The sequence below is a fragment of the Cebidichthys violaceus genome, unplaced genomic scaffold (assembly GCF_023349555.1).
Source record: "Cebidichthys violaceus isolate CVI_PGR_0920_01 unplaced genomic scaffold, fCebVio1.0.p SCAF_1, whole genome shotgun sequence".
Classification (NCBI taxonomy): Eukaryota; Metazoa; Chordata; class Actinopteri; order Perciformes; family Stichaeidae; genus Cebidichthys; species Cebidichthys violaceus.
In genome coordinates this window covers 5239515-5302378 of record NW_027176262.1, presented here as the reverse complement: position 1 = coordinate 5302378, position 62864 = coordinate 5239515, and the positions used below count along the sequence as shown (strand labels likewise).

The following is a 62864-nucleotide window of genomic DNA, read 5'->3' as shown; positions in this document are numbered from 1 at the left end:
GTTGCCGTCAAATCAATTTTGTCTCAGGTCTCACCAGAATGCACATGAGAAGCATCTGCTTCTTGAATATTTATTTACTGTACATCGCTGACTATCATATCATCCTCCACCTCGTACCTTCTAAACCCAACCAACAGCCAATGCATGTGGGACACCGATTAAAGCTGTGACGGAAACGTTGACCACTCTTCTGCGAAATGAGAAGTCCCCCCCCCCCCCCCTCCTGTACGACGCAAGATCTACATCCACCTGCTCCGATAGAGGTTGGTGATAACCAGGTAAGAGTGTGGAGCTTTATCTATTTGCCTATTTATCGCTTTATTTGTTTATTTATTTCCACGCTGTAAGGTCGCGAGCTTTCCACTGCAATGCTACTATAACAGAGGGTGGCTTCTCTCTTTATATCTCTCTCTCTCTCTTTCTCTCTCTCTCTCTCTCTATCAGCCTAACACTCAACACTTGCGAGTCATCTGAAACACCTTGTGAATCCATGATAATTCCGTGACCCCAGTGCTGCATTTGTTTGAATTAGAAAGTGCACGGTTCAATCCTCCTGACAGCCACTGCTCTCAACAGTAAATCTTAAAAGTCTTGGGGTAAGGAGGTGTGTGTGTGTGTGTGTGTGTGTGTGTGTGTGTGTGTGTGTGTGTGTGTATATGCTTGTGTGTGAGAGTGAAGAGCTGAGGCGGGGAGGGGGGGGGGGGGGTCAAGTCCAAGGTGAGAGGCGTGAAGAAGTACCATAAGGGGCTCAGTGGCAGGCGGCCTGCATTTTCTCAAGACCTCGTCTGAATCCCTGTGCGTTATGTGGGCCTCAGCACACGGGGCCCCCGGGGGACACAGATGGGCAACACGTCGAGGGCAAAAGGCGATGGTATGACTTATTGCCATGTGGGGAGAAAAAAAGCACGGGACACACCCCTGTGATGGGACCAAATTGAATAAAAGCAGGGGATGAATGCGATCCAGATCTTCAGCCGGTGCCCCGGCAATGCTGTTTCAATTAGCCGGCTCGCCGGTTCAAAGGCGAGGCCCTCGATACACTTCTGCTCCGCATGAAGCCACTATCATCACGTTGCCCCCTCGCCTTTCACCTCCCCCCTGTTATGGCACCACCTTTTTCCGATCAGAGCCTCCGTCTACGCGCCCGGCTTGCGCTCATGTTTTGCATTAAACAGATAGTGAGCGCCTTGCCATCGCCGCCAGTAAAAGCCATTAGTCAAAAGATCTGCGGGGGTTTATGGCCCTCACCATCACTCGCTGAGTGAAGTCTTACAGTGTTCTTGTATCTACATCAGCTCTGTGTTGAACTGATCTGGGTCCATCTCTTCCTGGATGTCTGAAATTTTTTCAAATAATGCTCACACTAATTATTCACCAGACTTTGTTTTAGCCGTAGTTGACAGCGTCCAATGCCACATTCCTGCACCTAAAACCACCATGAGTTTAAAATCTTGACCGTATGACTCCGAGAGGTGACAGAAAGGTTTCATGACAGGTTCATTCTCCACCCTGAAATATACAGTATCTGGAGTCATGTAGGGGTCATGTTCCTTATCCTTACCATCTGTTCAGGAGTGAGCATCTCTAAGGAAACACTAAATAAAGATAAACAATTTGAAACTATACTTTGAGACATAAATTCCACAAACCAAGGGTTTTGTAAATGATGAATCAGTCGTAATAAATCGGACTGTCCTGTTGCTCTGCTGTTGTCTTTGGGACATTGATTGAGTCTTGTCATACGAATTCTTTTCCATACTGCTGTCTGTCCTCCACTGGTTTCCTGCATCTCGATGAGCGGCTCCAGACTGTGAATCCTTTTGTCTCATTTTCTCGTTTTGGATCTTCCAAAGATAGCGCTGACAGGTGATATTAATGGTCTTTTATTAGAATCGTCCTGATTGCCACAGATTTTTTGGAAGCAAGAGACAGAGGGAAAGAGCAAGAGAAAGAAAGAAAGAAAGAGAGAATATGGAAGTCCTCCGCCCACCGCTTCTCACAGGAGATCGCCTCTCTCTTTGATAGCCTGCCCGAATCTGTTCCCCCCATAGAAACTGCCCTGCAGATGTTGTTGCTGTATGCCGACTACAAAGAAGGAGCCCTTTATGAGAAGAACATCTATTTTGGGCCTCAGTGTTTCCGAGCCGTGGTGCTCAGCGAGAGAAGCACAGGCCTAATCTGTGTGCTGCTGAAAACTCTGTTTTATTCCCTGCCCATGTTATTTTTAGATTAAAGCACAGTTCTAATGAATAAAGTGAGGATGTAATATTTTATGACAGTATCAATATGCCATCACCGCGGTGGGCTGGGGCCTGAAAAAGCCTGCGTTGCTATTGGCATCGGCAGAGAGAAAGTGGGGGAACATGGGGCTGTAACCTCAGTGAAATAAAGAACATGGAGAGGCCTTTGTGTCGGGCCTGACTAGATTCATTTAGATGTGTATGCGGTTAAGACGCTCACCCTCACCCACAGAACCGTGACTTTGTTGCACTGTTGACTGTGAGGCAAAGGTCTTGGGGGCAATATTAGCTTTTGATATTATCTTTAATTAAAAGCACCAATCCCTCAGCCAAGTTGTCCAAACAGTCCTAAATAGGACCTGTAAATCAGACAAACATCCTCAATATTTGATGGGTCGAGAGTGTGCACTATAGCCTCCAGATGGTTTGTGTTTCTCAGGCGTTTCACGAGGGATGGTACGGGACAGCGACCTTCTGTTCCGATGTGTGCCTCTTGACAGAACAAGTTCCTCCAAACCACACGCTGTGTCGCTGGACCTCTGCCTAGGTCGCTCTCTCGTCTCCCCTTTTCCTGTTCCGTCCCCTCTGGTGTGTGGGTTTATCTGCAGGCTACGTGTGTGCAGCTTTTGTCAGTCAATGTTTTATTTCATTAATGGCAAGCCCACGGCCAGCTGATTGTGCTATTGAAACTTATGTACACTTTACGCTGAGACATTTCATCCAAAAAAAAAAAAAGCACAGAGCACAGTGAGCAGCGACAGAACTTGTATTTGCATGTATTTCTACATCAAACTTCAAAGACTGACAGAACAGTGTCCTTTTCGAAACATCATGCCATCTTTTTAATGCGTGTAAAAGTTAACTTTGCTGGGCCAAACAACGGCCTTTTCTGATCTTTTATGAGGAGAAAAGAAGATGAGTGTAGCGAGATGAAAGGAAAAAGCAGGACGAGGAGGGAGGGAGAGAACGAGATGCTGAGTCCAACATGCTCCGGTTGATAAGCTGCTGGACTGGCGCCAGAATACCCCCCCCCCCCCAACCCCCCAACACACACACACACACACACACACACACACACACACACACACACACACACACACACACAACACCCGACCCAGTGGCCAGCATGACCCCCTCCCCACCAAACACACACACACACACACACACACACACACACCACCACTCCAGTGGCGTCTACCGCTCGCTATTCCTCTTCATTAGTGTTCCAGAACGAGATGCTTGTCATGTAATTAGCAGAGGAGGCTTTTCTGAATGCCTGTGTAACACACGCTCTCATTAGAGAAGTGAGAGAAGGCTGGAACGAAAGAGGAGAGGCAGGCCTCGGAGGCAAGTAGAGGGAGAGCAATCAGTGAGACAGATGGGGAGAGAGAAAGACACGGAGGACAGGGGGAGAGCATGCCAGAAACAAAGTGTTGATAGCAACAAGAAAAACAGAAACTGACGTGATGAGGGGTGAGATTTTTGACTTTGCATTCCAAGTAGCGACGTGAGTGACTCGGTCTGGAAAAGAAATTATAAGGACTTAGCTCAGTCGACTGGCATTCTTATTAATATTCATTAAAACACAGCAAAGGACATAATAAATATAATACAGTGAATATACTGCTCCGGTTATTCCCTCTCCACCTCTTACACACTGAGAAGAAGTTACGGACCTGGTTGAGGCCCTTGCAGTATTTCAGTGTTTCCCCGGTCACTTGTGAGGAAGAGGTGTCATTAGCTCCACTACGTCCCCGATGTGTTCACACTGATAACAACATCAGCGCGCTAGTAGACCTGTCGGCTTCGCTCAGGCCATCCAGCCTGTGATGAGGTGTGTGGTTCAGGCAGCAGAGGGCGGCTTATCAGGGGTGATGAGAGGGAAGAAGGAGCTGCTTGTCAGTGGCTGGTTTTCAACACAGTCTGTCTTGTGTCCTGTGTCTGGTCTTAAATACGTCAGTGCATCACCTCTGTACCACCAGACCTAGGTATATATATATACACCCCATGTATATAGTATTTTATGCTTAGTTTTATTAACCCTCGCAGGTGACAAAGGAGTAAAAAAATATGAACTGAGTGCACTTTTACAAGTAGCAAGCGTTTGTATTTTCACTCTGCGGCCCTTTAAATAGATTGCACGACTAGCATATGCTACACACTTGTTATTTCATGCAACCAGTGTCTTTTAAAGCCTTGTAACGCCATCGTTTATCAGCACTTTAACTTATGAACAATGTCTGTCATCTGAAGTGTATTTAACAGTTTCAGTATGTTGTGTGATTCCACTTACCATGAATCCAGTGGTGTGGTTAAGTTTGCTCACTGGCACACATCCTCAATAGTTGACTGGTAGCTGTGTAACTTTGTCGGTTTTTCAGAGATATAGCCAAGGTAGGTTAGCCCAGCGCTCCGCACAAATGTAGCAAATTCATATGCACGCTACAAATGCATGTCCTCTGCATGAGCACGTTTGTGTATCGCAGGGGGGTCCGACATGTGGTCGTTGGATCACCCTTTAAGAGAAGAAACAGCAGGATGGAGAAGGATAACTTCACTGCTATTTGCTGTTCTGATCTGCTTCATGATAACACTTCCTGGTTTGTAACTCACATGTGCCTGAAACAACCAATCAGAAGCTAGGGGGACTGTTAAATATTAAATATGTAAATAATTGACTGTGTAAACATTGTAAATACATTTTACTATGTTAACTTAAATATTTTTCTTCACTTCTAAAATGTCCTCCCTCAAATAACAAACAACTGCTAATGAAAAGAAGAAAGCAACAGTCTCATTTCAGAACATAGTCCATAAAGTATCACAGAGGTCTGACTTGAGAATTTTGAAAAATCCTTGCTCACAATGGAGACAAAAGATCATAGAGTCAGGAATTTGTCTCTTTAAGATTTGGGATGAAATATCGCTCTGTGTTCAGAGGGCACAGTGTGTGGAGAAACTGAAGTGGTCGGATGCAGCGCTTCCTCACAGTGCTCTGCAGCCCTCTCATCAGTTTTTTGACAGCTAGCTTGGGTCCAAACTGGCAACAAAGCATCAGAATTTATCACCTTCTGGTGCATTGTGATCGCGGTTGGGAACGGCTCCTGTTCTACAAGACGAGTGATCTCTGCATTGTATTTGGCGTCAAGGCAGAGAGCATTTTGGCTCAAAAACCTCTCTGAGTCTACTAAATCATAGTGTCTCTGGGTTAAAGGAGGCACGCCGTCCTGATACAGAAATACAAATTCAGCTGGGCGAGTAGGGAGGATGGAGGCCATCACTCTATATTAGTGATCTAAAGACTTCATCAGGTGAAGTCATAGTCTGCACTGCCCCGTCAAAGTGTAGACAAGGCCAACTGGTGAGAGACTCAGTTCCGTACCCTTTACAAGCAGGTGGCAGATCAGTTTTCAGGCCACCAAAGACAGTATGTGGGGCTAAAGGAGCAGCGCTGGCCCTTTACAGTAACATCCTGTGTTGATGTCTGAGAGCAGGCTGTAGCATCACATGTTTTGTAAGAAAAATCTGAATCTGCAATATCTAGTTACTAGACTAATTATCGAGTCAGTCAGCAGGTGAACACCCCTTTCATGCCCCCCATCAAACATGATCCAATGTGCAAGAAGAGAAACATTTAACAAAGTGAAAGTAGGCTACTGCGATCACTCCGTTCCAGATCGGTGTTCTCTCCACTCCACTATCGCTCTCTTACTCCCACTCTCTATCTCCCTCCATCTTTGTCTCTCGCTCTCACACACATGCACAAAAAAAGCCACGCAATCTCCCGGCCCGTCTGTCATCACCACTGTCTGGCAAGGTGCTGTTTCTTTGTTTCTCTCCAACTTTTTACTCCCAGTCTCATGCGCCGATTCCCACTTCCAACCGCCAGCCGCCCCCACTCACCCACACTTCACTCACCCCTACTCCCACTCCCTTCTCTTACTGTGCAGAAACCGGGGCTATTTTTAGAGCTCAGTTGATGGTTCAAGGATGTTAAGTCCATACTGTCCCATGGATTTTCATGGAGGAAACAGGCCGTTTCTCTTTTTCGCCCCCAAAACCTCCACTTCATTTCCTTCTCTGCATCCTCTCTTTCCTTCTCAGAAGCCCTCTCTGTAGAACACCCCCCAGTGCTAACACACTTTCTTTTTTCCTCCCATACACTGGCCTCAGCCTCTCTCTAACCACCCGATTGTCAACACACCACTGCCATGCTCTCACCTCCCTCCCTCACACCCACACGATTCTCTAATTTTCTTGCAATCGTTCTCATCTTCTTTCTCTCTCTTCCAAGCAGCGAGCTGTTGTGCTTCCTCTTCACGCAATCTGGGCCCTTCACCAGTCAGACCGCTCACCCACTCGGCTGGCTGTCTATGGATAGAAGCTGCTCCTCGCAATTTTGACTTCCAGACTGTAAATCCAACTCTGGTGTTGTCGCTTTTATTTGCCGACTTTTGTCGAATTGTATATAATAGTAACTCCAAGAAAGCCTTGATACAAGGACATTAGAGATCCACGTCATCTGACTTCTTCAGAAATATATTATTTTGTGTAACTTGCCAAAAGAAATTACAAGTTTAGTTAGTTAAATAAAATGTAGTTAATAGAGCAAGTTTTCAGCATTTTTCAACTCAAAGGTTTGTAACTTATTGAGAAAAGTTTGAAGCACAAGCCTGACATGACACACTGCTGCTGTCTCACTTGTTTCACAGCTCAACTCTGCCCTCTATCACTGGATCAATGCAACGCAGGTACAGTTCAACTTCAACTAACCTTTTTCAGCAGTAGCATGACACAAGCCACAACTAAATGTCTGCTTGGCTGTGAATAAAAAAAATTTAAAAAAAAATCCTAATGTGAAATCTAGATATTGTTTTTGTACATTCTATCAGCTTCTGTCACTTTGCCGAACTGAAACAAAAAATCTCTCAAGCTAGTTTCTCTAAAAAGCTGACATGTTGAGGTCTTCAATCAGAGAGCTGGCACGGCCACCTACTGGCTTCTGTGCGTCTCACCAGCCGTCTCAAATAGCCCTCGCCATATGTTAACACTTTACTCCCCAAATACCCATGATGACAGCGTCGCCCTGTCTCTTTAAGACCCGGCGTGGAATGCTGTGGTTTTGCCTAGGCGTTTGGGGTAGTGCCCTCACCCACACATAAACACAACCCTAAAAAGTGACTGTGACTCACTGTCCCTCTCTTTCACTCTCACATGACTCGCTGTGCGAGGACGTTTCTCGTGGTGTTTTGCGGCCTGTGCTTTCATTCTGCTTCACTTGAGTGTTTGAAGGAAAACAATGTCCTGCCCCCCCCCCCCCCCTCTGGATGGCACGGTATCAGAGCACGGCTGCGTGTGTTTCCTGTTTCACATGTTTGTTTGTGTCACAGGTGAAAAGGGAGGGTGCTGCTGTGGTCTTTGACCTCAACAACCCCCGCAAAGGCAGCTTGAAATAGGAAGCAAACATCTTGCAGATATTTGTAACGAGCATGTGTTGTCTTTGGACCAATCACAGGGAGGTATATCTTAACGGTTAATACAAACAAATAACAAAAAAAAGACTTTTAGACTTCTTTTAATACTGAATCACTTGAGTTGATCTGCAGCTCAAAGAAGTGAATTATCGCTGCTCGTTCCTTATGTCTCCCACTCTGAACAAAAGGGTGCCAAAGTCCTCGCTGAGCCGCTTCTAGCTTGAGCCAGAGAGCCCTCCAGTGGTGACAGCTGGCAGCAGCCTTCCCCATGAATAGGATCAATAGGCGAGCTCCCTCTTATTAGATCCAGATTTGACCGTCTGACGGCACAGATGAATGATTTTTGTAGTCTGGTGAGCAGCCCACATCGAGTTCAGCCTGTCAGACATGTCTGGGGGGACGTGGGGGAGGAAAAGAGAGACGCGGGCCTCAAAAGCCTTGAGAATGCAGGACAGGGGTAAACCCTAAACCTGAGAGCTCAGCTCGGGCCTCGCAGCCTTCCAGGGAACAACACTTTTCTTATTGAGTCGGCGGGCCAGACCCAAATGAGAGGTGACAGCATATTCATTTCACACAGTGTTTTTCTTTAAGGGCTTTTTAAAATGCTGCTGAATGATGAGCGGTCAGTGGATTTATAGTTCGGAGGATGATTTAGGCTCTCTAAATGGCACTGCTTTCCTTCTGCTCTCGCTCGCACTGCTTTTTTTTTTCCACAGGAGCAGTCATTTTGAGAGGCTTTATTTCAGCCTCATGTTGTTCATGTAGAGATGACCCCCCCCCCCCCTTCCCTGGCAACCAAGATTGATTTAAAATGTAAAGTGAGCACCTTGTCTCCTCATGCCCAGTCTGAGCTAGAGGCAGGGTGTGTCCACACTTACAGCTGAATTGACATGAGATAAGTGGTCGAGGAAATCCACGTATACAGCCTCAGAAAAGAGAAACTCTCACACACTGCAGACGCATAAAGCACAGACACACGCCAGACACTGACCCAAATACGCTCTCTTTAGAGCATACCAGAACATATTATACGTAATGATAACATGCATTTGGTCTCGACACCACATGTCCCTCCACAAATATCCACTCTCCCGGGCTCTCATCTCAGCACAACCCCCCCCCCTCCACCCCACCCCGGGGGCAAGAATACCAAAGACTGAAGGGATGAGGTCACATAGTGGACGCATCAGCGGTTCACTCTGGACCTGATGAGTGGCAACACATCAGGAGGCATTGGGAGGTCGTTAATTTATAGGGATGCTATTACCTTCATAAATGCTTGCCTCATAAAATGACTGCCTTGCTTTAATTTAATACTTCCCCTTGCTAATCATCACCGCACACACAAGTTGTCTGCGCTCTGTGTGAGCTATTTCTTTCAACGGATGAATTCTTTGAATTTTGTTGTTGGGTGGTATCTTGTTAAATTGGGCAAACCGTCGCAACTCTTCTCTAATCTGTTTTGTTCTTGTCATATGTGAGTGTTGAGTTAGTTAGTGTGGAAAACACATCTCCTGTTTCTTGGTTAGGTCTGTGTGTTCAATCTTTCACGCTGTGATTCAGTGAAGAAAATGATACAAATGTTAAGAACTTCCACTCTTTTCAACATGAGCCCTGTGCTTGTCTGGCCCATGACTGCCCTGAAGCACTGCTGTGCCCTGCCTTCCCTGGTGCCACACTGCCATTTTCTCTCTCCCAGAGGACCCCCCAAAAAAAAAAAAAAAAAAAAGAAAGAAAAAAGTAAGAGCTGGAATTTGACCGATCTCCATCTCCAGATCATCTCTCGGTAGCCCCTTCAACTAAATAAATAAGTCATTACAGTTCAGAGTAAGGAGCTTCATTTACTCCATGCGATGTAATCGCAGATGTCTCTAGGTTGCACACATCAACTCAAATACAAGTGTTTTTGGTGGAATCCCAAGAGAAGGAGCGCTGAAACGTTAACATACCAGTGAGGAAGGACTGGCAGCGGAATACGTGTGGAAAGCTGTTGATGGCAGATTGTTTGGCCTCGCTGCACGGCAGTATTAAGTTTGCTAAAAAAAGTACAGAAGGGGATTCTGTCAACAACATTAAAGCATACATACATAGAGGCCTATGTGCTAATAAATCTTGGAAGACAATAGAGAACCCTCTGACTCACACAAGAGGCACAATCACCCCAACGCCACATTCCACATTTAATGTCAATACCATGGCAAAAACAAGAAGTCCTGGATGGTGCAAGAGTTGATGAGACAACCAGACAGAGGAGGTGAGGCATTTGCAAATATATTCTGTATACGGCACCATTTCAGTACAAGAAGTACTAGAATAAAGCATGGAAGTCTAGACAGTCACGGTGGATGAATTCAACAACCTCCGGTAAACTGACATGGCGCTATTTGTAATGTCATCATGCTCGCTGCTATCTGAGGTTAAACACTAACTATTACCTGCAAATACTAACTTTGTGAAAGTTTGAGCGGATGCTATTTTGAAACAGTTTTTGGGGGCTTTATGCAAATTCCAGCCTCATTTTTTGGGGGGCTTTTCCATCTCTTCTCATAGATGTAGTCCACTGAAATGGGATTTAACTTATGCTGATTAACTTGATGGCATGTTGACCAGTGAGTTCTGCTAAAAAAATTGTCATTTTGGACATTAAGGTTCCCATCAAAAGCTGTTTTTTTTATTAAATGGGTCCCACAAAAACAGCTAATGCATCTATCTTTATTAATGTTAGAATGAATATCTGATATATTTCTTTTCTTTGTCTTTTTTTTGGGGGGGGGAATTTAATATTTGCAGTTCAAATGTGTTAGAAAACTTATTCTACTGTATCCTGAGGAAGGCAACACAGCAGGCGCATGAATGCCATGTTTCAGTGAAACGGATGTTGGGATTTCCGTCCATTGTTTCGTGCTGGGAACACTGTTATCAATGTTGTTGTTTTTAATCATTGCATTAGGAAGCGGTGCCACAAACAGAAGGTCTAGCCGGTGATGAAAGACGACCCTTTTACCAAACACCCCCAACACTGTAAAAAATAAATAAAAAAAGTTATATTTCGTCTGTTTCTATGAGTGATTCTTTTACATGATGTACTGTTATTTTATTTCTTCCAGACTCTTTCTGTCACGTCGTTACTTCACTATTTGGCAGAAAATTAGTTTTTTTTTAATGATGGATGCTTGTTGCAATGAGCGCGTGCAATGTCCCCAAATTACAGCAGAAGGCCCCTCGTCTCAGTCATCTTAGGCTCTCATTATTGGCTCTCCAATGCAAGGAAAGGCGACTTCTCTGTTTCACCTCGGTTGCTCCAGAGAGAAAAAAGGCGACCTTGATGAGGCTATAAAATACTATGGTTGGGCGACTTTCCTCACCGTGAATTGCCCCACATCCTTTGGGGTGGGGGGGGGTGGGGGGGCTCTTGGTCGAAGATGAGGGCAGCAATGTGAAGGAAATGAAGTTAGTGAACTGAGTGGGGTCAACTGAGCAGGAAAAGACAAACCCGCTGCAGAGGAACTGCTGCTGGTTGTATTCCTACGGGAGCTGTCACCATCAGCACGGACGGGAACATGAATGAATATCTAGAGACGCCTGCTGATTATTAAAATATATCGTGCTGATGATTTGAAGAAAGCATGCCTTTATCATCATCAGCATGACTGAAGGAAATCATTATTTTTTTTTATTCTTTAGAGAGGCGTGGAAATTAACAAGATTATCTATTTCCTTCACGCCAACATTGATCCTTGTGAACGACATTTCATTGGCTCAGTCACATTTGCCAGATGTTCGGCTCTCTGTTGTTGCAATGCAGGCCTAACATACACCTTAACACATTAGTCGCCATCTAATTTGCGGGGGGGGGGGGGGGGGGGGGGGAGCAAAATGTTGTTTTCTTTGCAATGATGTTTGTGATTGTACTCACCACTGCTGCTCCGATATGTGACATGTTACATAACGTAATCACACATATATATATATATATATATATATATATATATTAATTAAAACATATATTAAAACAACAGAAGAAAAACAGTAAACAGATATGCTACTCTCTTCTTCACCAGGAGATTTTATACATCAGATTTATGACGCTCTTTTCTCTCTCTCTGCTTTCCCCTTATTTCATGGTTCAGTGGCCTCACACGGCAGGCAAGGGGAGGTTTTCTCTCGCTGCTCATTGGTCGCGGCTCTCCCGTCTCAGCAACATTTCCATTCATACACCACGGCGCTGCTTTTCAGCCCCTTTCTAAATAACTCACTGTCATCATCATTGGAAAAAACGGCTTTGCCTGGACGGGACTAATTATCTAGAATTGGCGAAGGAGTCATTCGATCGAAAAAAAAAAAAAAAAAAGATCAAACAACCGGCAGGAAAACGACAGGTGAGTGAGCAAAAAAAAAAGAAAAAAGAATCGCGTTTTGTTGAAAAGTCCTGCTCAGCTACTCTGCAGCGTATAGGTGTGCGTACAGGAGGACAATACATCGTGTCCACTTGTTTTATTGTTATTGTTGATGCGCAGTAACGTTGTAAAAAAAAGGTAGATTCCAGTGAGTGGATGTTTCGGCACGAGACCGATAGTGGAATGAAACTGTGATCTCCATCTCGAAGCTTTGGGTTCATGTTACATGTCTGTAAACTTGTTATTCAGAGGTTCGCCTTATTCAAGCTCTGAGGTAAATACGAGTTTTCCTATCGAAAAACGCTGAACTTGTGTCAGGTCGCCATATGGGCTTTAGTCTTTAGTCTGTATATGAAGAAAAAAAAGCAAATGGAATGCGTATTAGCTGGGAATCAGTTGGCTCTCGTTTATGATGGATAACAGCGAGGCAAGATGCTTAAAATGTAACACTAGAGGGGTCCCGGCCCACGGGGCTGTCTCGGAGGGAGGTTCACGCCGTTATTCACCAGTCCTCCTCTGCCTAATTGACTGCAGATGCGGTGTCCTATGCTCTTTTTACCGCGTAGAAATTGGATGCATTTGGGGAACTTTATGAGGCGAGCCCTGCGTTTGCCTGCAGAAGCAGAGAAGACAAAAAAAAAAAAAAAAAAACATTGGTCCTACAAGTATTTATATCGTGCCACGTTTATATGGAAGCCTTCTCTTTTTTTGGGGGGATAATTTATCAGGGGCCAGGAATTCAATGAAAAACTTAAACGTCAAATTGCGCTATAAAATAGGAGAAATTGGAGCGCTTTAAACCCCTGGCTGCGTGTAGGAGAGGTGTGCGTCTCCCTGTGTCTGTTTATTGTTTCATTTTCACGTCTTTAATTTTGTAATTATTTTTGTCGGTATATTGGCTTTAATATCACAAGTCCATCAACCACTAATTATGCTGAAATAGGTAAAAGACTCATGATTAGAATATATTTATAATCCTGACAGGTCGGAGCGCACACGCTACTGAACAGGATTATTGATGCGCCTTGTTGAGATACCGTTGAACTTTAGAGGTCTTGAATGAATATAGAGGTCCACATACGTTCATTTGCTTTATCACACAGGCTGTATAACAGCCATTTGTGAGGGTATATGCCACTGCCTCCCTGATAATTGCACAGGGAGGGAAGGGCTAAAGACACCGTCCTCTAAGTGCCCTTTCACCCTAGACTTTGTAAGCTGCACTTATTAAAGCGAAAAGTGTTTCAATATGTGGTAAGCTTGAGGGGGAAAACGTGATGGGGGTGGGGATGGGGCCCCTCTTCTTCTTCTTCTTCTTCTTCTTCTTCTTCTTCTTCTTCTTCTTCTTCTTCTTCTTCTCATTGCCCAGCTCCCATTGGGCGACTTGGAGTCATTCATCCATGTTACCAGTAGGTCAGCGGTGTATCAGTTGGTGTTATATGCACGGACAGTGGTAATTAAAACCCACCCGCGTCTAATACCTCTGACCACGCAGGAGAAAAAAAATGAGGCCTCTGTGACTGAATCAAAGGATTATGTGTGCAGTCAGGCGTACAGGGGGGCATTGAGCAAATTTGACTTTCCCTTTATTTCGATGGAAGTAGTAACCCATATGTGGAAGTTCACAACACCCGCGCTACTTTGTGGATGTTTGCTGTACATCGCGTAGCTGTCATGTCAAGTGTAAGTGATGTCTTGATGGCAGCAAGAACATCTACAGTATGTGTCGCTTTAAATTTCAGCAATAAAGTCACATAACCATTAGATTAATACATATACATAAAGCATCCGGTTGAAATGGAAATGATAAAAAAAAATTAAAAAATAATAGTAAAATATTATTAATACCCTTTATGTTCCTTTTCTCAGGGCCCATTGGACACTGAGCACCCTTGGGCCTGTCTGTCAAGTAGACATGTTTCAAACTGTCCCTGACACGTCGTCTTACGTCAAGGTAAGACACCACCGTCTCTTCGATCAGGTAATGTTGGAGGGACAGACTGGGGGTCCTTTCATTTCGTTTTTTTATTTTTTTGTTATTCAGGGTGTGACGTTCAACCATAAACCGACCTATTCTAATATGCAATGTACTGACAAGTATCCCCGATTATTTCCATTATAGAAACGAGTCGAATTAAATGTTTATGGTGCACTTTATTCGAGAAAAATAAAAATAAAAACTTGCTGCTTGCAGCATTATAATGTATGCCAGGCTTATTGTATTTGATGGCCACTTTGTTATTCCCCCCCTTCTAGTTGTCGCTGCAAAGTCACTCGTTGAAATGTGGCTCTGCTGTGGTCGATTTTATTGTCTAAAGAAATGCTGCTGTTATGGCTCATTATTATGTTTGACGTCATGCCCCCCCCCCCCCCCCCTTTCTCTTTCTCTCTTTCTCTGCCACAGTCCTGAGAATGTAAATAAAGCAAACAGCGCACATCTGGTTTTGACATTAAAAAAAAAATACATCGCAACGTGAATACCTGCAACTGCTACATACCTGAGGCACTGAAACCATTAGATATATATATATATCTTATATGACCATATAAAGTCGACATAATATCATGTTCAACGTGCACTTTGCTCGCATTTAGTTAGTCAGTTAATTTGGCAGCTTTGCGTTTGCTCACATCCATCGTAATAATCTTGCGAGGGTGACTGCTCGCATTGTGCCACATTTAAATGAGCCATTGTGCAGAGGCGAGCTACGGTAATATCTTCATAATCAAGGTATTTTTCCAAGGGCGACTTGTTAATGTTTTGAAGACTTATTTCCCCATTTGAATAAGGGCTCTTTTCATGGAGCCATAGCGTTGTGCCACTGCAGAGAGACTCGGCGTTTCAGGGCTCAGAACAATTCCTGATCTGTTGTGAGAGAGTTGAATAGCGCGGAATGTTTGAGGAGAAAATATGCTTTTAAATGAGTCTTACTACTCCCTAATAAAAGACAGGAGGCCAATGAGGAACAAACAGAGGTAGTGGGACTTGAACAAGGAAGGAGTTAACTTTCAATTTCACAGGGCTTGCATATAGCTTCTTTGATTTGCTGTGGAAATGCAGCCTGGATTATTTCTGTTTGTTCTGATTCCAATAATGTTATTTTTTTTATCATTATTATTATTATTCTGCCCAGACTCAGGGGTAGCGTGCATTTTTTTTTTTGCGTGCAAGTGCTGCACTCCCTGGCTCAGCCACATTCAGAGAGATATTGGTCAGTATGTGGCACGCCTCAATACAAAACTTAAAGAAATATTCCTCATTCAAGCGAATCCACGGCCCAACATTTGGTTTTGTTTGGTTAAGGCCAGGCGAGACTGGAACTCTCCAATAAAAATAAATCTCAAATTAATTATGGCCTAGAGCGAGGGGCCAGACAGTTCGTGCTTATATGTGCTGCAGACTCCACTTTTTTTGTTTTTTGCCCTCAGTATTTTGACTCGGGCTGTCTTATAGCCCGAGAGAAGGAATGATCTGAATACAAATATGCTGTCTGAAAAACAGTAACGCTAGCAGGGCTCTCATATTGACTGGGACTATTTTTTCTTTTCTTCTTCTGGTTGATAACAGCTCCTCCGAAAAGTTACTGGATACGTAAGTTGCGACACATTCTCACTCCCAACTCAGGACTGATCCAATGAGGTGCAACCTTAAATGTGTAGACCACACTATAATATATGTATATATATATATATATATATATATATATATATATATATATATATATATATATATATATATATTTATACAAAGCACAAGAAAAGAAAACAACATTGTTGTTGCCAATTTCCCATATTGACTTGTTTTGAGAACGTGTTAGTACCTTGGCATGCAGTTGAATCAAGACTCTGTTAACAAAACATGTGCCTGATTAAAGATTAAAGTGTGTATGTGTTTCCATTTTGACAGCTTGCTTTCACTTGCAAGGCCTTTGCGACGAATAAAACTCCTGACATTCACTATCTCTAAGACTGGGACCGAATTCCTCATACACTAAATCTTAGCAGATCTTATGAGCTAAATAAGAAAGGCTGGGCCTAACAATTGAAAGGCTGCTGAGCATAAGCTCTGCATAGTGTCCGCCCACCTCTGGCTGGTTGCCCCAGCGGAGAGACAGAGGAGCTACTGGCTCGTGGTGTAAGGAAGAAATGTCTGGCTGTCTAGTTCCAGCGTCAAGCCAGATGTTCTGTGGTTCGCTGTGTAAACCAACTTGCATCTGTTTATTGGCCTTCCAAAATGTTTGTTACCGCTGTATTCATTATGGTCTTGGTAGGTCCTGGACCCCCTGTCTTCTTAATAAGCTCTATGGCTGGGATGGCAGGTATTGTGATACAGACAGGGAGCGATCTGGTCTGAGGCAAGCTGTTGGCGAGATGTTGGTTGATTAGAATATCAGACCTCCGGGGAAAACGTGAAGGTTTTGTGTCATTTGAAAAGCATCCTGGAAACTATTTCTTAGCACTGCATGTAAATTATTTACACAGCCCAAACTCATTAGGCTGCGATGGAGGGTAAGCTCACATTTCTATTAAAGGAACCTGGTGACATGAATCCAAAGACGCACATCACAGTAAAACAAACTAAACGGATCTGGTGTTTTAAGAGATGTGGTTCTATTGCTGGTCATAAAGCTCTGTATGGTGAATCACTGGAGGTCAAATCTAAAGCACCGCTTTAATTTGCCACTTTATCACTGATCTATTTTCAACAAAACACCTATATGCAGGAATGTATAGAAAAACAAAACAAACAAAAAAAGAAACCAAACCAGTCACTGAAGAGTTAAACAAGGTGTCTCCCTTAATTACACGAGTCTGAACTGGCCTCAGGCAGGAGAAGCCTTGACCCTTAGCAGGATCCAGATGTGGTGGTCCCAAGGGTGGGGGCCCTCGGCCCCACCAGACCCCCAACTAGAGAGCAGACTAGCCGGCCCTGCTGTCAGTCGTTGCAGCGGCGCAGTCTCTGTTTAGCCACTCTCAAGGCAGAACTTCAACACTGCAAAAAATATCCATCATCACAATTTCAACTAAATCGTATTATATTGTTAAACTTTGTTTTAAAATGTTAGATTAATGAGACAAATTTACTTTGGTTCAAATTAAAGTTTTAGTTTTTTTTTAATCAAATATGATTTTCTTAATACTGGTGGATAATCTCCTCATGATTATGATTGTTAGAAAGTCACTGGAATAGTACGATCTGGGTAAAGTGGATTTCCTTCAAATCTCAAAATCTAAGTTATCTTGTTCGATGTGCGTTTCATTTGTCACTGACGTGCTGAATGTTCCGTGAAAAAAGAAGGACGTTTCTTGCAGTGTTATTGGTCTGGTCACGTTCAGACCTGGCTCCACGTCTAGCATCTGCACTAAAATTATGCTTGAATTGATGAGGGCAATTTCATAGGGCAGACGAAAAGGGGGGGAAATACCTATGTGGGGGTGGGGATTAAGGGATTTTTCTTTTCAGGCTCAAGCACGTATAGGGGAACACCATTGAATAATAACAGCAAACCCATTACTAACAATAATACCAATGGATTGAATACATTTGTGTCCCATTTTCAACTGCGCCTTTGTTTGCATTGCACCCATTCATCCCTGCGCTGAACAACAGACGCACACGTGTAGAGCAGACCCTCAGACTGTAGTGCGGTTAGGAGCTGAATGCTTGGGTTTTATTAATGGTGTCTCAGGGAAACTTCACAGAGAGCTGTAACAAAATAGAAAAAAAGACAAGGTGTCTTGCCATAGGTGTTCATGGTTTCAATCCGGGTTTGATTTAGATCTCGCTCAGCAGTAGGAGAGAAGCATCTGTCCACATTCAAAGATAAACTTTATTTCATGTATCACTTTCGCTATGAAATATATAGGACAAAAAGAGAGAACCGGCTGATTTACAGAAGGATGGATGGAGGCATGGCCAGATGGAAGTTTGAAGTGTAGGCGTGAACCAAAAGCGCTCCAAAACATGGGATCACATAACTAAAGAGTGCCCTGCGACAGTAAGCCTCATTCCCAACAAAACCTCAGTTAAATGTGTGGAGAAATAATTCATAACTTGGACAAATAGAAAACACTTCCACACCATCTGTGACACTACTGGGAAAGCAAAACACACAAGCCTATCTTACAGCGGGCTACACGCAATGGCTGTGCGCGACGCAGGCAGTCATCCTGTAAATATTTCCGAGCAGAAAAACATAACAGCGGAGCGAACACTCAATTGTTTTCCCTGCTTATCTCTCTGGGACAGTATCCTGCTTTTTTGAAGGCAGGGCTTTTGGTGACACACAGCTTCCTCTTCAACCTTCTCAACAGTGGTGACTTCACTTCCCAAATTTAGAAGGAGAGAAAAAACTCAATCCGGTAAAAAGTGTCTCTTTCTCTCCGCCACATACCGGGGGCTGGAATTAATTCAGGAGCGTGTCATGTTTGGGATATTGTCGGGGTCCGCTGAAAATTGCGCAAAATGGACGGAACTATTAAGGTAAGGGTGGAGAACGGGGTGTATGAGTTTGTGGGAGACTGCTTTTTCGGAGTTGCGCCTCCTTTTTTTTAAGCAATGGGTTGAAATGCCCCTCTGTGTCGGTCTGTGAGCTGGGACCTCCAATCTGACGACGATGAGCGGCTTTCTTCTCTCTGTCTGAAAGCGGTAACCAGATTTCCTTCTTTCCCACTTTATTTGAAAGAACTCTTCTTTTTTTTTGTAATAAGCTGCGCTGTTGTGAGGATACGTTAAATTGTGGATTCAGGGCTAAATCGGAATCACGCTTTTGGATTTTGGGGGACCAAGCGCAACATTACGCACGTCTGGAATAGGCAATAAGGAGTGGCTATTTATTTTAGACACGCAGAATGTAAACTTTCATATAGGTACAAGTAATCCACGAGGTCGACGATTTGGTTTAGTCAGGGCAGCGAACGGGGATTGAGCAATATCCATGACTGGATGTACCGCTGGATACGATGTGTCGAGCTGCGCAACAGCGGTGTGGCACATCGCCCGGCTCGGTCCGAAGATCTTGTCGTGGGTCAAAAAAAAAAGGGTGATGGTTTTGTATTCACGAAAGAAATACCCTTTTTCTGCTTGTGCTGCTGTTGATAATTGTAGCTTCTCTCGCTCCGTTTCACTGAGAGCTTTGTGAAAGTGTAAGGAAAGCTGTCATTTGGTAACTTCATGCGGTAACTGCTCAGTTTGCAACACTTAAAACCCACAAGCTTCACAATGATACCTTGGCTTGCTCCTTATATAGTTACACAACTATTTTGAAACGGTATGTTGGTAGCAAGAGCGCCGGTCTACATTAACTTTGGCTACTAGCCCCCGACAGTCAAATTCCAGATGCATTATGGCTGCAGCCACCAGATGTTGAATGGCAAGTCCCTATTAGTTCACCCTGCGATGCGTTTGGTCTGTGTCCTCCGGTTAACAAGTGTATGAGCTCAGGAGAATGCAGCGTCTGCATTTGCGCTTGTTGTTGCTGAAAAAGTAATGCGACGTGTTTTCTTTTGGAAATTTAAAGTAGCGGGTTTGTGGCGGCTGGGTGTGGTGTGAGTTTTGGAAGAGTGTAAACGTTGGCCAGACTAAAAAAATGTCAGGCTGCATATATAGTCGTTTCAGTCCCGCCATTCAGCGTTCACAGCGCTGTGACTGTTTTGATCTGTGTCGGGGATGAAAGCCATGCTTGCAGGAGGACATCGATGCCTCAGCCTGAATGTTTGGAACAAAGCAAAGGAGCTGTGACAATTACTGCGATCATAATTGAATCCCTGGGTGTGAATGACTGGCCGCGGTAGCTGCATTCATGCTCGCTAAAAGAAAGGAAGGGCTCTCTAGCCATGAGAGCTTCCTGCTCCACACAATCTTTTCCTGACAGGTTTCCTTTTCCTCCTTAAACAAAAGACAGGAATGCCCCCCCCCCCCCCCTGCTCTCTCTATGGGTGTCTCCTGTTAGATTGGCTGTGTGTGAACGTCAAACAATCACACGTGTAGTCTGGATGTGGAGCTATTGCATATATCCAGTCTGCCCCAGACGCGTCGTGACGCATTTGGGGAGATAGACTTGGTTGATGTAAACACACCAGAGGTGGCTCCCAGCAGGTGTCACACTCGCACAATGCTTGTAGCATGTGGTTTAACAGTGGAGCTATGATGTATTTGATGCCCCCCCCCCCCCCCCCCCTTTTGTCATGTGGCCCTGCGGAAAGGTACAATGCAAAAGTAGAATTCTGATCATATTCATGCTTTCAGAAAGCATCTTTTAAAAGGATAACAAAATATATTTCTTTTTCTTTTACTCAGAAGTTGTAAAGAGTTTTTACTGAATACGTTCATGGTCCTCGGGAGGAATTCGTCTTGATTGTTTAAGTGGCAAACTCTCTGTGGACGTTGTGAGGCAGACAGAAAACTGTCTGTAACTCTCGGTGTGTGTGTGTGTGTGTGTGTGTGTGTGTGTGTGTGTGTGTGTGTGTGTGTTCCCCACCGATACTGGAAAGAAAACTGAGGCACTGCTCTGTCATCCTCTCAGCTTCTCCTCATGAGAGATAGTGTGATCCTATTTTAAAAGAAAAAAAAAAAAACCTCTGCAATCTCGATAGGCACACACCACTTGCCAATCATGGTTTCAATTGCACAGGCTGATATGTCACTGTAAATATAACAAGCAGCAGTCATAATGGCTCAGAAAGCCCTTATCGGGCTGTAATGAGACATTCCCTCACTCTTCCACACTTTATCATCCACAGACGAGCTGGTGTGCTCTGCTCAGATAGTGAGTCCTCCTGCCAGGCTTCAGACTATGATGGATCCCCTGATGAAATCACTGGAAAATCTAACTCTGGCAAGATGGTTAAATGGTCTGGAGAGGTTCAGCTATTGTAAATCCACCCATTAACCTGAGGAGTAGTATTTTATTGAATTAGTATACAAATGCTTTTTTTTCTGTGGCATAGACAAAGCTTTCTAACTGTGTGTGAAACAAATTCTCTCAATGAGGAGTTTGACTTTAAACAGAAGACAGGTGCCTTTTATTCCAGTGTGTTTACGAGCTGTCACACTTAGTAAATCTTTGTATACTTTACTTTGTGGAGACATAATAGTCGGTCTGTTACAACAGAGGGCACTATAGTGCAATTACAAATTAAAACCCTTTTTCCACTGCAAAGGTTAATAACTTGATATAATGAATTGTACTGATTGAAGGCTTCACTTGTCCCTTTCTTTTATTAGTTTTTACGGAACTTAATTACAATGATTTCAACTTTAGTAAATAAGGAAAAGAACCAAAGGAAATGGTTGCCAATCAGTATCAAAGTATATGGTCCAAACATTAGATCAAGTATTAGCAAAGCGATGATCAATGTTTTATTTTTGCTAATCATATCCAATCATTAGCGAAACAAAATAATTTTGTCATGCTCATGCTTTCTCTTTCGTTAATCTAGTAAAATCAGCGTCATTTTGTTTGCGTTTGTAATGTATAAAGTAGCTCTCATTAAAGCCACGCAGGTTGTGATTGTTGCTGTTCAAGGAAATTGAAGGTTAAGTTAAAAGAAACGCATGTTGTATCCATCAATTCAGTGTCAAAATGGAGTTGGTGAAAGAGCATCCCTGCCATTTATAGTCACTGTAGTGTTTTGGTGTATGCGATTACAGAATATTCCACATACACTATTAAAGTCACTGAAAACTTTTGCTACGAAAAGAGGCATTTATCATCCAAACAGGGATAAGGGAAAACTTTCTACTTGCATGAAATGTCTTAGAATGGAATGATCCTGAAGTTATGTGAGATTATGAGGATATTGCTTTCATAGAAGCAACTTTTTACAGATTGCAAAAAGCTACATGTTGGAAATACTGATCAATGAATATTAAGTAGCATTTTCCCCCCCGAAGCAGATATGTGGCATTTTGGAATGAAATAATTCAGTCCTCGGGAATTAGACACGTCTCGAACTAAGCTGTGCCATCAGATCCTATCAGATCCAGATGTGCATCAGACCCGAGCCTAATCCCCAGCAGACGCATATGACTGTAATGAATTCACTTGATATTCAGACTTTTTTGTTGTTGTATTTGTTGGTTTGATCGTTGTTAACAATGATGGATGGAACAATTGTAACATGGGGTGACCGATCAAGTTATTGTTAAGCAGTATCCCCACTCAGTGCCATCTAACACTTGCCTGGCACCAGTCTGAGATGGTGACATTGCCCAACTCTGTTTATTGTCAAACACTAAGCGGTGACATCTGTATGTTGAAATGTAACACACCAAGTACACGATCTGTGTTTTACTTCCAAGACATTACACGAGGAGCGCTCACATAATATCTTGGCCAGCCACGAGTGTCTGCTTTTGTTTTCTTTAATAAACTTACATTGCTCCAGCTGAGCTACAGCAGAGGGGTCAGTGTAGCTGCGACCCCCCCCCCTTCCTTCTGTTGAGTCTTCAGCTATGGAGGGAAGCCCAACGCTCAGACCGGACAGAAAGATCAGGGCATGTCAGGGGATTTTTGGGTCCAATGAAGTCAAGAATGAGCATGTGGGAAATGATTACACAACCAGGAATCTGGGAGTTTTGGTTTGGAATATTTGTAATTGTCAGCCCCTGCAGTAAACGGGAGAATTTGCAAAGTCATATTTTGGTTTTAGTTCTGAACCAATGGGTCATTAATTGTAGAAAAGCTGTATGTATTGACTGATAGTGGTAGTAAACCAGTACCATGGTGGAGCCCAGCCTTACAACTGTCTTACTCCACTGTGGGCATGATTGAAGTCACCCTAACATCAACAGGAAGCTATTGCTACGTGGGTTGAGTACACAAACTATTTGGATGCCAGACTGCGATATGACCCATAACTGCTCATAATTGCTGTAAACAAAAAAATACTCAAGAGATTAAAAATCTGACGTCACAGGTGTCAAATGAAAGACTCGAGTTGTATCTGCTCATGAGTTTATTCTTATCATTCTTATGACATGGTTATGTCTCACCACTCAATACGGTTTTTCATTTGGGAAATATGCCTTATCGCTTTTAGAGTTAGATGTGAAGATCGCTACTACTCTCATATCTGTCTGTTAAGAAACTACAGTCAGGACACGGTAAGCCTAGCTTAGCATAAAGAACCGGGGGAAGTAGCTAGCGTGGCTCTGTCCAAAACTAAAACTAACTACCTTCAAGAACCTCTAAATCCATTTCATGAAATGCCAGACAACCAACAGAGTCACCGGGAAGTCACTTTGCCTATATCCAAAAAAATGTAACCACATAAAACTACCTATAAAGGGTTAATTAGTATGCTGTAGAGATGATGGTAGGCGTATTTTGACATATCTTAATGGCTAGCGGTTTCCCCCTGCATCCAGGCTTTATGCTAAGCTAAGCTAACTAGCAGATAGTCGTAGCCTTATTCTAAATGGACAGACTTAAGAGTGGTGTCGATCTTCTTATCTAACTCTCTGCATTAAAGCAAATAAGAGTATATCACAAAATATTGAAGTCCGCTGACGTGTGTATTGGGTAGAATGTCTATATATGGCCTATTTGGAAGCTCACATACTTGCACTTGTAAAGAGAGTCGAGAAAGACATACCAAGTATTTGTTCCTTCCACCTACAGGAGGCGCTATCAGTGGTGAGTGAAGACCAGTCCCTATTTGAGCCTCCGTACGCTGCTGCTGCCCCTCTCCCCAAGACAGACATGACTGCATCTGGCACACAGGACTACGGCCAGACCCACAAAATCAACCCCTTACCCCCACAGCAGGAGTGGATCAACCAGCCAGTGAGGGTCAACGTCAAGAGAGAATATGAGCACATGAATGGATCCAGGTATGGCATGACAACCACATCCTGCGTCTCGCATTACTTTGTGTTCAGTGAGATAACAGTTTGTATCCATCTTTATTAGACATATTCGACATTCGGTGGTCATCCATCACTACAGCTACTGCCATAATTGTGGCCATTAGTCATTCAACAGGCCATTTCTTTACCACAACAAACCTTCACTTTTATGCTTCTAATCTTCAGTATACTTGGCGCAAGGTAGTTTAGGGCTTATCCATCCCATGCCAAAGTCAATGACTGGAAAAGAAAACCAACAACACCCAATTTATCTGCTGATGATATTTTTACAATGTTCTCGTATGTGTGTGTGTGTGTGTGTGTGTGTGTGTGTGTGTGTGTGTGTGTGTGTGTGTGTGTGTGTGTGTGTTTGTGTAGCAGGGAGTCTCCAGTTGACTGCAGTGTGGGTAAATGCAATAAGCTTGTGGGGGGTAATGACTCATCTCAGATGAACTATGGAAACTACATGGATGAGAAGAATGCCCCTCCCCCCAACATGACCACCAATGAGCGGAGAGTCATTGTACCTGCAGGTATGCAATAATACAAAGCATGTATATAACACAAATAAATCATATCTGAGATAGATAAGGGTGAATACGGGTCATAAAACAGTGTATCTGTACTCTCACTGCATACAGGTGCTAATTGTTTTAGGTGTTTCTTTGTGTTGCTGCTGCGATTGCAGACAGAATCGCTCTTCTGTTTTGGTATAATTTTGCCAGTGCTGTAAATGTTTTATGAGTCCCATTTCTATTTAGCTGGTTTGTGAGGTAAAGCATTGTTCCAATGTTTTAGGTCACTCATGGGAGCACGGCTGAATGCATGCAGGTAGAGATGTCTGTTTGTCTGCCAGACCCATATATTTCTTCACTGGTTTCACAATTTGATCCAGTATGTGAAATATCACAGTTCAGGGAGTAACAAGTGCAATTTCAGGGTTATAGCCTTTAGAAATTAGGTTTTAACACGTAAGTTGATTATGTTGCTACACGTAAGTCTCAGAGCCAAAGAGACTGACTTTCCCAAAAAATAAGCACATGTTGTTAATTTAATTAAAATTGAATGGCGCCTTGGTAAATTTTCCATTGTAAAGGCTATTCAAATGTTTGTGCCAAACTGATGCAAATGTCCACTCATCTATTAACCTAATAGGAGCTCCACATGGAGGCCACTCCCAAACCACAAGTGGTATGTTTGGAGTTTTGGTTTCCAGATTAGGTTATGCAGTATATCAGACTGGGGTCAAGTTATATTCACAAATTCAATGCAAAACATGGTTCAACATTTGAACGAACATAGGAAGAGATTTCTGTGAAAGATCATGTTTCTGAATAACAGTCATATGGCAAATCCTATTCATGTGGTTAAAACAAGACAAAGAATATTTACAACTACCTGAACAAGATCTGCGACTGATAAAAAATTCTGTTTCCAATTTGTTCATTGTTTCCCCTGCCTTTACCTTAGTCAGATATGAAGCTCTGGATTCAATTCTGGAGTCAATAAACTTTCCCTCTCCTCTGCAGACCCCTCCTTGTGGTCTCAGGACCATGTGCGCCAGTGGCTAGAGTGGGCCATCAAGGAGTACGGCCTGTTAGAGATCGACACGGCCATGTTTCAGAACACAGACGGCAAAGAGCTCTGCAAGATGGGCAAGGACGACTTTCTTCGGCTCACCACCATGTACAATGCCGAAGTGCTTCTCTCTCATCTCAATTACCTCAGGGAAAGTAAGTACACTTTGAGCAACTTAAACAGAAAGGTGAATCGAGAGGAACAATGGATGCTAATTAATTGATGGGTTGGACTCCAACAAAAATTGTTTTGACATTTTTTGACAGTGTAAGGATAGTCATTTTGGTGAAATGCACTAATGTTTTACATCCTGCTGTCTGTGCTGAAGTTGAAAGAGACTGGCTTCCATCTCTGCCAAAGAATGGAAGCAAAAATCAACTTTCAGTTGGGACAAAAGCCTCTTTTCATATACTTTTCTCTACTTTTGGATGAGAAGTGCGAGTGAAAAAATGCCAAACCCAAGCAAACAACACGACACGTTTTTTTTTTTGTCACCACACTGTACTCATATTACCGTCAATAAACAATGAAATTGCCTTTACTGGAAACTCATTTCTCCATAATGGCTACCCAGTATTAAGCAGAGCTGTGGAAACCAAGGGGTTTTCTCTCCCTTCTCAAGATAACCATCGACTACATCCCCCACTTGACTTTGCTGCGCCTTATTCCACATGGTCCAGAAAGATGAAGCCCAGGTGCATTGCCTCAGGAATCACGCTAGGCCTGTGTGTTCAGCACAGCAAAAGAAAGTTGATCTGCAATTTGCAATGGAGGCAACTAAATTTGAGCCCCTTGCCTTTGAAGAGTTCCTCGGTGCAATCCTGCTTCATATGTTTCGGCGGGGAAACAAAGCCAATTTTCTGAGGCAGTATGCTAATTACATTTTGATATAAGATGTAACATCTGGCACGGCTGCTGCCTTGAATACACAGTGATGTCTAGTTCAGACAATCGGTATGTCTACCGTTTACTTTGAAAATGATCAGGAGTAATGTGAGAGAACAGTTTGTATCATCTCTAAATTCTTTGCATTTTGTGCTTTAAGTAGTGAGAGCTGCTTCTGCTGTAGGAATATCATGACACCACATTGGGTGGAGTGACTGATGGCTCAACTAAGTTTAGCATTACTCCCAAAAAAATTGCGATGGGCCTCCGTGTGATGTAATGGGAACTGCATTTAGTGGGTGTCAACAGTTTTCTCTGTGCGTGGCGTCTGGGCAGAGAGAGATGCCTGTCATGAGTATAACAGCCTCATTGTGCAGCGCTGCAGCGGGTGGATCTGTCTGACCGCCACTGGGCACACTCTGCAGAGCAGTTTTCATTATGGCCACTGGCTGCGTGACTTAGCCGCGGCTTAGGCGTGCTGCACCGCGATTCTGCCCAATGCTGCCCGTTTTTTGATTTAGACCTTGTGTGTCTTGGAGACAGAGAAGATGTCTCGGGAATCCTCTCCACTTGCTGGTTGAAATTGCTTTGGATCCGTTCCCGACAATCAAAAAGATGTATGCTTCCGTCCCGTGCCTGGACGGACTGACCGGTTTTGGGGCAGCTCTCCGACAACCGAGCAGTGTGTATTATTGACACTGGGAGCCTAAGGGCAAGAAGAACCATGTTAGTAAATGAATGTCTCAGGAAGACTGAGACGGAGGAGGAAGAGGAGGAGGAGGGTTGAGGCTTCATGCAGACCCTGCAGGGCTGGTGATTTGGAAACTAAAGCTGGTCTCTCTTTTCCCCCCGCAGCACAAACAAACACAATCATAGACGAGGAGTAACCCCGTCCAGAAAATAGACCTCTGGCTTCACTCACGAGAGTTGGAGCTGAGCCGAGCTTCCAAAATACAGAAAAAGAGAGAGGAAGGGAAATACTGAGCCAAGCCCTGGAAGCATTAGTGATTGCAGGTCATTGGGATGTCTTCCTCCAACCCCATTCAGCGCTCTTCCCTATATTACCCCCCATCCTCATCCAAAAAAAATGGATGCCGCAAGATCCAATCATTTCATACACATCTGTGTACATCATGTGTGTGTTTGGTTCTGTTTATTGAACCTCTGATTAACATTCCTCAGAGTCATTAAGCCCTGTACGTACACTCGGCACTGGGCAGGGACACACTTCCCCACCCTACAGCAATACCATAACAAAACATTCCTGCCACGTCATGCGCTGAGATGTCGTTCAGACACCCACAATGGTGCAACCGCGGGCACAATCTGAACATCTTTCTGGCTACCCAGCTGCTTACAGTAACAAGGGTAGTTGCCCGTGCATTATTTTGGCCTCATTGTTGGTCACTTATCCAGATTTTTATAAGTAATGGCTGCCCGCATCCCAATGTGCTTTCAATTTGGGGTGCAATTTGAGAATTTGTTCAAATTAGTCTGTCAGGGAGGGACCACGGACTGTTTGCTTTATTGCACCCATGTAGGTCGGTTTGATACCACATGTGCTGGAAATGGAGCGGAGCAAAAAAAAAAAAACTCAGACAATGAAAGACGGCATCCTCCGATACACAGAGATGTGAGAAGAGACAGGGAAAAATGAAAGGGGAATGAGGAGGGAAAGTAATGTGACATGAAAACTGAGAATCTATTGTGGCTCTGAAGAAACACAAGAGTACAAACTGGATGATGAAATAAAACCTTGACTGATTTTACAGTAGTTATTTGAGGACAGGGGCCGGAGGGTGTGAGCAAGAGGAACAATAATAGAGAGCGAGTGTGATATAGAATAAAGAAGTCAAAGTGGGGGTGAAGTATTTTTTTTTAGAAGTGTGTGGAAACGGTTTGAGGTGGTCATGATTGAGTGTCTTTGGAGAATTGCAATAGTTCTGTTTCCCAGCTGTCGCCGTTGCTTGTATGTCTGGATGGATTTACAGTGAGGGAGTCGAGAGAGAGAGAGAGAGAGAGAGAGAGAGAGAGAGAGAGAGAGAGAGAGAGAGAGAGAGAGAGAGAGAGGGTGATAAGTCTGGGCTTCTGCACTGCTGTTGCTCGCTCCAGAGTGGGGGACATTCTCAAGCCCTCAATAGTTTATACAGACCATAAACATCTGGGCTCGAAGGCTGAGTAGGGAAAAAGGAGGTCTGGAGAGCGCGCTCTCGTTCTCTTTCTCTCTCTCTCTCTCTCTCTCTCTCTCTCTCTCTCTCTCTCTCTCTCTCTCTCTCTCTCTCTCTCTCTCTCTTTCTCTCTCTCCCATTTCTCCCCTCACAACATTTTTATTGAGCTCCCCTTGCATTAGTTCCTTCTATTGGCAGATTATCACTGGTGCACAGGGGCTCAACAGTCTGGCTCTGCGCCCTTTACTGTTAGCTGTCTGCAGTTAGCCACCATTACAGAGCAGTCTGCGGCTGCTCTCTTGACTGCTGGGGTTCAGGCACTTAGCACTACAGGAATTTATGTCCATATCACATTAGCATAAGCTGCGGTGGATAATAAGCAGTTGCTATTCGTGTAAACACTGAGATGAGCTCAGCTCTAATTAAAGCTAGCTGCTCAGAGTTGCATCGTAATTGTGATTGCAACCCAATCGCCAGTTAAGAATGTCGATTTGGGGCAATTCTGCGAAACTTTAAAAAATTTTTTTTAAAAATGGCCTTTTCCTAACCTTACCCAAGTTTTTGTGCCTAAACCAAAGAAAGTCACTGACAAAAAATGTGTTTGATAGTAACACATAACTTAGTAAGTTGTTTCAATAAGGTAAGAAGTAGTGTCAGGGGTTAATTTAGTTTGTTTGTTGTCTTATCGGGAGTTAATTGAAGGATTGATCTCCCTTAAGTCGACTGGACATGTTAGCTTAGCTCCTAGTAGCTGGCCTGCTAACATTAGCCACAGGTTAGCCTACCTTCACAAATCACATGGATTTTTCCAGGGCTGGAGGTAGGTAGTCCAATTTGTAACCTTGGTGCTCATCCGCAGCTTGGACATCTCAGCATAAACTTCTATAATATATATATATATATATATATATATATATATATATATATATATATATATATATATATATATATATATATATACCTGTACTATACCTGTTTGCCGTTAGCGTGCTACATCTTCAAGGGTATTTTTGTGATCTCACATGTGTTAACTGTCAGCCCAATGTTTAAAACCAGTATTTTGACAGAACTGCGCCTGTGGACAAAGCTCATAGCTTGTACAGTCCTGGTTCTGGGCTTTCTGTTATAGTTTGTTTCCTATTACAGTTTGAAAGTCCTCTCCTCTTGTTTCTTGTTTGTCTCACCTGTTGCTCGTTAGCCCTGCTGTCACCTGTACCTCGTTATCTTATGTAATCTCGTTATTCTTGTGTATTGAGTCTCTTAGTATTGTCTTTTGTCAGTTCATCTTCGCGTGTAGTTTTGTTCACCTGTAACTTATTGCTTGTTGTTAGAGCCTGTTTTTTGGAATCTCGGCTTATAAGTATTTTCTTTGTATCTGCCTGTCTGAACCTGCGTTTGTCCTTTCTGCCCATGCTGCTTTCTCTATTCAGCAAAGCAAACATTCAGCAAAGAAGTTGTTGTTTTTGCTTTGGCAAATATGTTCTCACTTGAGTAATTAGTAAAGTAATGTTGTTAAAATGTAAAAAAAACAAAAAAACAACTTCCCCAACACTGCTAACAAACAATGTAATTTTCACAGTTAAATCGTCAGCTGAGAAAATGCTCATGTGTTGTTTTGGAAGGCCGTCACAAATTAACTCTTTTCGTTTTTGGAGGACTTGTTGCAAATATCTATCGTGCACTATGGAAGACTGGTATGAAGACGGCCAGTGGTGCTACTCAGAAGGATGACTTGCTGTTGGCTGGAGCCCATTGGGCTGCCTCGAGGAAGCAAGATGCACAAAACCCAATGACTGAGGCCCTCGGTTTGTTGACAAGCCACATGTGTGAGTCAGCGGTGTCATATAGCTCCGCAGAATAAGCAGCAGGGGCCCGATGGAGGTCAATCACAATGCTGAACAAGCCCCAAAAGATCTCAATATCATGGGTGTGCAAAAAACTGGAAGACGGGGCCTTTTTGAAAGAGCCATCAGTCATAGGAAGGAGAGAAAAGAAAATTGTTTGTGGATGTTATGTAATCTTACAGACTCTGAGCAGATGTGACTGGAGAGGGAAAGAGAGAGGGTCTTAAAGGCTGAACACTGGCCAGTTCTCCCTCTGTGCTGTCAGATTACCGGGACATGTTTGTTTTCTGAGTGAGGAAGAAGCCGTCCAAATAAATAGGCAACACAGCCAAGACTCCCTCCACCGAACTGTCAGCTGTGGGGTCTTTCTCTCTCTCTCTCTCTCTCTCTTTCTCTCTCTCTCTCTCTCTCTCTCTCTCTCTCTCTCTCTCTCTCTCTCACTCACTCTCCCCTACTCCGTCACTAACTCTCACTCTCGCTCGTACAGCAGCCCTGAATTTCTCTGTGGGATGATTTGAGGTTTTCTCAGCAATGCTGCCTGTTTGCCTGTCTGGGTCAGGCCACATATGTGGCACACAGCAGGAAAAGGGTTAACAGCCCCTTCTCCCCTCCTCCCTCCATTTCCCTCTTATTTTTCTGTGCCGTCTGTTCATCTTTCTCTTACACTTTCTCCCTCATTCCAAAGCTTTTGGTGGCTCGCTTGCCCTCGTGCGCTTACACACTCTGCGTGTGGAATTATTTTTGTACGGGGGAGCTGCGTTTGATTGCTGTGCAGGGACCCATGCCTCATACAATGGCTCCCCTGTTCTGAGGCCCCCAGGTTTCTAAACTAGACCCAGAGCCTTGGGGGTGCTGTGGAGTCGGTAGATTGGGAGGGGTTGGGTGTTGGGAGGTTAGAATACATTTGTGGAGCACCCCACTCTTCCCCCCCAGCCACCCCCTAAAAAAACAGACCCCTAGTCTGCCATCATGGGCCCCTTCATCCCCCTAACCCCGCCGCTAGCAGCACAGCAAGTTAGGAAGGGGTCCTACTTTGAATCTCAAGAAAAGCACATCACAAATATAATTTTTTTTGTTCTTTTTCAGATTTGCGCATTCAAAAAAGGTATCTTCCTTACACAGCAGTGCTTCTAGCTGTTCTCGGTGCTAAAGCGTTACACTCCCCATGCAGTAGCTGTTCTTGTGTTTTCACTGTGCATTTTTGGCTCTGTTTTTCCACTCGCTGATTTATGCCTGGGGGCAGCTAAAATTAAGAGAGCATTTTGGTGCCGCCCAGGGTGCCTGAGTAAGTGGAGGAATGCGGCGCAGAGTTCTGCTCCATAAGGTGAAATGAATAGGCGGCCATATGCAGACTCTTGCCTCTCTGACTTTATTATTCAGGAATCGGGTTTTGCAGTTAAAATGCTGACAAGCAATGGGGTTTGTCCTACATTTAAATCACTAGATGTGCTGGATTTGCTTATTTAGGACTAGATTTATGTATCAGGAATTTCTTTATTTCTGAGATTCTTTTTTTTTAAACAAAACTGGAACACAATTCAAGAAATGAAAATGGGTCCATAGTGCTGCTTGTCAGTAATTGAGCTGAGCCTACTACTGCCACCTGCTGGCTTTTGTTATACAGCACCCTTTAAGCTTTTACATATTGTTCAATGTACACCTTTAATCACTTTTGATGATGTTGTGTTAGAGTTTGTGAACATTTGTATATTTGCTATCCAGGTTTTGATGTGGTAGTTTTAGTCGTAATCTGTCTGTGGTACAGGGTGGATGAGACATTGTTTTGTCTTACTATGCTCTCTTTTGTCTCACTTCATTACAGGTAGCTCATCATTATCCTACAACACGCCATCTCACGCAGACCCATCCCCACGTCTGGTTGCCAAAGAAGGTAGGGACACATTTTTTTTTCATCCTGTGCTTTATCTTAATATCTATCTGTGTGTGTGTGTGTGTATATTTGGGCTGATATAACAGTGTAATATCAGGGGAGCATGGTGAGATTGTTTGACTATCTAAATAGAAGAATGACAAAAACGCTGCTTCACAGTACCTGCCAGCTCCAGACAAGCAGATACAAATGGATACACACAGAGCGCACACACTTGATCATACAGACCACTTACACAAATCCAAAGCACATGCAGGAACCGGTTTTGCCAATGCTCTGTGCAGGTGCACCTTTTGTGTTGTTTTGAATAATAAGGGCCAAGCTGCTACAGCAGACCCTGCTATTCAGAACTGCTATACCTGAACGCTGTGACGCATAATAGCTCAGAGGGGACGTGTCAGAATAGACGCGTTTTAACCAGAAGACAAAAGCAGCGTGCTGATGAGTTCAATCTACAGCAGCATGGGTGAAAAACAGACGGTGAATGTGACGATTGTGGGAGAGGAGAAGGACGTGTGAAGTGTGAATGAGGTTTGACAGCATCAGGGACAGGTGGGGAAGCAAGTACATGAGCGGTAAACATGGCACAAGAGCCTGGTTGGCTGCTTTAGACTAGACTGGAGTGGAAAGGAGTGTTAACTCACCGCTTGTCATTTTGCACTTTTACACATTTTGCACTACAGAATGCCATCTCTAAGAGTCACATTGTTCTTTTTTTATGAGATTACTTTCACAAAATGTTCTAGTAATATACCACTAATTCAGTTTTTATTCATCAATATAAATATTTGTACATTAGTTGAGGTTATTTCACTTGTTTTGAACACAACTTTACTCAAAAATGTTATTCAATGTATTTTCTTGATGTTAGTTGATTGAGTTGAACGGGAAGAATAGGCCACCTTATCTTGAGTTTTGTCATGGAGAGTTTTTTTCTTAGTGCATAAGATTTCCGTAGTTAAAAGTAAAAAAAAAAGCACATTAAAATGGGTTTGTTTGTGTTATAAGTTGAACTGCTTGGGTGAACGTTTTTCACGGGTGTCTTAGCTAAGCCAAACATGTCTGTGTTCAGTTTGCTCATCGAATCAGCATTTCAATTTACAAACCTGCAGTAAAGTATAAATGCAGCAGCCAAATGAGACCTGTTGCTGTGTTGGTAATGTTACACCAGCGAAATTCTTTCAAAAGCCAAGCTGAGTTTCTAAGAACAACGCCCACAGCAGCACTGGATGAGTGTCTCTTTCCTCTGGATACCTTTTCACTCTACAAACATTATTTTGTGCTGACACAACACCAGCTAGACGAAGGTTGCCCTGCGTATCAGTTTTAAAAAAAAAAAGAAAAGAAAGCCCTACACATCCTTTACATCGGCTATATGGTGTCACCACCAGAGACGGGAGAAAGGACTGCAATAACAGTGATAGCCTTGCTCACAGGATGAGGGGCCCTATCGAGGCAGGAGGAGAGGAAACACTAAGGCTGATAAGTGTCCGAGAATGCCCTCTGCCTCGCTCTATCTGCGCCAGAGCGCTAGCAGGCAGCGGACTTGTTCTCTCCAGGCTTCAATACCAATAGAGCAATGGGCAGGCCAGATAAGATTCTGCTCAGTCACCTCCGACCCCGGTCTTCCTGGTTCTCAGCGCCAGGTATTTGGACTGGCAGGAATACACGGTCACTCCCTTCAACAGCATTTCCCTTTCACAAGAGGTGACTTCTATAATGGGCTCCTGTAACACTGGTTGTGCCTCCACTCGTGTCCCGTGATCCCATAGCCAATGAACGGCGTCTAGCTGAGGGAAGCCTGTGTCTCCTACAGGGTGACCTTTTCAAGAATTCGGGAATACGACCAACTCATCAGATTGATACCCGTCCAATTCAAAATGAATCACTTTGTTTTAAGTTATTCACATTCATCCTAAAGTTATGCATGACATGTGGAGAGAGCTAAACAATGCATATTTTTTTAAATTAAGTTTAAGGAATTTGGGGTGGATTTTTTATTTTCTTTTGTGTGTAATAGTTTTGTCAAACAGTGCCCTATAGTTTCAGAATTATGTGAATGATGAACCAGATTTTAATATCACTAAGTGCTGCAAAAATAAGTGATAAAGTGAAATAACATAAAAAAAAAAAAAACGGAGAAATTGGAGATGGGGGGGGAGGATTGTGACTCAACAATAAAAGAAGTCTTTCTCCACGGATAAGCCTTTATCAAAATTTCCTCAGATCAGCATTGCCAGATGTTCAAGTTCATATTGCCCTTCAAGAACAGTCAAATACCATACAGGCTCTTTGGGGTAGAGTAAGCACCAGCATGCAGCAGGAGACCACCCTTAATCTGCTCCAGACTCTGTGGTGTAAAATGCAATGTTATGAATAAAAGAGAGCATATAAAACACGGAATGCTGCAGCTATGAAAGGGTGTGTGTGTCTGTGTGTGTGTAGATCTTAGTGTGTCTCTATAGTCTATGTCTACTATTTGTCTGTGGATGTGTGTGTGTGTGTGGGTGGGTTCCTGCATGTCTTAATGCAGCATGTGTTACAGTGTGTATGTGTTTTGATTGGGGTATTATCTCGGTGTTAATGATCGCATATGATACGGCTTTGTTTCTCTGCAATGAGTCTTCCATTTTTAGCTTCTGTTTAGGTGCTGCTATGAACTTTTGGAATTTCATAATTTGCAGCGTGGGCATTCATATTCTCCGCTGCATCTCTCTCATCTCTTGCCAAGTAGAAGTGGCAATACAGCTGGAAGTGCGCCATTATGTGTACAAGCTGTCCTACATTTATGACTTTCAATTGCTCCCCTTCGCATTTTGAGAATAAAGAAAAAAATCAAATGAAAGACGCAATTCTCTCTTAAAAAAATATATATTAATACCAACATTGCACCAAACTTGCATAAGCAATAATTCTGTTTATTTATGTGTTGCAGTCCCCTGTTGCTCTGAACCATTTTTCTACTCCTGTACTTTGCCATCATTCTCCTCCTCTTATGGCTCATCCGTCACACAGATGGCTTTTTAAAGCACCTGTATTACGGTATTAAAAAGTTTGCCCTGTCTGGGTCTCTCTCTCTCCCTGGATCAGACACTCTACCTCCCTCTCCTTTGTCTCGCTGTCTATCTCAGCCTCTCTACTCAGTTGTTCTCTCTCTCTCTCTCTCCCTCTCTTGCCTCCCGCTGTCTTTCTATGTCTCTCGGCCTCTCTGTCTAGCGCTCGGGCCTTGTTTTGACTAACGTGTCTTGCAGTCAAAGTCTCCCAGGAGTGTGCACCACACCCCAGACCAGAGTGGAAACTGGCTCAAGTCGCAGTCAGAGCGAGGCCTGGAAAAATGAAGGGGGTGGGGGGGTGGGTAGGTTGTTGGGGAAGAGCCGGCTCTGTGTGTGCACTTTCGGGTCTGCGTTTGCGAGTACCCCCGTCCACTTGGGCTTTGTACGTTTTACATCTGCTGCTCTTTCCTTCTTCTGCACTTCTGCTTCCCTACATTTCACTCACTCCAAAACAACCCACAATTGAGTATTGTGAAAACCTTGAATCCTCTCTTTTCTAGCTAGAATGCTGATGAAGCGAAAATTGTTTTGGATATTAATGTAATTTGCTGCCAACAACGACACCAAGGGTCTCTAAAAGATGTGCATGAGCCCATATTACTGGGCATCTCCTCCAGCCCATACCAGCTGGGTTGTGCAGCCCTTGTTTTCTTTTCAAATTCCAGAGTTGTGTTTTCGTCTGACTTGTTTTATTATTTTTTTTTCTTCTCTTCTTTCTATTTCAAGCCTTTTTATGCCCTTAGTCACTCTGTCTCCATCCTCATCTGTCTGCCTCACAACAAAGTCTCTTTCTGTGACTCCCTCACCTTCTTTCTCATCTCTGCTTCGTTTGCCTCTGCTTCTCCCCCCACGACCGCCTCTGTTTGTAACCTCCTCTCTTCACGTATGGAGGTAGCCCCGTTGTGTTTTTTTTCGGGGTGGTGGAGAGTGGATGGAGGGGGGCTGGCGGTGAGTAGAGGGGAAAAAAGGGCCAGTAAAACAAAGAGAGGTTGTCTGCAGGCGAGGCAGGCAGGAAACGCAAGTCTCCCAGGACTCTCCCCCAGTCACTGCTCCTTGGCTATCCTGCCGGCCCACACCAGATTGAACCTGACAGCCCCGCTGAGCCACGGCAGCCCGCTTGTTATTTGTCTCTTTTCTCCCTTTTTCTCTCTATTACACTCTCCTTTCATTCTTTTGATCATATTCTAATTCATTCACTTCGTTGCAAGCTCATATCCTTCAGTTAATTCATCCGTATGGGTTTGCACCATCACTTGTACCGTCTTACTTCTACTCCACTTCAAAGTCCCTCTTTTAGGTTACGGGCACCAGAACCCATGTTGTCGTCTGCAGACGGGAATGGGCCTTTGCTGAAACACCAGGGGTTGAAAGTTGAGAAATTAGTGAAGCGATCAAGAGGTCCCCGAGCGGCAGGAAGTATTCTGATTGGTCGATATTGTGAGGGAAGGAAAAACAAGGCAACAAAACATTCTTTGAAAGTTGCACAAGACACATTTTCTCTGGTAGATTATGAAATGAGTAAAACAATGAAACCCGGAGCAGGTTTACCACGCAAACATTTGTTTTTATGGTTGCAGAGAGTTAATGGGGAAAAAAAAGGAGTTTGATTTTGTGTATTTTATTATTTGTTATTTATTTTAAGGAAAACTAAGATGTCAGTTTGTCCCAAACCACAGGAGGGCAGTATGGTACAGTGTTGAGGGATGGCCATTCACGAGGTGGAAGCTGATAATGAATGTTGGTTAAATGTCACTGAATGGTCCTCAGGTGTTGCAGATTGCACACAAAGTCTTTATGTGTTAGACTTTCATCTGTCTCTGACACATAGAGGCTGAAAAGCATGCCACTCTTACAATAAGCCATCTTTAAGTGGGTCTTGCATATCATGATCCATACACTTTAGAAGAAGACTGGGTTATATATCATAGGAACACGCTTTTCGTTTGTCAGTGACTGATGAATAATCATCATGTGAGTTATTGACTCCACTGATTAAAACTCGGTTGAGAATAATTTGAAAAGGCAAACAAACAAACACCTACACATTCAAGTACAGACGCAGAACGCATTTAAAGTCTCAACACACTCCCTCACTTCTGGAATGTCAAACATATTGTAATTATCTATTCATGTGGATAATTAGTCATGCATATTGTGTTAAAACGCAATGCTGTAAGCCACACTTTTTCATTGTTTGAGATGAGATGAGGACCCACGCCATGCTCATATTTGCACTGTTTTTCTACTGCTTTGTTGCAGCAGCGTTGAGTATTGCGCTTCTCCTTCTCTGTAACTTGTGGCTTATTGAAACCACCAACTCATGTAAGCCTATGAGCCCATCTATTGAGCAATCAAACCATTTTCTGCTTTACAGTTTGAAATTTCAAAACACATGTTTTGCAAATTACAGTTATCTAAATTGGACGCATCATTCAAAACTAAAAGCCCGTGTGTTGTTTGCTAAACACTGCCTCTCAGACACCTCACTCAATTATCAATCACCTGCCCCCAGAGTGCTCATGTGAAACACCTGTAACCGATTACATCACTAGAACACTAGAAACAGGATTCAGCTGCAGCTTGGTCTTTGGTGTGCACAACCATAGAGGCCAGTATCATTTAAATAGTAATAACATGTTTTATGTTAAAGATACATTTTGGTGAATTTAGCAGGAAAACAGAGAATAGGCCTTTTAGAATATTTCAAATGAAGTGTTCGCTTTGGCAAGAGATGTAAGATATTTTGTGTATATGTTTTTTGTGTGAAGCGTTTCGACAGAGAGCGCCTTCGTTTCAGAAATTGTGTTTTAGCAATTGCAAAAAAATTGTAAGATTTAGGGATAGAAACCACCGTCTTTGATTGTCAATAACTCCAAAATTAAGCCGACGTTGATAGGAAATGGGATTGCCTCTTGATCTTCTAACAGCTTGCTTATCCCAGCAACAACCACTGTCATCGCCATTACGCTGTCTCTATCCGCTGCCCTCTGGAAGAAACTGCTGACAAAAAGATGTGCAGATCATGATAACACTGTGAAAAGCATGCTGCACAGATACAGTGTAACGTATATAAAGCTGCAACATTGTATATTGTGTTCTGGCAACCGATTGAACTGTTTAAGCCTGCAATAATACAAACCATCAAGGGTGCTGGCCAGGTGCACTGTGAGTGAAGCAGGGTGTTTTTGAGACATTGCCAGGGGAAGAATACATCCTCTTTTTTTTATCCGTTTGTGTCAGAGTGATTGATTGTTACTGGAAGCTGTCCAGCTTCACACTCGGTTTGGTTTGAACCGCAGACACACAGCAGGTAGAACTCATGCAAACTGGGCCAGTTTGGCTGTTTGTCAAGGTTTCATAAGAGCTGCTTGTGTGTGAAGAGGGGTGAGGATGAACATCATGCGCATGTATTGTCTACGCGTGTGTGTCTCTGTTGTACGTTAATTTGCATCAGTCCTTTTATTTGTGGTAAAGAGTGTTTACAACAGAGTGTTGCAAGCTGCTCAACCAACTGTATTCTATCAAATATTGTGCCATCTTCTGCATTTAAACCATCACAGTGATCCAAATAAAACCACATTTCCATGTCCAGATATCCTGTGAAAAGCTTTTAGAACCATGTTTTGATGGATTTATTGATGCCATTTGGCACTGGGCTCTCCTCTTTTGTTGTAAACGTCACATTCCTGTGATAGAACATAGAATGAGATGAGACACTTGCTCTAGTCTCAAACACACAGCAACATTTAGTGATTGTAAATACACAGAATTCTGGTCAACAGACAATGAATGCATGTCTCACCCTTTTGAAAAAGCATTTTCCCAAATGGAAAATATATATATATATATATACATATATATATATATATATATATACATATATATATATACATATATATATATATACATATATGTATATATATACATATATACATATATATATATATACATATATATGTATATATATATATATATATATATACATACATATATATGTATATATATACATATATATATATATATACATATATACATATATATATACATATATATATATATGTATATATATATACATATATATGTATATATATACATATATATATATATATATACATATATATATATATATATACGTATATATATATATATACATATATATATATATATATATATTTTTTTTTTTTTAAATAAGCAAACTTTGTCTCCTCTTCTCTCTTTGTCAGACCCTTCATATGATGCTGTACGGCGGACAGGATGGTCAAACAACATGCACAGTGGCAAAGGTGAGGACACAAAAAACATTACGTATATTTCACTGGACAGCACTAGTATGTTTGCATGTAACCGTACTGAAGGAAAGCGTGACCCTGCATTTCACTTGATGTAAATTGTGTCATCTGGTACTGTGCAGATTACAGTTTTTGGCAATTGCTAAACCACAATTTCTGAAACAAGGGACTCTACACACAAAAATCTAAAACGTACAAAAAAAACAAAACATCTTGCATCTCTTACAAAAGCACAGATGTCATTCAAAACTATAGAAACTCTTTCAAGAATGTTATTTTTACATTGCAACTCTACTCAAGAACACCAAATAAATAAGTATTTCCACATGCCAACTGCACACTGATACACTAGTAGTTGGCATATTAATTAGCATGCTAATTAAAGAAGAGTATGAACTCAAATGCAATGGAGAAACAACCAAATGTGTTTACTATCAATAGTCATCCCAGTATGAGAAACATTACTGTAACTGAAGATGGTAGGAACATAGATATTTGACTGTCAACAACATAGAAGTGTATTGCAGGTTACAGTTTTTGGCCATTGCTAAACCACAATTTCTGAAACAAGGGACAATTACAATCCTCTAAGTCTCTCTGTAAAATTGGCCTCGGTTGTTGTCCACACAAAGGAGCAAACTTGAATCCTGTTTCTAGTGTTCAAGGTCTGATTTTGTAAGTGATGTAATTGGTGACAGCTCTTTTCACAGGTTCATACTGGGTGCAGGTGATTGATAATTGATTGTTCAATGGCAGAATTTAGCAAACCAAACACGCAGGCTTTTAGTTTCGAATGATGTGTCTAATGGAGATAACTGTGTGTAGTTATCGGCAAAAAGCTGTGTTTTAGAATTTCTAACTTAGTGGTTTCAATTATACTGCCACAAGTAGAATTGTTGTGTTTTAGCAATGGCAAAAAAAAGACTGTAAAACACACTTTTTTTTTTTCAAAATGCTATTTGAAGTCCACATCACTGGAGGCAGTTCAAACATCTACAGAGTCTAGACAAGTAGGACACACTCCTAAAGATAACAGCTTCTGTTGTCAAAGCAGGAACAGTCAGTCAAAAGAAGTCAGTCCAGCCAACAACAACCGCCTTATTCACTTTGGCATTCAAGATGTGAAACCTGGTTATCTGTTGCCACCCTACTTGTTATGTCTCTGTCTCTCCATTATCCTTCACTGATTGCTTCTCTCTGTGCAGGTTCACCGGTGGTTACTCAGAATGTGACCAAGTCCACTGAGCAGCCCAGACCTCAGCCAGGTAACGGCTCACCTGGTGTCTTTCTTGATCTTGTAGTATAAGCACAGGCTTAAAACTAATGTGTCCGCATGAAAACCAACTTCCCTTAGTGCCCCCACTTGTGGCCGAGAATGATTATTCTATACGAGAATTGTATTGTCTAAGCTCTTTGCATTTGCTTCTTTTACTGTTGCATTGTCATAAGTTGGTTGTAGGTAGACCTCAATATGTAACAGTCTATGTAAGCATGCACATATCAAGACAATAAAAGTCATCGCAGCGCCAGGAAACCGCTAAAACAATTGTTTACACGTGGTTCGCCAGCAATTTAATAATGGACTGTTTGGAATACCAACAAGCTTTGAGTGTTTATTAGTGTTTGTAGGTTTTTTTTTCTTACCACTCAGCAACACATCTATTAGCATGTGTAATTGGTTTTCCCGGACAGTAATTATTTAGAGGAGCACAATAATCCAAGCACACTAATACAAGACTTTACCACATACCGCTCTCTTGTTTTGTCATTGTTTTGCATATTGTTTGATTAAAAGTAAAAGTAAAACAGAGCTTTGTTTTGAATTAGTATTATATCAGCAGCAGCTCAGTGAAATGCTTATTTGGTCTTCAGTCTTACATATTATTTAGTTATATACTGTTATATCACCATGGTAATCAGCTTGGAGACCAACAATAATTTCCTTTCCTCCGCAGACCCTTACCAGATTCTGGGTCCCACCAGTAGTCGCCTAGCCAATCCAGGTGAGATTTTGAACACGCTGTGGCCTTCACAATGCATCTGCTGTGAATAGGCAGTTTTTGTGGAAGTATCTCAAAAATGTTCTTTCATGCAGGCTGAATAGATAATGAGTTGCCGAGCTGTGAACCGTGAATGACGACGCTCTTGGGTTGAGGTTGCGTCGTTAAGCTCTGTTTGTGCATGTGTCCACCATCAGGTTCAGGTCAGATCCAGCTGTGGCAGTTCCTCCTGGAGCTCCTGTCCGACAGCGCCAACGCTGGCTGCATCACCTGGGAGGGCACCAACGGCGAGTTCAAGATGACTGACCCGGACGAGGTGGCGCGGCGCTGGGGCGAGCGCAAGAGCAAGCCCAACATGAACTACGACAAGCTGAGCCGTGCGCTGCGCTACTACTATGATAAAAACATCATGACCAAGGTGCACGGCAAGCGCTACGCCTACAAGTTCGACTTCCACGGCATCGCTCAGGCACTGCAGCCGCACCCCACCGAGTCCTCCATGTATAAGTACCCCTCGGACCTAGCCTATGTGCCTTCCTACCATGCCCACCAGCAGAAGGTCAACTTTGTATCCCCACATCCTCCATCCATGCCCGTCACCTCCTCCAACTTCTTTGGACCCACCGCTCCATACTGGAGCTCGCCCACTGCAGGCATCTACCCCAACCCAAATGTTCCCCGCCACCCTAACACCCATGTGCCGTCCCACCTGGGTAGTTACTACTAAACACCCCACTGTGACCATCCACCACCCTCTACAAACACCAACAACAACAAAGCCCACAATTGATGACCTGCACCCCCAATGCCTCCGACCAGATGAAGACTGAGTTAGAGGCTGAGATAGAAGCGTTTGTCCTCTGAAAAAATCTTGCTCCTAAATGAAGGATGATAAAATCGAAGGATTTTTTTGTAAAATTGTATTTGTAAAAATCTATAAACAACTGGATTCTATGGTCCAAAATGGAATACTACTTACCTTTACCAGACTAGCAACTATTTGTTTATGCTTTTTTGACACGCGTCTGAGTTTTCTACTTTCCAAAACATCCCCAAGCAAAGCAGGACAGGAGAACAACTTGAATCTGTCTCCCTTCTCGCCACGCTTCAGTACCAGACATGGGCCTATTATTTATGGGTCTCAATCTACATCCTCCTCAGTACATTACGCTTTAAGCATCTGACTTTCAATGCTTGTTGGGGTTTTCTATTCCCACCACATCTAGCCTTCTGTTTCCACTGTCTCCGCCTGCTCGTCTGTTCATCTGCATCTTTTTATGTGTGTGTGGAGAGTCTTCTGGAATTCGCTGGACAAGAAGGAGCTCTCAAAGAGTTGAACTTTTCTCAGCACTGAATGAAATTTGGCAACTGGAATATGCCATTCACAATTTTATTTATCCTCCAAACTGGAAAGCTAGAGAAGAGTAAAATTCCGGAGAAGGAAGCGCTGTATGTTTTGCTGGCCTGGGTCAACTTAGTTACTTTAAATGCTTTCTGTGTGTTGTGTGTGTGTGTGTGGAGCTCAAGATGGGCGACATGTACAGTTGACTTGACTGTGCTGGGGAAGCTGAGTCAAGATGTAATTGAAGTAATTTGCAACAGTAATTCAACCCAGGTCAGATGTTTTCAGGGGGCCACACACTAGGCTATTAAATGTTTGCCATGTTGTTGCCTTTCAGCCATGCCATTTCCAGATGTTTTGTTGCTCGACCATGTCAGTATTAATGTGAATGTCTTCTGGTTTGTGAAACACGTAAAAGGGACACCCTGCAGCAAAATCAAAATTTGTCAGATGTTTTTATTTTGTTTTAATTAAAAAAATCCCTCCGTCTTCACACCATGTATGCTGCACACGTCTTAATCTAAAACATGAAAGTGCCTTTTTTTTGTAGATGCGATTATGTAGATGTAATCTACACAATAAGACTATGTCTGGATGTATCGTTTTATCCAAAGTGCCTGACAGTGTATCCAGTTTTAGTATATGGCACAATGAGAAACCTTAACCTCTCACAGTGCCATAACTGCTGTTTTATACCATATTTTCTATTCATCATAGACGAAACATAAAATGCATACGTAATCATCACCTCCATGTCTCACCATAAATCTGACAATTTTTGATTTTGAAGTGCACCCTGTCAACAACGGCTGCCACAGTGTCTCCTTCTTCTTTGTAGGCCAGTCAGGACCTCATAGGTCAGCACAGAGAAGTGGCTTAGCAGTAAGTCATGTTAAAGGTGCAAGATACGAGATTGGGAGCATTTTTGATTGACTCTCAACATGGCGACGCCTGAGCCAGGGGCTTGTAGCTAACGGTGCTAGCAGCGCTAACAGTACAGACTATGGCAATAGTGCTGACAGAGCTAAAGGTGTTTACCTGGAGGGTTGGCGCTACGCTTCCACAACGAGGCTGTCCTTCTGGAGGACGTTATCAGCCGTATCCGTCTTAGGAGTGCACTGCACTGCGGAGCGATGCATATGAGCTAACAATTGGGGCACGCTCACATGCACTAAAAGCACGCGTGGCGGGATTGACTATGTCAACAAAGCAAGGCGAAGCTCTGATAACAACACACGCAGAGGGAGAGTGACTTCATTCTCTGCTCAGGTAGACATTACTCCACTATATCATTACATAGCAAATAGTTGTTTGCTGCTATATTAATGCTCTGAATGTCGTATATTGCTCCTTTAATAGACGGTTAAGTTGTATTTTACCAGGGCTGGATCCTAGTTTGAGAGCAGCATGTGTGTTTGAATGTTAGTTTCTCACTGATCGAAAGCCCAGCAAAATGCACATGAATCTCAAGTCAGAATTTCATCTTCATGTAATAGTATCATGTCAAAACATATCCATCTTCAGGTGTTCATAGCTGTTGATAGCAAAAGTATTCCTTTAGAGTAACTGAAAATGGACACTTGAAAATAAATTACTTGGGACGAAGTAGTTTTTCAGAGAACAAAACCAATAAAGTATGACGAGATGAAACAAAGAAATCCTCAGATTCGCAAACGCTGTGCGTTTGTCAGACCTATTTTTTATTGTTTTATAAGCATCAGTCAACTAGGCATTAAAGCAACTTACTGTATAAATTATGCAGAGTTATTTTCATATGTGACACAGTATAAAAAGTCAAGAGAATTAATACGAGTTGACCTCGGTCAAAAATGCAAACCTTTAAAGTCCATTTCTGCTAAGTAGTTTGTTCAGCATTTTTAGCGTTTTTATATCTGTACATTTGGGCAATACATTTTAAAATTTTGTTATTGTTATTATTTCTGAAATTCGGTTGTAACATCCTAAGTGTCTTTATGTGCACGTGATATTTTCTTGTATTCCCAAAACCACAAATGCGTGCTTGAATCATAACCCCACCACCAGGGATTCCTTCACTTTATATGCAACATGTGATTATGATGAAACTTTTCCATTGTGAATCAAGTTTTATGCCAAAGAGCCCTGGAATTGATAGCTTTTCCTGTGCATTAAATAATTTCAGGTATGTTATGCAAAACAATACAAACAGTATTAACATCCACAACCAGCTTCTCCTGAAAGTTTATAGCTTTAAAAGAACAAATAAAAAAGGGAACTTGTAATTTGTAGCATAAAGAAATTATTCTAATGTACCCTTAATTTCCAAGTTTCACAAGCATTATCAATGAAAAGGGATCTGTGCTACTTCGTATATGCAATGTATTTCGGATATCAAATATATATATATATATATATATGTGTGTGTATAATTTTACAATTAACCAATATATTATTATTATTGTCATTCCTGCAATGTATGAAGTAATACCTTTTGAAAAAGGGCTTTTTGTATAGGAAAATGTGACAAAATAAATGTTTTTACCTCTCAAGTTATGTTCAATTGCCTGCCTGTTGCCTCACCAGATGAAAACACAGTCATTGTATTTTTTATTGGGCCATTTTGATGTACAAAATGAGTGATGTACATCATTGTGTGACAGTTCTGAGACATTCACACCTGCTGACAGAAAACATCTTGTCCTCTCCTTATTTCAGCAACTTTAGTTTGTATCAAGATACTAACAAAACGATCTTACACTAACTAATCATACTTATTTTTACTGACACTGACATGTAGCGTTTTTACCTGGATTCACATGTGTTTTAAGGTAAGATGAAGTAGCCATTACAGTTTTAGTTACGAAAATGAATCTTGATCATCCTTGAAAGACTTGTTATCTAATTGGAATATAATCAAATGTACGGACAAACTAACCATGACAAGGTACTAAAGAAATGGTGAGTCTTATTAAGAGAACACACAGTCAGTTGCTGGTATATTAGCTATACATAATGCAGTGTAATACATCAGCGCTGCAAAAAAACATACCTTCATGAACTTGTTTTTTTTAATTACTGATCTTGATGATTTATGATCGTTGAAGGCTGCAGTATGTGGTGCTGGTTAATTGTATTGCATTACACTAGGTGTTTCAAATACCCCCCCCCCCCCCCCCCCCCCCCAATTACTGCATATTGATGATGTTATAATTAATATTGGACTTTGATAGTTCTAGCTGGCTGTACCTGAATAACTGCATTCAATTTCATCTAATTAAAATGAATAATTTCCGGTGCAAATGATTCATCATTGATCATTTAAGTCTCACTCTGAGGACAGCTTTTAATAATATGTGGTGGTATTTTAACAACCGGTGTCTATGAATGTTGCCTGTGTGTAAGGACGGCTACAGTCTTGCAAAGTGCTCTTTGGGGTTGCATTAGACAAACATATGTATCACAGACACAGGGAACAGCCTTAAGGGACAGTTGTGGACTTGTATTTGCATTACAATATGTCTGGCATATATCATCTTCATGTTGCTTAGTCATTTCACATAATTTGTCAATAATATTCACCCGAGCCCTGCAACATGCCACTTGATATGGCAAGGGTGCAGGCAGACACGTAAGGATATACAGTTCATCAGAGAGGTCGGCCTCAACAAAATCTGTTAAAGCTCCATCGTCGCGTACAGTACGTGCCGTTATTTCTCTGAATGGAAAGTTCTGGTTTCATGTTCAGAACCTGCACGTAAACTAATGGGCAGAAAGCAACAGCACCTATTTCCCAAAAAAACTTCCACTCTGTTGTGTTTGGATCTCTGTTTGCTGTCACAACTTCTCTTTGTTTACAGATGAAAAACCTGATAGGGGTTGGCGCCTGTCATCACGCTGCTTTCACCTTTTTGATCACAGTCCATATATGACATTCAGGCTCGGTTAGGTACAGAATAATACGATGACACGGACATTTTCAATGCAAAAATAGCCTTTATTTCAGTGTATTTTTCCCCTGAGATCAAATACAAAACCTAACAAAGACACTTGATTATCATACTATTCAGTGCTGTATAGCATAAGTGTTGAAGGAGTTGTTCTCTCACAATGTTTCTCTCAAGGACAAAACCACAACTACATCTCCCACTGTTTGAAAAGAGCAGCCCCTGAGCCCCACCCTTTGCTAGTGCCTCAGTGTCTGAATAGTTAAGCGTATTGTAATGGTTCAAGTCCAAGTGTCTCTTTGTGTACAGCAGTCTACAGTAGCATGAATTATTGAACAAGCCTCTTAATCTTTTTCTCACCCATGATAAAAGCATGGCCCTCAAAAGTGGTCCTTCAAGTAATTGTAAGATTTATATACAGGATAACAGATTTGATTCATTTTTCCGTCTCTCCATGCTCGGCAAACCTGTGTCCATGATCTCACATCTTGGTGATATTGGGGGTATCATTGATTTCAATCACCTCAAAGCCCTGGTTGTCATGTCCATCTCTGGAGTGATGATGATGACCCTTGATGTTGTGGAAGCAGTAGGCGCAGTGTGCAGTAGCCACTGGCACCACCTTGGAGAAGTTGGAGAAATCTACTCTGTACTTGCCCTCCTTGCTTCTGGAGATGATGGGCAAGAAGTTGTAGCCCCACATGATCTCCTGAGGAATAAAGGAGGTCCGGACTTGGCAGGCAGAGCTGGTGGACTCTGCGGTGCCGTCTAGGAAGACGACCAGCTCAAACTCTTGTTTGTGGAGCGTGTCCACGGCCATCTCGAAGAAGGGGCTACTCTTGTCGATGATGTGGTAGAGCGTGAGAGGACACACAAAGAAGAGGTTGTCCTTCCCGGCGTCCACCGTGAAGTCAATGTTCACCTGGTCCATAATGATTTTCTCCCCATCGGGTGTGTTTGTTGTCCTCAGCAGCTTGCCATAGATCTGGCTTCCAATCATCAGGGTCTTGCGCAGGTTGGCCACTCTGATTGACAGGGAAAGGGCGCCATTTTTGGGACTGATGACAGCCATGTCACTGAATGAGATGGTCTTTGCCCTCTTTTTGGGCAAAGAGATTTTGGACAGGATGACTCCACACATGAAGCAGTTGATAATAGCTCCGAGGAGGGACTGGATGATGATAAGGGCCACAGCACCTGGGCAGTGAGGGGTGAGCGCTCGGCCACCATACCCAATAGTTGTCTGGGTTTCAAGGGAGTAAAGGAAAGCTGTGGTGAGTCCTCCCACATTATCAATACATGGAATGTGGTCTGATGAGGGGTCTTGCCACGTCAGGTCTCCATTGCTGCGCGCAATCCAGTACCAAAGTAGGCCAAAAATGAACCAGCTGAGGGTGAAGGAGGCGCTGAAGAGGAAGAGGACAAAACGCCACCGGATCTCTACAAAGGTAGTCCAGAAGTCAGCCAGGAAGAATAAATGGTTTCTGTACTTGACGTTTCCGTATTCAATGTTGCAGCGACCATCTTTGGTAACTAGTCTGGCCCTGCATCTTTTTCGCTCCACCAGATAGTCCTGGATACGTCTACTTATGTTTCCAAACATGTTCCACAACCTATAAGACAATAGAACAGGAGCAGCATCTCAGTACAGAGTAGAAAACTATAGTCATCGAGCTGTTGTGTGAACAGGCAGTTACTATGCACCACTAAAGAAAAAACAATCGGCCCCTAGCTGACTTGTTCCAGCAGATCAGAAAACAGAAAATATCTTTATAGTAACAGTCCCGTCATTTAACCAGTCAGCCAGTCATAGGCCCTCTCAAACTGTCAATCGTCCTTAAATACTGTAATTCACTACAATTAGAGAGAGCACAGTTGGTGGTGTATTATGCAAAAACAAAGAAATCACTCTACTTAAACTGAGTTGTTAAATTATTTAATTTTGGGGTACATTGAGTACCAAACCAATTTCATAATCAAGTACAGTGAGAACATGTCAACCCATCCTACTGTATACCATAAGTAGCTTTCTTGTTCTCCTGCTCCAAATGCTTTACTCCTCCTCCCATAGTTGAACTGGACTGTGTATGTGCAGTCTCACATGTTCCAAGCTGCTCTGACCCACTGCAGTTTTAATCCTCACTGAAAGGCTACAATCCTGGGTGGATGCAGCACTGCGGTAAATACATGACGTTCTCCAATGAAGTGTAACACATTAGAGCTGCAAATATAATAAATAATTTTGGTCCTGAACACAAGGATCAACACAAGGATCAGCTTTGTTTGCTAGCTTTCACTGCTGCAAAAATAAACGTGGCATTGACGTAATTTGGGCTCTGAGTTCTCATAACGTTGGTGCTTAATGGAGGGAAACTGGCTGTACAGAGGTTTGTAAGTATGGCCTCTGTTGTCAAGTCATGCAAACTACCCATTTGGATCGTGGCGTGCTTATTAGTGAATGTGAAGTAGTACAAAACGATCAGTACAGTGAGTTTATGTTTTCGCTTTCAACCCTCAAAGCTCACATTCAGTCATTTTGCCAAAACGAAATCTGATAATCACTCTGTGTTGCTTGTTTGCAAGCTTCAATCATTTTGGAAGCAAACCTAGTCATTCCACACCTTATCATTAGGTCAGCATGTTTTCATACCGTAACAAGATATGTGCTGCAATTATTTTGGGTATTTGGTATTTTAATTTTATGTTAGACAAAGTACTTTAAATTATTGCTTTGCATTGGAAAACATCTACCTTCAACAAAAGCAACTCTATTGGAGCATCCACAGAATAGTGGACACACAGCTTTAACCCTAAAAAGGCTTTACTCTCATAATAATCAAATTTCAACCTTACAAATAATTTCCCATTTTAAATTGAATCAGTCAATCAAAGACTAACAATCACTGTTCATGGAAAGGGTCCTTGTGAGAACAATACATTTTTTTTAATTCTATTTAACTTTTTGAATCTGTAATCCCTTTCCTTTATTTATTCATTTATTTAAAATAAACAATGTGACAATCCTATTTCCTATGAAATGAATGGCATCTGAACTACTCACACTAAGACATCACACTCACCATACTCTTGCAGAAATGTGTTACAGCTGAAAATGAAATATGTTAACATGAAAGTGAACTTTCTTCAGTCAAAACTCACCTCTTTAATTTGAAGTGAAAGTTATATGATGCACATCAAAAGGTTGATGAATGGACAAAATCCAGCTCCACTTTCTCTCCTCTCCTTCTCCGTCTCTTTCTGCTTCACAATTGATTGAGACAGTTTAGGCGTGTCCTCTAACTCCTGTTCACCAACACCTGTGTGCATTTATACTGCCCTGTCATTCAGGTGATGTTTACACCCACAGGGACATCAAGTACCCCTCCGCCCCTTAATTAACACACGCGCATACCCTTCCCCCCCGGCTCTAATAGGATGTTTACCCCACAGACGCCTGGCACCAAGGGCCAAGCTGACCTCTATCCACCGCACTCCCGGTACACCACAGTATAAGATTTGCTCCGGATTTACTGTTGGTTGTTTCTATTTTGTCTTTTCTCTCTTGAAAAAAAAAAGCGAATGTTGAGAATGTAAATGCAATACCTGTATGTACTGTATCTGTATGGTTCCGGTCATCTCTATGACGACCAGACTGTGTACTATTATTTACTGTAGACACACACTTTTATTGGCATGTTTTGTGTAAATCTTTGTTTTTCAGTTGTTGCTGGTGTAGTGGTAACTGTCTGAAGATGTTTGTATCGTGCAAAGATAATTGGAGTCATCAGGAGGAAGGTACACCTTTCCTCTCCTGATATTAACATGTTATAATAATGTCGTTGTCCCTTGAATACTGTATGTGTCCATAACAGAAAAGAGCACATACCTCACATTCCTTTATACTTGTATTCCTCTGCTTCTCTGAAAATTGTCATGTTTAACACATTCTGGGCACAGTGTGTGTGTGTGTGTGTGTGTGTGTGTGTGTGTGTGTGTGTGTGTGTGTGTGTGTGTGTGTGTGTGTGTGTGTGTGTGTGTCCAGAAAGATATCTCTCCAGGGTTGGCCAGGAACCGAATATCAGTTCATGAGCCCAAGATGAATGCTCTGGGGAGAGAAGTTGTGAATTGTGATGGGAGTCATTTTTCAACTCCATTGTTCTCTGCAAAAAAAAAGTGTCAGAAAAAGCTGCAGTATTACCTTACATGCTGCAGAACGTGTTTTCTATTGACAACCACAATGCATTACTGTTGACAACGCGATTAGGCTTACCATTTTTTTCCCCTTAATCCACGCTTTGTAAAAGGATGACAGGCCTTTTGTATTTAAGCTTCTTTTTTTTATTATGGAGCTGATTTGCACGTTTGTTTAATTAACTCTCTCGTTTTCATCCCTATTATATCAGACAAAAGGCCTGTGAATAGCCACCGAACCACATAGCTGCACTGATTTCAGGGCTGATTTAACACTTTTTTTTTAACACTGAATCATAATGACACAACAAACACAGATAAGTCCATCAGATACGGTGATGCTGTTTCACTACAGAAGAAAGAATTATCAACGGAACTGATCATCCAGACTCAATTACAGACATTGAAAATTAGTGACCTTGTTGACTTCAACAATGTGCAATTAATTTAAGAAGAACAAAACTAATACTGCCATAAAATGTTGTAAAACTATGTAACAAACAGGTAAATATAATGTGATTTGTGGACATAATATGTGTACAATACATTGTACATACAAACTCTCAATTATTGGGCATTATAGAGGAGATATATACTACACTAATAAATATACAGTATGCATTACGGAGTAATGAAGTAACAGGAACAATATTTCCAACCTCTGGTAACAGGCTGATACTGTGGCATGTTAACATATTCATGTTTACCGTTGCACCTGTGCTAAGCTGATTAGCACATTAACACAACACTGTCACTTTGAGTCCTCGCTGATAAGAAATACAGGTTTGAGAGATCAGCAATTAAGTGCCTTTGATAGATACAATGGAGACGTGTCTCAGCCCATTGCTGCTCATAGATTTGGATGATGTTTGCTAGAATTAATCTACAGACAACACTGTTACTGTGAGGAAATCCCTTTTCAATTTTCAATTAATTGTATGGTTAACCAGAATGATACCAATGATAAAAATCACAATCACCACAAACAAACTTGAGCAATGATAAAAATTACAATCACCACTCTCCTAACGCCAGAATTACAGAATAAACACCTTTTTTCATCTTTATGTTAGAAACGTATGGTACCTTATTATATTTATACAAAGTTTAAAGTGAAATTATTTATTTTTGGCCACTGAGGGGCTGCAGAAACAAGTTGTGAACAACCGTGACATATTATCACCGTTAAATGTAAGTTGATATGGGGAATGTGTTAGCTAGCAGTTGCTCATCCAACAGATATGGAGTAACATTATCAATCATTTGTTTCTGATCAAAACTTGTATCTCTGTTTTTGGTCTCTACCGGCTCCTGAGGGAAATACGTGCAGCTCAATTGCTAAATGCAGAACGCAATGAGCAACATCGATCCTGTTGAAAATGACAAGTTACCTGGAGCTCGGAACCGTGTACTGCAGGGTCCAGCCCCTCAAATCAACAGTTTCGCAGTTAGGAGAAGCCAGGCCAACTGATGTGTAGAATTTACAACAATTCTTAGGCAGTGAAGTCGAGAGCAAAAATGTCTTTTAAGTCTGTCAACACTTCTGTTAAAGCTTCCTTTCAAGCTGTTGAACATTCAACATGTTGTCATGACCCTTTAAGGCGCATATCCTGTCACACTTTAGCTCCTTTGTGGCTCTCTTTGCCTGAGCCTCGATTGAGACTCTCCAACTGAACTCCAACATGAGCACAGTACTTAGTCTGTGAGTAGTTCATGGTGAGAGAAGTCACTTTAAGGATTTGATTAGGCTATTCTTTTTCAAAGAAAACCATAGCTCTCGTTGCTACTGTCATGCCCATTCATTCAAATTTTTTGAAATGTTTAAAAAGACCTTAGTTGCAAACCACATCTGACTGTTTCACATCTGAAAAAAAATCCGCAGCAGTCAGATTTAATTATGCAATGTTGCCTGGAGCACTGGGCTAAAACCATTTAATTAATTCTGGTGTGAATAGAAATGAAGCCTTTGTTTTCAACTTTTTGATTAGTGATTCAGGCGTGCTTTGAAACATGCGTCATGTGGCATCATATTCTAAGATATGCTTCAGTTGAACTGAATAGATATCTACTTGGGGAATAACTGTTTGTGTTGCGTCTGCTGTATGTTTGTGTGTGCGTGAGCAGGAAGGGGGTGCGGTGAGTGGGACGTACGCTGATGGCAGCCATTTCATCATGTCACTCAGCATTCAAGTTCCATATCCATCATTCTCTGAGTAAAAATGGCAAAGTGCAAAATACCAAGCATTGCAATCTCAAGCTGTGTGAAGTGCTTGTGAAGCATTTGCCTCTTGTAATGATACAAACATATGCTGCGAAGCATTCCTTAGTAAATGGGCATGCGCTTTGCTGCCTTAATGCTAATCTTGTGTGGAAAATTTTGAGAGGTAGGCAAGCAGGGGAAAAAAGCATGCTGTAGAGATGTTAATGATCTTAGTATTGGTGCACCCTGAATTGATGCCTTTGGGTAAAATGTGCATGTCAATAGAAGCGTATCGACAAGGAATTGGGCTGTCAGGCCTGAATGAGAAGCCTGCTCAACAGGGTTTGTGGGGATTTTCCACTACAGGACTTGACATTTGCTTGTCCACTAACTATTCGGCTGATGAGATCGCGTACGTTTTTTTCCATGCCATACTTCATCGCTTCATAACCACTGTTGTTCTTTGAGACTGCCATAAACTATTTCATCTTTTGAACAGATGGCTGGGATGTCACAGTAGTATTGTGCAGTATATGAAGTGTTCGGTGAAAAGCGTGGTATAAACATCCAGTACGTCTGGGTTAGATGTGTCATGCAGGGCTGCGGGCGATGCATTCTAGGTATTTGTCTCCTTTGTTTCTTGAACACTAGAGTGTGATTCCATCTGCCTTGTGGACATGTGTAGAGATAAACAGAGAAATAAAAAGCGTGGGATTCTAAACCAGGAATACAATCTAAAAGAATCTTATTGATATATCAGTATTAATACCTGGATTTCATTTTGATGCATAGTAATTACCTTTGTGTAAACTCAGTGCAGAGGGACTTCGGCCAGTTCCCCTCTCCGGCTGAATTAAATCAGCAATTTGGAGGTTCCAAGGACACGGGGGGATCACACATGTATTCTTGTCCTCCACTCAGTTTCCTCAGGTCACAATATGGTATTGTCTTTCTTCTTTCTGGCATAACAGCCCACCACTCAAAGGACTTTGGCCTGATTAGGCAGCCACAGAGCCTGAAAAAGCAACTAAATGAAAGGGAAATAAATTACGACCCGTCTTAAAAGCTTAAAATCACATCTCTCTCTCTCTCACTCAACCTTTCTTCTTCACCCCGCTGCTCTGCCGCGACACGGCCAGCGTGAATTAAATGTTGTATTTTGTAAATTGACACCCGGCGACAAAAGCCACAAGAGAACAATGACCTGTTGTTCAACCCGAGGGATTGACGAAACAGATATTTTCTTTCTTATTTTATGGCTGCTTAATTTTTTTGTGATTCAGATATCGAAATTCCCTAACTGCAAAAAATAGTGTAATAAGGACTTATCTCTGCTTTGCAGCAGATATAAAGATGAAGACTTCACAGCCCTTCCCTGGAAATGTCTCTAAGACTGTACATTAAGCCCTTCAGATGAATGTATGTCAGGAGGGTACCAGAGATCTCAGGGATCTCTCTGCCTGCAGGGAGGCTCAGAGGGTACAAGGCTTTGCCTTACAGTATGAACTCAACCTGACAGCAGTTCCCCTGAGACTATATTTTTAACACCCTGCTATTAGAGGAGGAGGTTGCTCTAAAGCATGGATGCCAAAGCTTTTTGACATTGATGGACTGAAGCATAGGAAGAATGGGCCAGTGGGCAAAGCACTGAAACAGTAAAGCGGCCCATTAAGTTTTATACACAGGCATTTTAAGGCTTTATATCTTCATAGTGTTGGAATGTTTCCACAAATTATCGCTGTATTTATTTATACATGAGGTAAAATATGTGTCGCACATGCAATAATTGGCCCTGCTTTGGACTCAACGGGTTTATCAAGGTAATATCACTGATCTTAATCTGCTCTTTACTGAACACTGTACATCCATCCACTGCAGTGCACAAGTTTCCCACAAGACTTGGAATAAGCTGCATATTATGGCGTGTGATGACTAAGCTAAACAACAAAGCAGGAGAAATTACATTTTGAAGTTTGAGGGAGCAAGCTGAAAGCGGTCACCAATTATACCGGCCACTCACTGCATGTAGCTCTCACAGAGAGACGCTGCTTCAACCTACTCAGTAACTGATGGAATCTGCTGTTTCTTTATTACAGCTTGTATAAGCTTGACAATGGGGATAACCCCACGAAAGATGCAACAGCTAAACTTCTTTCAGGAGCAGAGCATCAGCCGGTGATCCGGTTTAATCACTCGCTGCTATACCGCTTTCCTCCACACGGTGTCACTGTGCCTGGACTGTTGAGTGGTGTCCATGTGAGGATCAGTCCAATAATATAATTATTAAGAAAAATAGCATTCATGGTACACAATGGCATCTACATGACAAATTATTCTAATACCCTTGACTACTAAGTTATAAATTAAGAACAATATGAGCCAGTAACAAACCAGGCTTTGTAGTTGATTCATGTCAGACATAAAACATAATTATGTTCAGTATAAGTTTATCAGTTTGAATTGTGTTTTTGAGTGTTTAGTGTCCATTGGATATGACGATGTTATACAATGAATGTATATATCTGCTTCAAGACCTCCACTGCACTCAAGAAAGAAAAAAAAATACATACAGTACTGTATTTCTAAATTATGTATTCACATATAACAAGCACAGTGCTGCGCTGTAGATCTTCACACTTCCGTAATTCATAATTTAAACGCTAATAGATGTACTAGTTCCTTAAAGTTAAGCTTCCCTTTAAACGATACATGAATGAATATAAACAATAAGTAGTATACATAGTGGTTGCTGCTATGCTGCTATATCTGCATTTTATCATCTATATCATGATGCTTTGGACCAATATTTTGAAACAGATGAATTTGTTTAAGCTAAAGCTGTGCCCTCCCTGCTCAGATAGATCATTTAATAATTGATACTCTTTCCATTGCAAACATACCTTGCCTTTTCATGCATTCACCAGTTCTCAATGCCATTAAATGCTGGCCTCCATCTATGTCCTTTGTGTAACATCAAATGCAAAGCAGGCACTTGGTTGAACAGTTAAATATTTCAGATGACAACATATGTAGTGCACCTTAAGAGCAGCTTCAACTTCAGTGATTTCTGCTTAACTATTCAGCAGTGACACGTGTGACACATTTGTTCTGTTTCTTATGGAATAACTCAACGTGCACGCTGCTCAGACTCCAAAAGTCCACCATTACGCCCTTGTAGCGACATGTTTTCTGTGGTTGTCCTTCGTTTTCCATCCCCGCTCCTTATTGTTCCGGGCCGCTTGTAACAATGCAGTTCATTGCGGTGCCATAAACTCTGACAAGAGGATCAATCAGAGCTAATGAAGCCTGGGAGCAGGTGAGAGAAAGCGAGGAGGCATGGAGCCAAAGGGGAAGTGAAAGGGAGAGTAAGGATGGCCAGGGAGAGGATTAACATGACACTTCCTCCTCACCATGGCCTGACACACGCTGTCGACTGTGGGCTGCTGCTGCTGATTTGGACTGAGACATTTTGCGCAAGAGTCTACTTTGACACCTGATACTGCCATCCTGTCTGAACTGTTTCAGCAGAATTGGCAGATATATTATTTACACCATGTATTTTCCTTTTTTGTGTAGATTTAAGCCACACACACACACACACACACACGTATGCCATGCCATTTTTTTTTTACAAAGTCGGCAGGAAGACTACTACAAAAACACACTCCCACAGTGATATAGGAGCTAGAGCTCGGGCTTTTTTTCACATGGCGATCTCTGCATTGATGAATATTAAATGAGAACGTACGTAACACTTCACTATTTGCACTAGGCGTCTTCTTCCTGCAGTTCACCTTAGCAGGACAACCCACAGTTTCATCATTTTCATCAGGGGATCGTCTATTAAAGCAATGAAAAGCCAATTATGCTGTGTTACCCACACCCCTTAACAATATGCAAATCTAATGTACACACAATGTACACTATACACAACTTTCCTCCGAGCACTTGTGGTAATGAATGTGCCAAGAAGTTTTATTAATGTGTGATTAATGTGTGTCAACTGAATGGATTTCACCACGGGATGAACAGCAGAGGCAGTAAGGTGGAGGGAGGGAGGGGGCTCCGCTTTGATCAATAGCGGCTTAACCTCAGGAGGGGAAATAATTACACATGCCCCGGTTCTGAACCACGAGGGGCCGATCCACACGCAGGAGAGGTGCCGCCGAAGGAACTAGAATTTTTACAATTAAGATCGCCGACACTTCGTGATCACTGCTGAGATTAGCACCACCACCACCAGCACCTCCGGAGCGAGTGTGAGCGTGGCTCAGAACTTGTATTCCTCAGCCAAATCCCAAGCTCCTCATTATTGTAGCCTCACTCCTTGATGTTCCATAATCCACTGTCATTGGCTCCTCGGCTGGTCGAGGCTGGGAGAAGAAGAAGTATCTCCCAGCCATCTCGCTCTGACTCGGAGAGAAGGGCGGGGGGGGGGGGACACACATGCAGGAACAAACGATGGGGCTGCAGAGTCATAAATCTCCTCCCAAACCCAATGCAGGAAGTACAAGAAGAGGCTTTCTGGTGATAGCAGCTTCTGTCGCTCCTCCCCCACCTATCATCGTCTCCCTATCTTTCTCTCCCTTTGCTCTACTCTCATTACTCCTCCTCTGTTATGTCATGTCTACATTCAATTTTCCCTATGCCTAATAACATCTCAATGTCAAGCGTCCCTCCATCTGTCTCTGTCTGCACTGTATGTCCCCTCATTTGCACTCACTTCCCGATCGTAGATCACACACTTCCCTTTTGCAGTTACCGAACTGAATTTTAAATAGGGGGAAACAAATGAGCCCACGGACTCCATTCTGCTGCTAAGCTTTATGATTCTTTTTTACTTTTGAACCATGCCTCGCCATTGTGGTTGATTTGATGCGATTCGCTTTTTATTCAGATGATTCTGAAGGCGTCATTTCGTTTAGACCTTCTATATTTTAGGAATTGCATTTGTAATTCATGTAGGGGATTTAGTGAAAGTGACACTCAACCGTATTTGTAGGCTGCTTCTGAGGAGAAATTCTGGGTCAAAATGTCCCTTTCCCCCTCTTATCTCAACCTTACTGCTTTTCCTTTGTACTTGCTCTTCTTTAGTCCTTTCCACGCTTTCCTCGTACTTTGATATTTTCCTCTTTTGCTCATTCTTTATCTTGGTCTGTGTGGTTTTTATTCCAAAGGACTTTTTTTTTTTATCTGCTGCCACTTTATATTTCCCAAACCGGTAGAGCATTGTTTTCACCTGCAGTTTTAGAATAAGTCATTTTACCAACAAATCCCTGTCTGCACCCCCAACATGCACACACACACACACACACACACACACACACACACACACACACACACACACACACACACACACACACATGCTTTTCCTATCAAACTGTACTGGACATTTTTTCCACATATTTTGCCTACATGTAATATTGCCTTTGCAGCAGAGAGAAGGGATATATTCTCTCTCACACACAAACACACACACACACACACACACACACACACACACACACACACACACACACAGACACACACATACACACATATATGCTGATTCTTTGTGCAAATAGGCATAAAAAACTCTCTTATGAAGGACAAATCCTGAGAGACAAGAGGTTCAATCTCTGTGTGGAAGTGAGAAAAGAGAAGCATTGAAGAGAGAGCACACACGCACATTTACATCCTCACCATCTCTTCCCTCACCCACTCTGACTGCCTCCCCCCCCCCCCCCCCCTCTCTCTCTCTCTCTTTCCCTCAGATACACACACACACATGCACAGGCAGACCCCCCTCTCACACAGGAGTAGATAGAGAGCGGTGAAGAGCAGAAGGAGCTGGGTGGCAGGAGAGAGGCAGGAGGGCTGTTGTTGATTGAACAAAGCCAGGAAAGGAGTGCGCAGTCCTGGGGAGAAGAGCAGCTGTGAAATGCCTCGAAGGGAGCCTGCCAGCAACTCCTGCAGAGACCTGAAGGTAAGCTTTGTGCACCGCTGATGGAGAAAAACAGAGGAGGAGACAGAGAGAATGAAGGCAAGAGAGGAAATGGGAGGGTTTTTTTTTTTAAAGCCGCTGATGCACGGTACAACCTTAGCTCCACGTCCAAGCTGCCTCCTCTCGATCTGTCTGTGGATGGCATCGCATGCTGTGATTGCGTTATGTATTTCATTGCACAGCCACGAATCCCATCTGGAGTGGCTTGCCAAATAATAAGTGGAAGAGCAACAACTATGAGAGTCGGAATAGCTAGAAACAGGGAGACGAGGACAGATAGCACGAGAAGACAATGCTAGATACTTCAAGAGCAGGAGAGCAGGAAAAGGAAAGTGATGATGGGGAAAGTGGCTGGATTACCCTCCTCCATCAGCTGCAGCCGCTATCTTCACATCTCGCCTCATTCATCTTATGTCACTGTAGAGATACATATAGATCATCGCCGTGCATCTACTTGCCATTGTGTCGGGGGCAGGCTAATCAAAAAGGCAATGGATTTCTCTGACGCAAGCATAGAAAAGCCTGTCAACACTCCTGCCGTTTACTCGTGTGCCGCGCTGTAGTTCTCTCAGTGCAATGCAGGAGTTTTACAAGCGCAGCAGCAGCAGCAGCAGCAGCAGCAGCAGCAGCAGCAGAAGGAGCAAACCTGGACTCATTCCGCATCTTTATGTGTGTTACTGTAAGTGCGTGTGTGTGGAGGAGGGGGCATTGTACCACAAACACCCAGCACAGCATGTTGCAGCGCTTACACGTTGCTGTGCCTTCAATAAAAGCAGGAGACAAAGCGACGGACGCGATGTAGGGATGGCTGTTAGCAAGGGTTTTCATAAATATTATCGGCTCCACCGAAGGCATTGAGAGGAAATGATATATATTGATTCCCGTTGAAACACTCTGCTGAGGATTAGGGCTGCTTGCTTTAATGTCTCCTCAGTTCATTGCACTCTGCAGGACGCACATCTGGAGAGTTGTTGCTGTCAAACTTTGATGACAATGCAGTGGGCTTAGTAGCTACATTAATCAAGTGCAGTTTCCACAACGCGCCTGCCCTCACTGGTATTGTCTCATCAGGGAATGTCAAGACAAGCGAGTGGACTCAATCATCATTTTTTTATATCTATGCTACGGCTCGATGTGGAGGAAAAATAAGTGCAAGCCATCTCTGCTCTCATCATTAACCACATTTTTACGTATGGTACATTTTCATCTCAAACCCATTGGAGCAAAAGGGAAAGCCCAGTCTCACAGAGAGATTTTTACTGGCATTGCAGCAAAACTTGCCCATTTGCTGCTTTTATGACCGTAATCTATACCACGACCCCGCTCGCAGCGGGTTGAACTGGTTAAGAGTGAAGGGGGAAGTGTGAACCGCTGAGATGTAATGTTTTTTGATGGATGCTCTTTTGACCTTATTATCAGCGCATCATTGTAGCAGCAACTCAGCGCTGTGTACCTTGCTCCCCCCTCCTGCTCGTTTATTATCCGTGTCCTGATCCCACTAACAAGTGGACAAAAGAGGGCAGAGGGCAGACGTAATGCTGCGCAGCATCTAAGGAGAGTCTCAAAAGACAAGACACTGTGAATAATTAATTGGATCTGTTTATTTAGTCAAGACTGCGTTTCTCTAGGGGATGTAGAGAGAGCTATGTTCTTCGAGCAGATCCACACTCTGTAATACCGCAGCGGTGCATCTGTGTCAAGAGCTTAGTCAGGCGTGATTTTTTTTTTTTTTTTTTTTATTTAGTGCCCTGAAAAATGTGTGTGCGAGTCAGAGTACTGCATAAAAATACAGTATCTTTTTGTCTGCTGATAGACCTATGTGAAGATGCCTAATTTATGCAACACTACATATATACTGAATATATATATTCTCCTTTAGTTCTACTTTGGATGCATCCGTCTTTGAAACCTAACTTTGTGTATAATTTAAACGCCTTTGCACTGTGTGAGCTGTAAATGAATACAGTCCTCTTGGTATTTGCTTGGAACAGATACACAGCAGAATATTTCCTACGGATTCTTGTCATCCCCCAAAGAAACATCGCTTCATGGCCTCATAAATCTGTTACCGATGCAAATTCAAGCTCCCGTGTGTACTGTATTTTAAAGAGTCACCTACAACGCTTTTGTTCCAGATTTATGGTGCATCCCACTCACTGATTGGGCAACGACTTCACAATGCTCGTATATTTCTCCCACGGCCCTGTCACACATGAAGCTGTAACAGTTAACATGGGGCCGTTGCTCTGGTCTACATGCGGCACAAAACAAACCTTCACCTCGTGTTTGGCAAAGAGATGACTGTTTCCGAGATCACCTCCTGTATAAACAAAAAGAGAGGTAAATATGTATATACACAGGCACTCACCTTCTGAGTCTCCCGTAACAGATAAGGGCATGGTTTGTTTTTTTGGCAAAAACCAAGACAAAAAAAAGAAAAATGGCTGCTTGTTTCAGGTCACCTTGCTCTTAGCGCTTTTTTTTCAGCTCGTTCATAGCTTTCAGGTGGTTTGGAAGGAATTTCATTTATTCAGCAAAACCAAGTGCCAACCAGAAGGTCTATAACACATTACAACAGTGGAAATGCATTCCACTTATACATCCCATGTCCGGGTTAACTGGCTCCCAAGAATCTTCGAAATGGCTTGTGTTCTTATGTGTCAGCAGAGGGTTATGTGGAATGAAATGGACATTTCACAATGTCTGCTGCTCCTGGCTTAGCCAGTGGGGCTAAACCAGTTGTTTTAATAAGGGAGGATCCCTCATACTATTTATGAGGACTCCTTTGTTAAGCATGGTAAACGATGGCAGACGGTGGCAGAAATGCATTGATGTCTTGTGTCCAGCTGATAAGCATTCAGGTCAGGCCAGTTTAACTTAATCACACGAGAGTATATGTTATTGAGTTACAGGATCCCTGTATTCATACAGTGCATCTTTTAAGTATCATCATACTTGCAGGGTGATTTGGATGTTTTTTTTGTTTCTTAAATTATTTAAAAACCAAAAAAAACTGACAACCACAGTCTCTTTAATTGGCCAGTAACAAATCTCCATGAATATGATTTAATTACATTGATGCACAGACACACTGGCTGCTCTGCTAAATGCACAGTGCACATCTATTCACATTGAGCAAGGACAATTTAGCATCACATGCAATGCAAAAAGGAAGACGTTCAGTTCATGCGTACACTTCATTTTGGGCATTTGAGAAAAAGTGTTGTTGTTTATCACTGTAGCATCATTAAGATGTAGGAAGCAAACACATTCAGGTCTCCACCACATGAAGCATCTATGAAGCGTGAGCATCGTTCACCCAGGGGAAGCACATCCCTGTAAGTTTGCAGCTCGTTAACACCGATAGAAGAGAGAAATCTAGGATGGTTAATAGGGCCTGTAAAGTGACAGCATGGGCTTTTTTTTATTTGACATGCTTCTTCTTTTAAAGATTTTTTAATTAAATAGTTACTGAGCACTTTTTTCAACACCAACTTGCTTCACTTTTCTACAGCTATGAGACTCATTCACACCATCATCTACTGCCGGCAAGGG

At 42.5% G+C, this 62864-nt stretch overlaps 3 protein-coding genes across 8 annotated transcripts in view; 2 read left to right on the top strand and 1 right to left on the bottom strand.

The window, feature by feature from the left end:
- The first annotated feature begins 11781 nt into the window (after positions 1 to 11781).
- On the top strand, positions 11782 to 45540 carry fli1 (Fli-1 proto-oncogene, ETS transcription factor). 6 transcript variants are annotated; one of them, XM_068707468.1, is made up of 10 exons: positions 11782 to 12093; positions 13981 to 14065; positions 23736 to 23947; positions 24344 to 24495; positions 25492 to 25695; positions 32260 to 32328; positions 39605 to 39664; positions 40876 to 40935; positions 41626 to 41673; positions 41868 to 45540. In XM_068707468.1, the coding sequence occupies exons 2-10, from the start codon at positions 14027 to 14029 to the stop codon at positions 42395 to 42397; spliced, it is 1374 nt and encodes a 457-aa protein (XP_068563569.1). In that variant the 5' UTR covers positions 11782 to 12093; positions 13981 to 14026; the 3' UTR covers positions 42398 to 45540. The 6 variants fall into 6 exon arrangements, with proteins under 6 accessions (XP_068563569.1, XP_068563560.1, XP_068563549.1 ...); XM_068707459.1 differs by having other exon boundaries at positions 24341 to 24495; XM_068707448.1 differs by having other exon boundaries at positions 13981 to 14092.
- Positions 45541 to 46964: 1424 nt separating this feature from the next.
- LOC137874684 (ATP-sensitive inward rectifier potassium channel 1-like) lies at positions 46965 to 50216 on the bottom strand. The gene is made up of 2 exons (XM_068713601.1): positions 50095 to 50216; positions 46965 to 48548 (listed from the first exon to the last, which is right to left on the bottom strand). The coding sequence occupies exon 2, from the start codon at positions 48536 to 48538 to the stop codon at positions 47417 to 47419; it is 1122 nt and encodes a 373-aa protein (XP_068569702.1). The 5' UTR covers positions 48539 to 48548; positions 50095 to 50216; the 3' UTR covers positions 46965 to 47416.
- An 8882-nt stretch (positions 50217 to 59098) lies between these two features.
- The window catches only part of kcnj5 (potassium inwardly rectifying channel subfamily J member 5), a 24856-nt gene continuing 21090 nt past the window's right edge, over positions 59099 to 62864 (top strand). The window contains exon 1 of the mRNA XM_068707424.1: positions 59099 to 59291. The gene's annotated coding sequence lies outside the window, so the exon portion shown is untranslated. The remainder of the gene's footprint in view (positions 59292 to 62864) is intronic.

What these genes read in the sequence shown, in the direction of transcription:
- fli1 (XM_068707437.1), top strand. Translation starts at nt 14,027, where the DNA reads ATGTTTCAAACTGTCCCTGACACGTCGTCTTACGTCAAGGTAAGACAC. An exon ending in TCTCAATTACCTCAGGGAAA is followed by an intron (nt 25,696 to 32,259) that starts GTAAGTACACTT and finishes ACTTCATTACAG; the next exon opens with GTAGCTCATCATTATCCTAC. An exon ending in GCAGCCCAGACCTCAGCCAG is followed by an intron (nt 40,936 to 41,625) that starts GTAACGGCTCAC and finishes TTTCCTCCGCAG; the next exon opens with ACCCTTACCAGATTCTGGGT.
- LOC137874684 (XM_068713601.1), bottom strand. Translation starts at nt 48,538, where the DNA reads ATGTTTGGAAACATAAGTAGACGTATCCAGGACTATCTGGTGGAGCGA.